General features: G+C 45.5%; 1 protein-coding gene across 1 annotated transcript; it reads left to right on the top strand.

Annotated features, from left to right (window-relative positions):
- The first annotated feature begins 7428 nt into the window (after positions 1–7428).
- Positions 7429–35195, top strand: KCTD2 (potassium channel tetramerization domain containing 2). The gene is made up of 6 exons (XM_077251738.1): positions 7429–7811; positions 11233–11341; positions 12064–12155; positions 13520–13615; positions 21085–21210; positions 34229–35195. Exons 1-6 carry the CDS (start codon positions 7518–7520, stop codon positions 34256–34258), a joined length of 747 nt encoding a protein of 248 aa, XP_077107853.1. The 5' UTR covers positions 7429–7517; the 3' UTR covers positions 34259–35195.
- The last annotated feature ends 32598 nt before the right edge of the window (positions 35196–67793 follow it).

Genomic DNA, 67793 nt, shown 5'->3' with positions numbered 1-67793 from the left:
AAAATAAAAAAAATCATTTTTTCCACAAAAATGATCTTTTCACCCCAAAATTTTTACTTTCACAAGGGTAACAGGAGAAATTGTACCCCAAAATTTATTGTGCAATTTATGCTGAGTAGGCTGACACCCCATATGTGGGGGATAAACCACTGTTTGGGAGCATGGCAGAGCTCGGAAGGGAAGGAGCGCCGTTTTGGAATGCAGACTTTGATAGAATGGTCTGCGGGCATTATATTGCGTTTGCAGAGCCCCCAATGTGCCTAAACAGTAGAAACCCCAAAGAAGAGACCTCATTTTGGAAACTAGACCCCCCAAGGAACTTATCTAGATGTGTTGAGAACTTTGAATGCCCAAGTACTTCACAGAAGTTTATAATGCAGTCGTGAAAATAAAAGAAAAATATTTTTTCCACAAAAAAGAGTTTTTTAGCCCCCAAATTTTTATTTTCACAAGGGTAAAAAGAGAAATTTGACCCCAAAAATTGTTGTCCAATTTGTCCTGAGTACACTGATACCCAATATGTGGGGGGAACCACTGTTTGGGTGCATGGCTGAGCTCGGAAGGGAAGGAGCACCGGTTTGGAATGCAGATTTTGATAGAATGGTCTGCGGACGTTATGTTGCATTTGCAGAGCCCCTGATGTACCTAAACAGTAGAAACCCCCCACAAGTGACACCATTTTGGAAACTAGACCCCCCAAGGAACTTATCTTGATGTGTGGTGAGAACGTTGAATGCCCAAGTGCTTCACAGAAGTTTATAATGCAGAGTCATGAAAATAAAAAAATATTTTTGTTTCAACAAAAAAGATTTTTTAGCCCCCAAGTTTTTATTTTCACAAGAGTAAGAGGAGAAATTGGACCCAAAAGTTGTTGTCCAATTTATCCCGAGTACGCTGATGCCCCATATGTGGGGGTAAACCACTGTTTGGGCGCACGGCAGAGCTCAGAAGGGAGGGAGCACCATTTGACTTTTTGAGCGCAAAATTGGCTGTGGCATTTAGAGACCCCTGGATTTTGCTGCGGATCCACAGTGTTTCCGCAGCTGCGGGTCCGCAGCAGTTTCCCATGCGTTTACAGTACAATGTAAACCTATGGGAAACATAAAACGCTGTGCCCATGCTGCGGAAAAAACCACGCGGAAACGCAGCGGTTTACATTCCGCAGCATGTCAATTCTTTCTGCGGATTCCGCAGCGGTTTTACACCTGCTCCATAATAGAAAACCGCAGGTGTAAAACTGCAGGGGAATCCGCACAAAAACCGCGGTACATCCGCGATAAATCCGCAGGAAAAACGCAGCGTTTTGGCCCTGCGGATTTATCAAATCCGCTGCGGAAAAATCCGCAGAGAACCATTCTACGTGTGCACATATCCTAACCCTACCTCTACCCCTAACCCTAATTGGAAAATAGTAATTCATACATTTTTTTAATTTTATTATTTTTTTCCTTACTAAGGGGGTGATAAAGGGGGGGGGGGGGGGTTATTTACTATTTTTCTTATTTTGATCACTGTGATAGGATCTCACAGTGAACAAAATAAAACAAGTGGAAGAATCTTTCTCTGCCGGCTGGCAGATCATGGCGGGCGCACTGCGCATGCCATTTTCTTACTGGAGCAAGAAGCCGGCGGCCAGCAGAAGAAGCAGGAGGACCCAGGGACACCGGTAAGTATAACAGGGTCCCCGAGTCCCCCTATTTCTCTGTCCTCTGGTGTGCGATCACATCAGAGGACAGAGAATGACATCGCTTTTTTTTTTTTTTTTTGCGGTCGCCGGTAAACAGTTAATTACCGGCGATCGCAAAACATGGGTCGGTAAAAACTGACCCCGATCATGTTCTTTGGGGTCTCGGCTACCCCCGACAGCCGAGACCCGAAAGATCTTCTGGGTGCCGGGCGCACTGCGCATGGGCCCGCCATTTTTTCCCCGGAAAAAGATGGCGGCGCCCATCGGGAGCCATGAGGAGCACTGGGGGAGATAGGTGAGTATTGGGGGGCTATCGGGGACCCCATTTCTCTGCCCTCCGATGTGCGATCACATCGGAGGACAGAGAAATTAAATGGCAAATCGCGTTTTTTTTTTTTTTTTTTTAAAGTTGTGACCGCTGGTAAACGGTTAATTATCGGCAATCGCAACTCGGGGGTCGGTAAGAACCCCCCGAATCATGTTCTTTGGGGTCTCGGCTACCCCCGACAGCCGAGACCCGAAAGATCTTCTGGGTGCCGGGCGGTGGGCGCACTGCGCATGCGCCTGCCATTTTTTCCCCGGAAAAAGATGGCGGCGCCCATCGGGAGCCACGAGGAGCACTGGGGGAGATAGGTGAGTATTGGGGGGCTATCCGGGACCCCATTTCTCTGTCCTCCGATATGCGATCACATCGGAGGACAGAGAAATTAAATGGCAAATCGCGTTTTTTTTAAGTTGTGACCGCCGGTAAACGGTTAATTACCGGCGATCGCAACTCGGGGGTTGGTAAAACCCCCCCGAATCATGTTCTCTGGGGTCTCGGCTACCCCCGGCAACCGAGACCCCTGAGAAAATCCGACTCTGGGGGGCGCTATTCACTTTTTCCACAGCGCCGTTAATTAACGGCGCTGTGGTTTAAGTACCCTTAACTGCCGCCGTTAAAAGGCGTATCGGCGGTTGTTAAGGGGTTGGCCACTTTAGGAAACATTTTTTTCCCCCTTAACTACATGTATTAATGGCTGAACATCATTTTCCCAATTGAGTTTTATTTAAAAATTTGGTAGTTTTGGTTTTTACAGGCTCTTGGTTTCTCACACTCTAGCATTTCTGGACCTATTAGGCAAGTTGGGGTTCTTTAAGTTTTTGCCTCTTTGTATGTTTTCTTTTTTTCTTCCTGTTATTTGGCTTTGCAAAATGTTATTGATGTGGGCATGTGTAGATTGCATGTAGTTTCTTTATCTACATATTTTCTTCATCTAATGCGATTCTATGTGGAATTATCAGCACATAAAACATAGTGTACCCAGAAGAGAAGGCCAGTTTTTGTAACGTTAAAAAAAAAGCCATGAGATTTCTACAAATCCCATCCACTTTGCTGGCTCTGTAAATGTTTTTTTTTTTTTTGCACAGCGAAAGTATGCAGCATCAAAAAACTGATTTCCCAGTTACATCATCAAAACACACACTACCACGGTTTGAAGTTCTTTCCAGGCATGTGACTGATCACATGCCCTGAAAGGTTCTTGACCTACTTAAAGTGTGCAGCATGATCAGTGTGGGTCAGGATACAAGAGAGCTGTTCTCTCAGTGATCAAAAAGGATATGGTTTCAGCATCATTGATCACAGAAAGATGCCTCTGGACTATAAGATGATCACACTTTTTAGCAAGAATTTTACTTGCTAAAAAGTGCGTCTTGTAGTCCAAAGACTATGGTACATTGACACACCCCCAGTGCCGGCTAATCCACGGAGTTTTAATGAGGTCCACTGGGTTCTATCACGGAGTCCAATCGATTTGCTGGAATAAATATTACTACATGCAGCACTTTTTCTTTTCTGCTAAGTGATGGAGCCTCAATGTAAACTGATTCTAAAGTCACTCATACATATTGTGGTAATCCAAAACTACCCATATCAGCAAACCACCTAATATGTACAGAGGCCCCCTGGCTCTACCCTAACAGTTGAATTAAGTTCTCCAGATGGGCTGCTGTCAGAGGCTTACTCCCCTATCCCTCATTGGAGACATACCCAATTGGCGAGCCGAGCATTCGTGTATGGAGGGTGGGTCAGAGGGATACAGTAACTATTGCCATTGCATGTTTTTATGGGTAGCTTAAAGGAATTATCCCCTTTCATCCCTCGCTGCAATTTGTTTAAAACAAACCACACTTTACACACCATTCCCAGGTCCAGCATTGAATTTCTGGTGCAAATCTGTGTTTGGTATTGGCTGCGGCACTGATGTCACGTCAGCAATCAGTGAGCTCAGCGGCTCTGCCATTGTAGACTGCACGTCCTCTTCAAAACTACTGATTGGCTGCTATAGTGTCGAAGTGATGTCAGCACTGCAACCAATCCCTGATACCAGATTCTCAGCGCCAGACGGAGGAATGGTGAGTAAAGCTTGTTTTTGGGGTTTTTTTGTGTGGTTTTGGCTCTATGTGGAACAAAAAATTGTTGTTCTCAAGACCAGGGTCCAGAGATAAGACCCACACAAAACATTTATGGCACATCTAGTGTCATTTTTAGGGTTTGAGTACTTTTATCATAAACCTGGTGGGGAGCAAGAAAATGATAAACATAGCAAGAATAAGCATTGAGTGCAGTCTTATCATGGCATCTTCTGATAAATCACATTTCTTCGGTCCACACGAGCTAGAGAGGAAACAGGAAATATAGGGGTTTTAAATTACTTTCAAACTCACAACTAGTGCAAAGGAAGGAACTAATTATACTGCTCCCTATACACTTCTCTCAGACTATGATCCTCCTCTCTCATTATTGCAACACACACGGCCCCCTTTGCCCCCCACTGTCACATACACACTGCCCCCGTGCCCTCTTCTGTCACACACTGCCCCCTGTGCCCTCATGTCACACACACTCACACTGCTCCCTGTGCCCTCCTCTTACAAACACACTGTCCCCTCCTCTGACTGACACACGCACTCCTGTGCCCTCCTCTGCCTCACACTCACTGCCCTTCTCGGACACACGCACATTGCCTCCTGTGGCTCTCCTATCACACACACACTGCCCCAATGCCCTCCTCTTTCTCACACACACACACACACACTGTACCCTCCTCTGTCACACACATATACACTGCCCCCTGTGCCCTCCTCTGCCACACACACACCTGTGCCCTTTTGTCACACACCTGTGCCCTTTTGTCACACACACTGAACCCTGTGCCCTCCTGTCTCACACACTGACCCGTGACCTTCTGTCACACACACACTAACCCGTGACCTTCTGTCACACACACTGACCCCTGTGCCCTTCCTCTGTCATGCATACACTGACCCGTCACAAACTAACCCTTGTGCCCTCCTGTCACACACACAGACACCTGTGGCCTTCTTCTGTCACACGCACACTGACCCTTGTGCCCTCCTCACACACACCCTCACCTGTGCCCTCCTGTCACGCACACTGCCTCCTGTGCCCTCCTCTGTCGTGCACACTGACCCCTGTGCCCTCCTGTCACGCACACTGACCCCTTTGCCCTCCTGTCACAAGCACACTGCCCCTGTGCCCTCCTGTCACAGACACACTGCCCCTGTGCCTTCCTCTGTCACACACACTGACCCCTGTGCCCTCCTGTCACAGACACACTGCCCCTGTGCCTTCCTCTGTCACACACACTGACCCCTGTGCTCTCCTGTCACACACACTGACCCCTGTGCTCTCCTGTCACACACGCTGACCCCTGTGCTCTCCTGTCAGAGACACACTGCCCCTGTGCCTTCCTCTGTCACACACACTGACCCCTGTGCCCTCCTGTCACACGCACTGACCCCTGTGCTCTCCTGTCACACGCACTGACCCCTGTGCTCTCCTGTCACAGACACACTGCCCCTGTGCCTTCCTCTGTCACACGCACTGACCCCTGTGCTCTCCTGTCACACACGCTGACCCCTGTGCTCTCCTGTCACAGACACACTGCCCCTGTGCCTTCCTCTGTCACACACACTGACCCCTGTGCTCTCCTGTCACACGCACTGACCCCTGTGCTCTCCTGTCACACACGCTGCCCCTGTGCCTTCCTCTGTCACACACACTGACCTCTGTGCTCTCCTGTCACACGCACTGACCCCTGTGCTCTCCTGTCACACGCACTGACCCCTGTGCTCTCCTGTCACACGCACTGACCCCTGTGCTCTCCTGTCACCTTCTTGTCACACACACACTGACCCGTGACCACCTTCTGTCACACACACACTGACCCCTGTGCCCTCCTGTTACAGACACCTGTGCCCTTCTTATCACACACACCGACACCTGTGCCCTTCTTCTGTCACACACTGACCCCTGTGCCCTCCTGTCACACATTGACCCCTGTGACCTTCTTCTGTCACACGCACACTGCCTCCTGTGCCCTCCTGTCACACACGCACTGACCAGTCACACAGACCCTTGTGCCCTCCTGTCAGACACCTGTGCCCTTCTTCTGTCACACGCACACTGCCTCCTGTCACACACACACACTGACCCTTGTGCCCTCCCGTCACGCACACTGCCTCCAGTGCCCTCCTTTGTCATGCACACTGACCCCTGTGCCCTCCTGTCACAGGCACACTTTCTGTGCTTTCCTCTGTCACGCACACTGGCCGCTGTGCCCTCCTGTCACAGGCACACTGGCCGCTGTGCCCTCCTGTCACGCACACTGACCCCTGTGCCTTCCTCTGTCACGCACACTGACCGCTGTGCCCTCCTCTGTCACAGGCACACTGCCTCCTGTGCCCTCCTGTCACGCACACTGCCTCCTGTGCCCTCCTGTCACGCACACTGCCTCCTGTCACGCACACTGCCTCCTGTGCCCTTCTTCTGTCACAGGCACACTGTGCCCTCCTCTGTCACGTACACTGCCCACTGTACCCTCCTGTCACTCACACTACCTCCTGTGCCCTCCTGTCACGCACACTGCCCTCGTACCCTCCTCTGTCACGCATACTGCCTCCTGTGCCCTCCTCTGTCATGCACACTGCCCCTGTGCCCTTCTTCTGTCACAGGCACACTGTCTCCTGTGCCCTTCTTCTGTCACAGGCACACTGTCTCCTGTGCCCTTCTTCTGTCACAGGCACACTGCCTCCTGTGCCCTCCTCTGTCACAGGCACACTGCCTCCTGTGCCCTCCTCTGTCACAGGCACACTGCCTCCTGTGCCCTCCTCTGTCACGCACACTGCCCCCTGTGCCCTCCTGTCACACACACTGCCCCGTGTCCTCCTCTGTCAGGCTGCCATTACACTATCAGTATTTGGTCAGTATTTTACCTCAGTATCTGTAAGCCAAAACCAGGAGTGGAACAAATAGAGGAAAAGTATAATAGAAACATATTCACCACTTCTGCATTTATCACCCACTCCTGGTTTTAGCTTACAGATACTGAGGTAAAATACTGACCAAATACTGATAGTGTGACGGCAGACACACACACACACACACACACACACACACACACACACACACACACACACACACACACACAGTCACCTGTGTCCTCCTGTCACCATCACACACATACTGCCCCCTGTGTCCTCCGCTTGCTGTCAGTCACTCGTTGGAATGCCATCTTCCTGTGTTATCCCTCCTCTTCTTTAATTTCCTCCCATAGAGCAGCCTTGGCTGTACGCCCCGCCAATTCCGGTACCACCACGTGACCCCTACCATTCCTCTCTCTGGCACCCGCTGGCTGTGGGTGTACCAATATGACGGTGTTTGTGCCCTCGGAAGTGACGGCACAGCGCCCCGGAAGCCTCTCCAGCTCCGAGCCTCGGTGTTATGGCTCCGCCGTTCTCCCGGTCCTCTTCGGTGTGAGCCATTATGACAGAACCACAGAGGGACGCAGCGGAGCTGGTGGGAGCACGGGTGACCCCGCACAGCCTGAGCATCCCCAGCCCCCGCAGCGGACCCCCGAGCCCCGGCCTCTCCTGCTCCGCACCCCGGAGCCCCCGCAGTCCTGGTCAGCAGGAGGGCGCCGGCAGAACGGGAGCAAAGTGGGTCCGCCTGAACGTGGGCGGCACGTACTTCCTGAGCACCAAGCAGACGCTGTGCCGGGAGCCCAAGTCCTTCCTGTACCGCCTGTGCCAGGAGGAGCCGGACCTGGACTCTGACAAGGTGCTGGGAGCAGGTGGCCTCTGTGTGTGCGGGCATAGTGTGCGAGGGCATAGTGTGCGGCCACCATGTTACCGCTGCTGTTACTCCCGCCATAGCTGGCTGTGACCGATGCCCTCTGGTCCTCAGGCCTCGTTCACACGCGCGGCTTTCACGGATAGAACATGCACCCATTATAGTCTATGGCGCTGCTCACACGGCTGTATTTTGCGGCCTGAGAGTCGTACACGGAAACCTGTCAGTTTGTGATCAGAATCTTACACCAAACTCTTGTGTGTAAGTCTGTGACAAACAAGAAACTGACAGCGCGTGGCAGCCATAGTGTCTAATGGGAAGGAGGACTCTGAGGTTCTTATTGTTCTCTGTAGAAGAAAATCTGCCACTGACCAACAATCGATAAAAGTCTGAAAACCCCACATCAAACTAGATCCGTTCTTCTGTGTTAGAGAAACGCGTATGTGTGACTGAGGCCTCAGTAATGTGGTGTCCGCCTGCAGTGGTTGTCCTCTATGCCAGTGATTTTCAACCTTTTTTGAGCCACGGCACACTTTTTATACTTCAAAAATCCCGGGGCACACCACCAACCAAAATGGCACAAAATGACACTAAAACAGTACATATTCTACATATAGTTAATAATATAGATTCTAAATGTATTTATACTCACTCAGTGTGAAACCTGGGCCTGTTTCGATAAACACAAAAGGGATATGAGTACGCTGATACCCCATATGTGGGGGTAAACCACTGTTTGGGCACACGTCGGGGCTCGGAAGGGAGAGAGCACCATTTGACTTTTTCAACGCAAGATTGGCTGGAATCAATGGTGGCGCCATGTCGCGTTTGGAGACCCCCTGATGTGCCTAAACAGTGGAAACCCCTCAATTCTAACTCCAACACTAACCCCAACACACCCCTAACCCTAATCCCAACCCTAACCCCAACACACCCCTAACCCTAGTCTTAACCCTAATTCCAACCCTAACTCTAATTCCAACTGTAACCCTAAGGCTATGTGCCCACGTTGCGGATTTGTGTGCGGATTTTTCCGCACTGTTTTTGAAAAATCTGCAGGTAAAACGCACTGCGCTTTACCTGCGGATTTACCGCGGATTTCCAGTGTTTTTTGTGTGGATTTCACCTGCGGATTCCTATTATGGAGCAGGTGTAAAACGCTGCGGAATCCGCACAAAGAATTGACATGCTGCGGAAAATACAACGCAGCGTTTCCGCGCTGTATTTTCCGCACCATGGGCACAGCGGATTTGGTTTTCCATAGGTTTACGTGGTACTGTAAACGTGATGGAAAACTTATACGAATCCGCAGCGACCAATCCGCTGCGGATCCGCAGCCAAATCTGCACCATGTGCACATAGCCTAATTCTAACCCTAATTTCAACCCTAGCCCTAATTGTAACCCTAACTCTAACCCTAATTGTAACCCTAACCCTAATTCTAACCCTATCCCAAAGTGCAACCCTAAGTGCAGCCCTATCCCTAAGTGCAGCCCTATCCCTAAGTGCAGCCCTATCCCTAAGTGCAGCCCTATCCCTAAGTGCAGCCCTATCCCTAAGGGTATGTTTCCACGGTACGTAAACGCTGCTTGTTTGACGCTGCAGCGTCAAACAAGCAGCGTCCAGATGTTCCAGCATAGTGGAGGGGATTTTATGAAATCCCGTCTCCACTATGCGTGGAAACCCGCACGCGGCGGCCCTGCGACTCCGGACATGCTGCGCGTCTTTTCAGAACGCAGCATGTCCGTACACCTTGCGGGGACGCAGCGTCCCCGCAAGGCATATCACAGGTCCCTATGGCGAGGGGTGCGATGATCCCGGATGTGTACTGTACACATCCGGCACCATCGCGTCCCAGAAAGGGGGCGGGGCTTAGCGCCGAGCGGCGATCCCGCCGGCAAGCCGTACCGTGGAGCCATACCCTTAGTTCAACTCTATCCCTAAGTGCAACCCTAAGTGCAACCCTAACCCTACTCCTAACCCTACCCCTAATCCTAACAGAAAAATAAAAATAAATATATTTTCAGTATTTTATTATTGTTTCTACCTATGGGGGTGATAAAGGGGGGGTTTATTTACTATTTTTTTATTTTGATTGCTGTGATAGAACCTATCACAGCGATCAAAATGTGCAAGGAACGAATCTGCCGGCCGGCAGATTCGGCCGGCGCACTGCGCATGCGCCCGCCATTTTCCAAGATGGCGGCGCCCATGCGAGAAGACCGAGGACACCGGGACTAGGTAAGTGCGGGGGGGGGGGGGGCAGAGGGGAGGATGAGGGAGGGTCGGATGGGAGAGGAAGGCGCTTAGGACAGGACGGAGGGGTACGGAACACTGACGGCGGCTGCAGATCGCCGCCGTCAGTCGGTGGGGGGGGGGGGGGGGCAGATCGGGGTCTCCAGCCATGGCAGATGCTATTGCAGCATCGGCCATGGCTGGATTGTAATATTTCACCAATTTTCATAGGTGAAATATTACAGATGCAATACAACAACAAAGGAACAAAACAAAGGGGGCACCATAGTTTGGGGAACTTTCCCCGCGGCACACCCGACCATGTGTCGCGGCACACTAGTTGAAAATCACTGCTCTATGCGGCACCGTTCTCAGGTGGATCATTGCTGTAATAGAATCCAATGGCAGCGGGCACATTTTATTCCTAAATAATCAAAGATGCTGCTATTAAAGCAACCCTCCAGCGGGTGGTTTTTAATTTCAGCACTGGAGTGGTGCCATTAACATAAGTTCCCTGCCCCATTATACTCGCCTGCCACCGTCTTCAGCTCTTCTTGGCGCCACGCTGGTCTCAGTTCTGCCATCTTGTGACCGCTACTTCTGACTGCCCATAAATAACGGTCACAAGCTCTATATAAGTCTAGGAGAGCCCCATTCCAGACTCACTGGAGTGGTGCTTTGAACTGGAAGCTTGGAGAATGGTTTCATCCCATGGGTGTCATATTATGGCTGTATACAATCCAGAGTTTCTATGTAGTCTTCATACAACCTCCATGAGACTCGTGGTGCTTCTTCACATTAATGTGCGATCTCCCAGCCGTCTGGACACGGAGCTCGGCATGATGTAAATGTGTGCTTGGGAGTAGAGTGGCCATGGTACAACACCTCACGGGTGTGGAGCACCTAGATAGGACATACTCATGGTACTGTAGTGTGGTCACCATGCTACTATGCAGTAGTGTCAGTGTCTCATCCATGTATCATCGCATCAGATACAGATGGAAATACGAGTGAGACACATAGACCACAAGTAATGATCACAATGTGTATTCAGTAAAGAAGGCACATATGACATACACTGATAATGTACTCCACCACAAGGAACCAAGGCCCATCTCTGCTATCTCTGTGTGTATTGTGTAGAACAGATGATGATTTTCTTTCTCGTTCCTAGGATGAGACTGGTGCCTATCTCATTGATCGGGACCCTACCTACTTTGGCCCCATTCTGAATTATCTACGACATGGCAAGTTGATCCTTAATAAAGAGCTAGCTGAAGAAGGTAAGGAGATATTGGGAGAAGGTAGTATGTGCTCTTCCAGCATTCTTCTATGTGCAGATGAGTCAATAGTGATATCTGCTCTGCTTTATCCATGGGTAGTAAGACCAGTTTCCACATATTAAAGATGTGCCAACGCTTGTGAGCCCAGCATTCATGTGTATGGGGGGTAGGGTAGAGGGATTACTTTTTTGCATTGCAAATATAAAAAGGTCTGTCAACACTTACCTTCCCAGCAAATGCCAAAATGACATTCTTCAGGCATATGCGCCATAACTATAGATTAACTAAATGTGAGCAGAACCTAATAATTTTTCCGTGCAGGAAGATCATTGTGTGCATTTTCTGGCAGATGCAAAGGTTACAGTCGACCCTTTAATCTGATGCCTGAGGTGGCCTGATGGTTATCCAGTACAGAGAACAACACAACAAAACTTCATTATGTAAAATCACTTAACCCCTTGGTGCTTCATGATAATTTTCAGCTCTGCAAAGTTTTAGGGCAACTACAGCAACTTTATTATGAGCATTGGTGAAATCAATAGAGTTGTATTTTTTTTAGGAAGTTTTTAGCGAAGGAAATCCTCACTCAGGTTTGGAAATCCATATCAAATTGACATATGGACAATATACTTTGCATACTGTGGTGCGGATGTCACTTTCAACAGGGTAGATGAGCTCTACATAAAAGGTTTTTAAATTTGGTTGTATCTTCTTGTACACAGGGGTCTTGGAAGAAGCAGAGTTTTATAACATTGCTTCCCTTGTGCGACTAGTGAAGGAACGGATTCGAGACAATGAAAATAGAACTTCACAGGTAATTTATATACAACTGGCCCATCATATGGTGCTGGGCACAGTATAAGGTATCTGATTACTTTCCGAATACTTCCGGTTTCACCCAGAAACTGTAATTTAATAATATATCAGTGAGATTTGATAAATTTCCAAAGAAACTCATATTACGCCAGTGTCTGGGTAGCAAGACATGGTGGATCTTTACAGTATGTCTTGAAGAGAACCTGTCATCACGAATGAACCTGTTAAAGACATGGCCATAATGTCCCTGATGTATTGGTTTAATGAATACCTTAAGTGAAAAAATGCGTAGCTTGTTTCTCGTTTAATTCACTTTAGAAGTTTTAGTGCAATAACCTCTTTGTGCATCGGGGCGGCACTGTGGGTAGGGTCTTCGGCTCTGCCGTGGCCCCTCCGTATTTGTATGAGCATCCAATTTTTAAACTTTGCCACCCACAAACATTCTAGTCCCGTGTGCTCCACCAAAATGTAGCCCATGGCTGCGCATGCACAGGCTAACATCTCGGCTCAGGGACGAGCCAAGATCTCGATCTGTGCATACGTCACCATTTTGCTGGAGACTGCAGGAGGTTAATCTGAGTATGTACCACCCCTGGTGCCTTTTTTTGAAGAATGCCGGGACACAAATACGCAAGATGCTGGTGATGCTAGTGCAAAATTTTAAAAAGGCTCATACCCATGTGGAAGGGACATGGCAGAGATGATGACCCTTCCCACAGTCCCGCCCTGATGCACAAAGAGGATATTACACCAAAACTTATAAGGTGAATTGAACAAGAACCAGGCTATGGATTTTTTTTCACTACAGGTATCCATAAAATCAGTATAACTTTGCCATTATGGCCATACCTTTACTTTAACAGGTTAAATCTTGCTGACAGGTTCTCTTTAAAAGGGTTGTCCCCTTTGTAAAGTAACAATAATAAAGAAAAGATATACTGTCTTCCAGCATTGGGTCTCTTGTTGCATTGTTGGGCCATGTGTGAGACCGTCGCAGCCCAATAGCAGCAGTTGAGTGACTACAGAGCTCACAAGGCATAGCAAGGTCATGGAAATCTCAGCAGACCCAGTGCTGATGTCACTGGAATGGCTCCAGTGTTCATTTTTTAGTTTACAAAGGGCACTACTTCATCTAATTAGGGATTATCCTGGTAGCGAATAACCCCTTTAAACACATGCTATTATATTCAGACATTTTGATTTTTTTTTGTTCTTTTTTTGGGTTGGAGTAGGGCATTTGTCCTTTAATGATCTTCGAAATTGACTGCCATTTACCATGTTCATCTTCTGTTAATGCACCTACTGCATATTTATAGCAGAATATAGACGGTTCCTAATACTCAATCATCTTCATATTTGCAGGGTCCAGTGAAGCATGTCTACAGAGTGTTACAGTGTCAAGAAGAAGAGCTGACACAGATGGTGTCCACCATGTCTGATGGTTGGAAGTTTGAGCAGGTGAGTCCTGTAACATGCATGGAACAAGAGGGTAGATATTGTACAGGACTAGGTCTGCATAAGGCCCCAGTAGCCTCGCCCCTCTCTCATCAGCATGTTCATAATTCAAGAGAGACATTTGCACATTAACATTTTTAATGACCGGTCCGCTTTAGTAGAACTCAAAAGGGTATTTCCATCTAGTGCATTTATGGTACAGTGGCATGTAAAAGTTTGTGCACCCCTGGTCAAAATTATTGTTATTGTGTACAGGTAAGCAAGTTGACGATGTAATAATCTGTAATAGGCCCAAAGTTAAAGATGACACACTCTTGTATAGGGGGTGCTACTAGGTACTTGCGAGGGGAGTCCATTAAAGATTTCCCTGACCCACTTCCTGTGGACTGAGAGCAATGAAACTTGGCACAGTTATTAGTCCTTCTGTACATAGGTGCCACCTAGGCATACACAGTTCTCCCATCTCTTTAAGCAACTGTAAACGCCTCGCTTGTAGAAGTCGACTGGTTGTTCCAAAACCCACGCTGTGACTTCGGAAATCAGAGTCTCATCATCTGGAAAATGCTTGCCCTTCAAAAATGTTATTGTTTGGAAAGGGGAGTAAGTCCGATGGTGCGAGGTCGGGTAAATAAGGGGGATGCGGTAGAATTTCAAAGCCACAGGAGCAGCCTTCCTTTTGGGCAACATTTTAGTTGCGAACTGATGCAATGTCTTGCAGAAGGCGGACACCTTTGGTGAGCATGCCACTTCTCTTGGCTTTGGTGGCCTCCCACAATTTCCTCAGCAGTGATCATGGTACCATTTGCTAGGAAATCCATCAATGCTACTCCATTCTGGTTCCAAAATACTGTGAGCATGACCTTGCCTGCCAAGGGTTGGGCACCTGCCTTCTTTGGAGGCGGTGAGTCATGATGCTTCCATTGCATCGACAGGACTTTAGTCTCAAGATCATAGTGATGGACCCAGCTTTCATCCTGTGTGATCAGTCTGTTGAAAAAGTCCTTTTGGTTTCCATGGAACATCGTCAATGAGACCGTTTGATTCGTTCCTGCTTCTGGAAAAGGTGGAAAGCCGGGGAACCGAGCGAGTAGATACCTTCTGCATGTGAAGATGGTCGTGGATGATTTTTTTTCCACGGACTCCACACTAATGTTGACATTTTGGGCTAGGTGGTGGTGAATGGCTAAGCTGAGATTTTCCAAAATGGCAACCTCCACTTGCTGGATGGTGTGTTCATCAATAGCAGAGTGGGGTCGCCCTGGATTTGGAGCTGTTTGCACCAAAGTCCAACCACATTTGAACTGACGATGCCAGTTGTTGCCTACATCATATGATGGGGAATCATCACCATAAACCTCTCATCTCATCAAACGTCTCCTTTGGTGTGCGGCCTTTCAGGTAAAGGAACTTGATGACTGCTCTGTATCCCACGGGGTCCATTGTCAAACCTCACACCACTTCAGCACCTGTAAAATCAAGACCGTTATCAGTTCTGAGTTGCAAATTGGCATGTAACCTATAGAGACTTATATCATTACACATTGTAGTTTCAGCGTCCAGTGATAAATAGAAGTGGGTCAGGGGAATTCTTTAATGAACGCCCTTCGTACGATGCAGGGTGCCCAAACTTTTGCATAGGCCCATTTTCCTTTTTGTAATCTTTCAAATGTAAAAGATAGAAGAAAATAAATGTGTGTGTATATATTGTAGCGTGGCTAAAGGGTGTCTAATCGGCGGGAGATATGTGTCACATAGATGGCTTACCGCTGTGATGTAACTAACCATAGCTGTCGGTATGTGTGTCAGGACCTGTGGTGATGTCACAACCACATGTCTAATCATGTGATGGGTTCTCTGTGTGGTTTCAGGCTACTTAAAGGGAACCTGTCACCACGTTTTTGGAAGATGGGATAAAAATAGCGTTAAATAGGGGCAGAGGTGGGCGTTACATTAGTGTGTGTGTTATGCGTTTATTACCCACCTAAGTTGCCGAAATAACTTTGCAAAGTCTCCGTTTTCGCCTGTCAATCAGGCTGGTCAGGTCGCATGGGCGTTGTCTTCCCCCAGATTTGGCGTAGTTTTCCGTTGGTGGCGTAGTGGTGTGCGCATGCCCAAGGTCCCGAATCCTCTTCCAGGGGATTTAAAATAGCGCGGTGTTCGTTATTGCATTGGTGATCGGTGGGCGCGGCCATCTTCCTTTGGCCGCGCGTGCGCAGAAGCGGCGCTCTGCTGGCCGCGGCTTCAGGAAAATGGCCGCCGCGATATCCATCTGCGCACGCGCGGCATCCCGCGGCCATTTTCCTGAAGCCGCGGCCAGCAGAGCGCCGCTTCTGCGCACGCGCGGCCAAAGGAAGATGGCCGCGCCCACCGATCACCAATGCAATAACGAACACCGCGCTATTTTAAATCCCCTGGAAGAGGATTCGGGACCTTGGGCATGCGCACACCACTACGCCACCAACGGAAAACTACGCCAAATCTGGGTGAAGACACCACGCCCATGTGACCTGACCAGCCTGATTGACAGGCGAAAACGGAGACTTTGCAAAGTTATTTCGGCAACTTAGGTGGGTAATAAACGCATAACACACACACTAATGTAACGCCCACCTCTGCCCCTATTTAACGCTATTTTTATCCCATCTTCCAAAAACGTGGTGACAGGTTCCCTTTAATGGAGGTGTGTTTGGCACATGAGTGAGTGTTTGGAAGTCTGTCAGAGTGGACACACTTCCATGTGTCTTGGCTGGACACTGCAGAGTGGCCTGTGTGTTGGACGGTTCCAAGTGGGGACAGACGTCCTGGAAGCACACAGAGACCATATTTAGGCTGGAGAGCCTACGTGCTGGACATGGCACAGCCTGTATGCCTACAGGTCGGAGAGAGAGCGGAGCTCTACTATGGACACTGAGGACTTATCCATCTGATGTAAGACTGTTTACCTTTGTTTTGCTGACTTAAATGGTTTATGGAGTGAATAAACCTACATGAACGCTGAAGAGAATGTGCCTCCTGTTTCCTCCTACGCACCTGAGCGAGTGAACCCCTACAATTGGTGTTTCGGATGCGGGCAAAGATCCGAAGAGCACATGTTGCAGCGCTGGCTGGTCTGAGCCAGAAGAGTGGACGGTCTTGAAAACCGTGAGTAAATACTGACCGGGGTCAGTGAGAATTGTTATTGGTGGGATACCTTCGAGGAGAAGAGGGTCCCAGGAACCTGTGCGGCAATGAGGGGTAACGGTCTTGAAAACCGTGTGTAAATACTGACCGTGGTCAGTGAGAAAACTGTTGTGTCTGGGCACCTCTGAGGCCGAGGGGTGTCCAGGAACCCGTGAAGTTGCCAACGGGTGACGGTCTGAAAACCGTGTATTGTACTGACCGGGGTCAGTGAAAAACTATGTTTGGGCTGTGTGTAAAGCCGGGTGCGTAACAGACCGGAGTCTGTGGTGTTCTGACCAGGGTCAGTGAGAGACTGAGTTTTTTTTTCCTGAGAGTCAGCTTGCTGTGGCTCGGTGAGGTCACGAAGTTTGCTGTGGCTCGGTGGGCTCACGAAGGTGACAAGCGGCTTGCTGTGGATCGGCGGGTCCACGAAGGTGACAAGCGGCTTGCTGTGGACCGGGGGTCCACGAAGTCTGCGGTTGAGCTGTGCAGCACGGTTGCAGCAAAGAGAGAGAGAAAAAAAAAAAAAAAGACATTGCTGGTTTAGAGTGTGCAGACTCTTAAAGGGCCAGAGTCACATTGGTGTGCTGGGCGAACCGGGGCCTGAGAGTGCTGTGGGAAGTCCACAGGATGTACCCCGGAGTGGGGTGGTGTCCCTAAAAGGGGGTGGAGTCCCAAAAAAACGGAGCAGTGCCCAAATAATTATGGTTGGCCAAAAGGGGGTAGTAGCTCAAAAGGGGGTAGTAGCCCAAAAGGGGGTGGAGTCCCTAAAAGGGGTGGTGGCCCTAAAGGAGAAAATGGTCCACAAGGGGGCGATAACCCAAAAAGGGGTGGTGGTGAATGCGCTGATGGACTGTTGGCGGGTTCAGTGTTCGAACAGCGCATGTTCAGAATGTTGTACTGACTTTTCATCTGGCAAGATGACACAGAGCTGTTCTGTAGAAATCAATGGAGTGTACGTGACTGGATCTCTGGACTCAGGGAGCCTGGTGATGCTGGTGAGCGCCACACTCCCTGTCTATTTGATTCCCGGAATGAAGATTGAAGTCCACTGCGTTCATGGGGTCGCTAGGGATTATCCGGTGTCCAGGGTAATCATTGAGACGCCCACTATTATTACCAGCCATGATGTACCTGTAGTCTCAGATTTGCCATTCCCTGTTGTAATAGGCCAGGACTTTGAAAGGTTTTGGGACTTGTGGGAGGAAAGGGGAGTGTCTGATTGCTCAGAACGGACTCAGAATGACCCTAAGGGAGCCCCACCACAACAGGCGGCTGTAGTGATTCCGAGTGGTGTGATGTGTGAAAAGGAGATAGCGACACCTAAGGTCGATAATCCAGAGTTCCGGGTGACTGGAAGAAAGTGTGGATTTGACACTTGTGTAAATGGGGAATTGCTGTTCCAGGATGACAGAGTGAGAGGGGGTGACTCCTATCCAGACTGTGACTTGAGCGCAAAGGGAAAAGTGTGCAGTAAGGAGGAGCCGAGTAAAAATCACAGATCTTCCTCTCGTCGCGGGGGACGGAAAAAGGCGGGACAGGCTACACCCTCTGAGAAGAAAGATGATGAGGAAGAGACAGGGTCAGGTGCAGATAACGTTATTGTCCTTCATGAGGAGGTCACTTTATCTCTGACAAACCCTAGCACTGAGGTAGTTAGTGACGGGCTGGAGTTAGAACAGACCTGTAGTAGGCCCACGTCTGCAATACCCGGAAAGAGTGAAGTGGATCAGTATGAAGGCTCCAGAGTACCTGATGCTGAAGAGATGGAGAACTCTGAAGTTACCAAGAGCCCAGGAGAGACCATGGAGGTGGATGCAGAAACAGGTGGAACTCTGAAGAGGCAGAGTGTGGCTGGGCAAGAGACCCCGTCTGAAAGTTTAATTAAAGAACTGGTGGTGCGACATGTGCTAGCCAAAAGAGAGCAGGACCATGAGATAGAGCTGCTTAAAGAGACAGTCGAGCAAGAAAGGGTCCTGAGACTGGCGATTGAGCACAGAGTGGATGAGCTGGAGAAGGAAGTCTCTGAGCTCAGAGGTCACCTATCAGCGTGTCAAACCATGAATAGGGCCATATTGAAAGATGTGGGCGTGCTCAGAATGGCTCAAGAAAAGCATCAGCAGGAGCTTCTCCAGAGAGAGGAGGAACATTGCTGCCGGGCAGAGGAGCTGCCAATCCCCATCTTGGCGAAGGCTAAAGCAGAAGACAAGACTGAGGAAGAGTTTGTGCTAAAAGCGGAACAAGACAGTCACCCGGTCGTGACAGACGTCTTGGTGGAAAGGTCAGAGGCAAAAAGGGAGCCGTCTGTCTATGAAGAGAGTGAGACCCCGCTCTTCAAGACCATGATTGATGTACCCGAAGAGGTGCAAGAAGCCTGTACCGGTGAAGGTGTGCATGAGGCCTTCAGAAAAGCAGTGGAAGCATGTAGTGTGCACTGGGCACCAGAGACTAAACAGTTGGTGATACTGTCGACTATGGAAGTCACAGTGAAGCGAGTGGCTATCCTGAGGGATATGCACCTACACTGCCTCCGTACAAAACAGAGGATCATTTTGAGGAATGATGAAGCCGTTCGACGTTTGGAGCGTGAAAGGAAAGCTCTTAGTCGGCTGGGCCTAGTGGAAGACACAGTCCAAGTACCCAAAGCTCTGGTGGCGAAAGTCATTGGGAAACTTGGGAGAGTGATGCAGGAGATGGTGGATAAATCCGGTCTGAAGAGACTGAGGATACCGGCTGATGAAGAGGTCCTGGTCATGGATGAAGATGGGATGGTTCCGTTCCTGGTTGTCAGATCCAGAGAGAGTCTTAGGAATATCCGCATGCTTCTGGAATATCGCATGGCCTACCTAAGGGAGGTAGAGCAGCTGAGACTTGAGAGACTGCAAGTTAATAAACAGCTGCCAGAGCGGCGAAGAACTTTGCGTAAGACCGGAAGTCCTCAAGCTGAAGCTAACAGAGGACATAGAGAAAAGTGGATGGATTCCTCTCCAGGCAATAAAGCCCATGGGAGAAGGTGGCCTGATGAAACAGGTAGAAGCAGTGATGCCTCAGTCAGCTCATGGTTAATTGACCTAAGCAGGAGATCCTGTAGCAGACGAGAGGACAAGGGTTCAATAACAGGCTCTGACTTAGACAGACGGTTTGACTGTCAGGGACGACTGAGAGGGGTCTCTAGTCGGTTAAGGACAAGTGCCAAGCCCCACGGCTTTAGGCAGAGGGGGGAGGTATGTAGCGTGGCTAAAGGGTGTCTAACCGGCGGGAGATATGTGTCATATAGATGGCTTACCGCTGTGATGTAACCATAGCTGTCGGTATGTGTGTCAGGACCTGTGGTGATGTCACAACCACATGTCTAATCATGTGATGGGTTCTCTGTGTGGTTTCAGGCTACTTAATGGAGGTGTGTTTGGCACATGAGTGAGTGTTTGGAAGTCTCTCAGAGTGGACACACTTCCATGTGTCTTGGCTGGACACTGCAGAGTGGCCTGTGTGTTGGACGGTTCCAAGTGGGGACAGACGTCCTGGAAGCACACAGAGACCATATTTAGGCTGGAGAGCCTACGTGCTGGACATGGCACAGCCTGTATGCCTACAGGTCTGAGAGAGAGCGGAGCTCTACTATGGACACTGAGGACTTATCCATCTGATGTAAGACTGTTTACCTTTGTTTTGCTGACTTAAATGGTTTATGGAGTGAATAAACCTACATGAACGTTGAAGAGAATGTGCCTCCTGTTTCCTCCTACGCACCTGTGCGAGTGAACCCCTAATATATATATATATATATATATATATATATATATATATATATATATATATATATATATATATATATATGAATGTGTATGTATTCATCCTTAACTTTAGCCCTTTTAGAGATCACTTCATCTTAAACTTGCTCGACCTCAACTGTTCACAATAACAGTAGTCTTGTGCTCGACCTCAACTGTTCACAATAACAGTAGTCTTGACCCGGGGTGCCAAACTTTTACAAGCCACTGTATAGCTGCAGGATGTGCCATTCATGTATAGTAAATCCAGTTCACACCAACAGGACCTGCAGCTATCTTGAGAACAGGGTTATGACACGCAACACTCAGTTGGAGAGATTGTTAGAATTCATTCATTTGTATGAGAATTCTGACCATCCCTGCAGCGAAAGCTGCATGTGATGGGGCCCCGTTTTTCAGATACAGCATATCCTTTGGATATGTCGTTAATGAACAAGATGGCAATATCCCTTTTAACCCAAACGTTTCTTGCTTACGTGCCACAATAAAGAGTGTGACGACTTGTACATCATTGTTTTTCAGCTTATCAGTATTGGATCTTCTTACAACTATGGCAATGAAGACCAAGCAGAATTCCTGTGTGTTGTGTCCAGGGAGCTGAATAACTCTACCAATGGACTCGTCATTGAGCCCAGTGAAAAGGCAAAGGTAAGTGTAGCTGCTGTCTTATGGACAGAACATTTTTTTTTCCCTACTATAAAGAGGATATAGTTAAAAACGACTTGTTTAACCCCCTTCACGACATGTGGCGTACTAGTGCGGCGCATGTCGTCTCTCCCCCTTTGATGACCAGCTGACCTGTGCCCGAAACTACTGCGAGTGGAATCGCGATCCACCCACGGCTATTAACAGGGTAAATGCTGCTGTCAAACGCTGACTGGGGCATTTAACATGCGCTTACGGCAGTTGCGCTGGAAATCCGCCCTTTTGTGACCCCCCCCATCACCTGATTGCGGGTCACCGATGGGTTGGCATGACAAGTGGCATGGTGGTCGGCGCTCATAGCAATTGAGGTATTTTGCTAGATACAAGTGAACTGATCATTACCTGTATGCAGCAGAGCTGATAGGGTTATGACAGCTTCTAGTCTCCCATGGAGACTATTGAAGCATGCCGAAAGTAAAAAAAAAAAAAAAAAAAAAAAAATTGATATAAAAGTTTAAATCACCCCTCTTTTTGCCCCATTCGAAATAAAACAATAAAAAAAAAATCAAACATACACATATTTGGTATCACCACGTTCAGAATTGCCCGATCTATCAATATAGAAAAAGAATTAACCCAATCGCTAAACGACGTAATAAGAAAAAAATTCAAAATGTCAGAATTACGGTTTTTAAGTTCGCTGCAATATTTCATTAAAATGCAATAAAGGCCGAAAAGATCATATGTACACTAAAATAGTATAATTAAAAACGTCAGCTCGCCGCATAAAAAAATAAGCCCTCACTCGACCCGAGATCACGAAAAATGGAGACGCTATGGGTATCAGAAAATGGCACAATGTTTTTTATCAAACTTTAGATTTTTTTTTTACCACTTAAATAAAAAAGAACCTAGACATGTATGGTGTCTATAAACTCGTAATGACCTGGAGAATCATAATGGCAGGTCAGTCTTAGCGTTTAGTGAACATGGTAAAAAACAAAAAGAATTGCACTTTTTTTTGCAATTTCACCACACGTGGAATTTTTTTTCCCTTTTTCTAGTACACCATATTTTAAAACCAATGATGTTGTTCAAAAATATAACTCGTCCCACAAAAAACAAGCCCTCACATGGACATTTTGACCTAAAATAAAAAATGTTATGGCTCTGGGAAGAAGGGGAGCAAAAAGCGAAAATGCAAAAACGAAAATATCTCTGGTCATGATGGAGGTTAAAGAAAAAAAAATTGAGAAATTTGTAAGCAATTTGATCTGTTACTATTTTGTGAGACACATTAAATGTTTTTGTTGACAGAGATCTATAAGGACTCTTATTTTGCGTGGTGAGATGTAGTTCTTCTAGTATAATATCGGGGTACATACAATGTGTTAATTGCTTTTTATTGCACTTTTTACAGTTGGCCTAACCAAAAATGGCAACTTTGTCATTTTGACTTTACTTTTCTTTACACCATTTAAGCAATAAGTTAAAAATGTTATATTTTGATCTAACTTTGATTTTACGATCCCCGATCACAGGGAAAAGAAAACATGCCTGCTGTTACAATGATTTCTCTCTCTGCTGACATGATATACATGTCAGAAGCGAGAGAAATGAGATCCCCCATGTACCTCCACCTTTCCCAGTCCCTCCTGCTCTGTCTCTTGGCCCTCCGCGTCTTCCTGGAAAAAAAAATGGTGGGTGCATGTATAGTGCTCCTGCCCAGCAACAATAGGGATTTTTTTCCTATTGGTTCCTTTTGACCACTGTGATCAAAAGAAAAAGATAGTAAATCAAATCCTCCTTTGTCATCCCCTTAATTAGATAAAAATTATTATATACACTGCTCAAAAAAATAAAGGGAACACTCAAATAACACATCCTAGATAACACTGAATGAAATATTCCAGTTGCAAATCTTTATTCATTTCCTGGTGGAATGCGTTGAGAACAATAAAACATAAAAATGATCAATGTAAATCAAAATTAATATGCCACGGAGGTCTGGATTTGAAATGATGCTCAAAAACAAAGTGGAAAATCAAATTACAGGCTGATCCAACTTCAGTGGAAATGCCTTAAAACAATGGAATGATGCTCAGTATTGTGTGTGGCTTCATGTGCCTGTATGACCTCCCTACAACGCCTGGGCATAGTCCTGATGAGGCGTTGGATGGTCTCCTGAGGGATCTCCTCCCAGACCTGGACTAACACATCCGCCAACTCCTGGACAGTCTGTGGTGCAATGTGACGTTGGTGGATGGTGCGAGACATGATGTCCCAGATGTGTTCAATCAGATTCCGGTCTGGGGAACGGGCAGGCCAGTCCATAGCTTCAATGCCCTCATCTTGCAGGAACTGCTGACACACTCCAGCCACATGAGGTCTGGCATTGTCCTGCATTAGGAGGAATCCAGGGCCAACCGCACCAGCATATGGTCTCACATGGGGTCTGAGGATCTCCTTTCGGTACCTAATGGCAGTCAGGCTACCTCTGGCGAGCACATGGAGGGCTGTGCGGCCCTCCAAAGAAATGCCACCCGACACCATTACTGACCCAGTGCCAAACCTGTCATGCTGAATGATGTTGCAGGCAACAGATCTCTCTCCACGGCGTCTCCAGGCTCTGTCACGTCTGTCACATGTGGTCGGTGTGAACCTGCTTTCATCTGTGAAGAGCACAGGGCGCCAGTGGCGAATTTGCCAATATTGGTGTTCTGTAGCACATGCCAAGCATCCTGCACGGTGTTGGGCTGTGAGCAAAACCCCCATCTGTGGACGTCGGGCCCTCAGACCATCCTCATGGAGTCGGTTTCTAACCGTTTGTACAGACACATGCACATTTGTGGCCTGCTGGAGGTCATTTTGCAGGGCTCTGGCAGTGCTCCTCCTGTTCCGCCTTGCACAAAGGCTGAGGTAGCGGTCCTGCTGCTGGGTTGTTGCCCTCTCCACGTCTCCTGGTGTACTGGCCTGTCTCCTGGTAGTGCCTCTGGACACTACACTGACAGACACAGCAAACCTTCTTGCCACAACTCGAATTGATGTGCCATCCTGGATGAGCTGCACTACCTGAGCCACTTGTGTTGTAGAGTCTCTCATGCTACCACGAGTGTGAAAGCACAACCAATATTCAAAAGTGACCAAAACATCAGCCAGAAAGCATTAGTACTGAGATGTGATCCCCACCTGCAGAACCACACCTTTATTGAGTGTGTCCTGATAATTGCCAATAATTTCCATCTGTTGTCTATTCCATTTGCACAACAGCATGTGAAATTGATTGTCAAATAGTGTTGGTTCCTAAGAGGACAGTTTGATTTCACAGAAGTTTGATTTACTTGAAGTTATATTCTGTTGTTTAAGTGTTCCCTTTATTTTTTTGAGCAGTGTGTATATACACATATACACACATGGTTAAAATTGTCGGTACCCCTCGTTTAAAAACCCACAATGGTCACAGAAATAATTTGAATCTGACAAAAGAAATAATAAATAAAAGATCTATGAAAATGAACAAATTAAAGTCAGACATTGCTTTTCAACCATTCTTCCACAGAATTAAAAAAAAAAAAAAAAACTCATGAAATAGGCCTGGAGAGAAATGAAGGTACCTCTGAAAATGTGAGAAAACGGACATTAACCCCTTTCTGACCTTGGACGGGATAGTACGTCCGAGGTCAGAAGCCCCTCTTTGATGCGGGCTCCGGCGGTGAGCCCGCATCAAAGCCGGGACATGTCAGCTGTTTTGAACAGCTGACATGTGCCCACAATAGGTGTGGGCAGAATCATGATCTGCCCGCACCTATTAACTAGTTAAATGCCGCTGTCAAACGCAGACAGCGGCATTTAACTACCGCATCCGGCCGGGCGGCCGGAAATGACGGCATCGCCGACCCCCGTCACATGATCGGAGGTCGGCGATGCTTCAGTATTGTAACCATAGAGGTCCTTGAGACCTCTATGGTTACAGATCCCCGGCAGCTGTGAGCGCCACCCTGTGGTCGGCGCTCACAGCACACCTGATTTTCTGCTGCATAGCAGCGAACAGCAGATCGCTGCTATGTAGCAGAGGCGATCGTGCTGTGCCTGCTTCTAGCCTCCCATAAAGGCTATTGAAGCATGGCAAAAGTAAAAAAAAAAACGTGAAAAAAAATAAAAAAAAATATAAAAGTTTAAATCACCCCCCTTTCACCCCAATCAAAATAAATCAATAAAAAAAAAATCAAACCTACACATATTTGGTATCGCAGCGTTCAGAATCGCCCGATCTATCAATAAAAAAAATCATTAACCTGATCGCTAAACAGTGTAAAATTCGAAACGCCAGAATTACATATTTTTTGGTCACCGCGACATTGCATTAAAATGCAATAACGGGCGATCAAAAGAACGTATCTGCACCAAAATGCTATCATTAAAAACGCCAGCTCGGCACGCAAAAAATAAGCCCCAACCGACCCCAGATCATGAAAAATGGAGACGCTACAAGTATCGGAAAATGGCGCAAATTTTTATTTTTTTTTTATTTTTTTTTTTTTTAAAGCAAAGTTTGGAATTTTTTTTTCACCACTTAGGTAAAAAATAACCTAGTCATGTTAGGTATCTATGAACTCGTAGTGACCTGGAGAATCTTAATGGCAGGTCAGTTTTAGCATTTAGTGAACCTAGCAAAAAAGCCAAACAAAAAACAAGTGTGGGACTGCACTTTTTTTGCAATTTCACTGCACTTGGAATTTTTTTTCCCGTTTTCTAGTACATGACATGCTAAAACCAATGATGTCTTTCAAAAGTACAACTCGTCCCGCAAAAAATAAGCCCTCACATGGCCAAATTGATGGAAAAATAAAATAGTTATGGCTCTGGGAAGGAGGGGAGTGAAAAACGAACACGGAAAAACGAAAAATCCCAAGGTCATGAAGGGGTTAAATCAAGGCATGTCCACTAACTAGCATCACAGGTGTCTACAATCTTGGAATCAGTGAGTGGGCCTGTATATAGGGCTACAGACACTCACTGTGCTGTTTGGTGACATGGTGTGTATCACACTCAACATGGACCAGAGGAAGCAAAGGAGAGAGTTTAGAGAGAGTTCAGGAGATTAGAAAGAAAATATAGACAAACATGTTAAAAGTTATAAGACCATCTTATGCAGGAGGAAAATTGATGACAAATCAAAGAGGTGGAGAATATGAATGGTTACAAAAGAGTCAGAGAAACTTCTAAACAGATTAAAGGTGAACTTCAAGCTCAAGGAACATCCGTGTCAGATGGCACCATCCGTCGTTGTCTGAGCCAAAGTGGATTTCATGGGAGACGACCAAGGAGGACACGTTGGGGGGGGGGGGGGGGACAAAACAGACTGGAATTTGCTAAACTTCATGTTGACAAGCCACAAAGCTTCTTGGAGAATGTCTTATGGACAGATGAGACAAAAATGGAACTTTTTGGCAAGGCACATCAGCTCTGTTCACAGACGGAAAAATGAAGCATATCAAGAAAAGAACACTGTCCCTACTGTGAAAGATGGAGGAGGCTCTGTTATGTTCTGGGGCTGCTGGGGTGTCTAGAATCTGTGCAAGGTACATTGAAATCTCAAGACTATCAAGGGATTCTAGAGAGAAATTTGCTGACCAGGGTCTGAAAGCTTGGTCTCGATCGCAGGTCATGGGTCTTGCAACAGGATAATGACCCAAAACACACTGCTAAAAACACCCAGGAATGGCTAAGAGGAAAACATTGGACTATTCCGAAGTGGCCTTCTATGAGCCCTGACCTTAATCCTATTGAGCATCTTTGGAAAGAGCTGAAACATGCCTTCTGGAAAAGGCAACCTTAAAACACGAGAGAACTGGAGCAGTTTGCTCTTGAGGAGTGGGCCAGAATACCTGTCGAGAGGTGCAGAAGTCTCATTGACAGTTACAGGAATCGTTTGATTGCAGTGATTGCCTCAAAAGGTTGTGCAGCAAAATATTAAGTTAAGGGTACCATCATTTCTGTCCAGGTCTATTTCATGAGTTTTATTTTTTTTTAAATTTGGTTTGGCTCCAGACGTAGCGTTTACTTTGGTGCCAAAAAAGTTAAATTTTGGTCTCATCTGACCACAGCACTTTCCTCCATACATTTGGGGAGTCTCCCACGTCTTTTGGCAAACTCAAAACAAGCCAATTACAATTTTTGCTTGCAGGTAAAGGCTTTTTTCTGCCCACTCTTCCATAAAGGCCACCTCTATGGCGTGTATGGCTTATTGTGTTCGTTTGGACAGATACTTCAGTCAATGCTTGGAAATTCTGCAGCTCCTTCAGGGTTACCTTTTGGTCTGTGTGTGCTCCCTCTCTGATTAATGCCCTCCTAGCTCAGGCTGACCGTTTTGGTGGGCAACCCTCTCTTGGCAGGTTTGCTGTGGTACCGTGTTCTTTACATTTTATGGTAATGGATTTGATGTTGCTCCGGAGGATCATCAGAGATTGCGATATTTTTTTTTAACCCAACCCTGACTTGTACTTCTCAACATCCTTGTTCCTGAGTTGTTTGGAGATCTCCTTGGTCTCCATGGTGTTTGGTTAGTGGTGCCTCTTGCTTAATGGTGTTGCATCCTCTGTGGCCTTTCAGAAAATGTGCGTATATACTGACAGACCATGTGACACTTAGATTGCACACAAGTGGACTTCCTTTCACTAGCATGTGACTTATGAAGGAAATTGCTTGCCCCAAAAAACTTTAGGGGCTTCCTCGCAAAATGGGTGAATATATATACCAATTGTTAGTTATTTGATCCCATAAATTTAATATATGCCTATATTTTTCTTATTTCACGTCACCAACTTAGACTATTTAGTGCTGAAGCATTGCACAAGGCGGATTACAAAAATATTTAAACACAGGTTGTAATGTGAAAAAATAGGTAAAATGACAAGGGGGTGAATACTTTTGTAAGCCACTGTATTTTGTATCACCGTGTCTGTGACCACCCAAACTAGGAAATTAGGTATTTTTTTGTATCTTGTTGTACACCAATAAAAAAAGTCAAAATAGCTGTTATGTCACTTTGTTTCACAAAAGATGTCATGAAGTCACATTTACCCCAGAATACTACCAACAGCTCCATCAACCGAAAAATACATCATTATTTGAAAGTTCAAGAATCCTTCATCATTTTCCCTATTTCCGTATCATTTGGACATAAAACTACGTCAGATTTTCACACAAGGTCTAAAAGTAGATAGGTAACCAACCAAATTAAAGAAATGAGTCAAATATTACTGTAATTTTGTACAGTATCTCGTGTTACCCTCTGGTGCAGCAATAACTACATGTAAACGTTTTCAGTAATTGTTGATTAGTTCTGCACACTTGGAGGAATCTCCCTACAAAAGAGATTCAACTTGGTTATGTTGGTGGGTTATAAAAATCAATTACACAAAATTTAAGCTCCAAATGGTCCTTTTTCCCTTCTGAGCCATTTTGTGCACCCAAACAGGGCTGCCACCAGGATTTTCAGGGCCCCATACTGGTAACATTTTTTAACCCCCTCGAGACTTCACTCAAGCTCCACCCGAGTTCTGCTTCCTTTCACAGTCCCACCACCCAGTTTTGGAAGTGCGGAGCTGGGATTTTTGGGCATGCGCACTGCGCTTGTCAGACGCTCCCCCAGGTTCCCCGCCTTCCAGCGTCGGTCTGTGCAGGAATCTGCCCAGGAATCCCCGCCCCGCACTGTGCATAATGTATAACACAGTGCGGGGCGGGGATTCAGCAACAGGGTGGCCGCACTGCCCGCACAGGTGCAGAACGGAACCCGGCATCAGCGCTAGGACGGCCAATGAACACTGCGCAGGCGCCGGATTTAAAAAGAACAGCGCGCAGGGGGCGGCGACCATCGCCCCAGAAGAGATGAGTGACGGCAGTTGGGCGCTTCACAGAGGAGGCTTCAGACCTGCCTCCAGGTACAAAGATAGGTATTTGGGGAAAATTATAAAAACGCTTTATTGAGGGAATAACAGAAGCAAAAACTAAAAGCCACCTTGTTAGACTGCAGCATTACTGCTGCACAAGGTGGCTCTTTTAGTTTATAACGGCTGGAGGGGGTGACAGTGGCCCTTTAATGACTCGAGTATAAGCCTAGGTTGGAAAATGCAGCAGCTACTGGTAAATTTCAAAAATAAAAATGGATACCAATAAAAGTAAAATTAATTGTGAAATCAGTATAAGTGTTTTTGAATATCCATATTGAATCAGGAGCCCCATATAATGCTCCATACAGTTCATGATGGGCCCCATAAGATGCTCCATATTAAAATATGCCCCATATAATGCTGCACAAATGTTGATTATGACCCCATAAGATGCTCCATAGACACATTTGCCCCGTATAATGCTCCACATGGCCCCATAAGATGCTCCATAGAGATATTTGCCCCATATAATGCTGCACATGGCCCCATACAGATATTTGCCCCATATAATGCTGCACATGGCCCCATAAGATGCTCCATACAGATAATTGCCCCATATAATGCTGCACGTGGCCCCATAAGAAGCTCCATAGAAATATTTGCCCCCATATAACGTTGCACATGGCCCCATAAGATGCTCCATAGAGCTATTTGCCCCATATGCTGTTGCTGCGATAAAAAATAAAAAAAAAATCACATACCTCTCGTCGCTCAGGCCCCCGGCACTTGCTCTATTCACCTGTCCTGCATTACACCGCCGAGCGTCGCTGTGTCTTCCGCGTCCTCTGCACTGACGTTCAGGCATAGGGCGGCGCGCGCTAATTGCGTCATCGCGCCCTCTGACCGGAGCGTCACTGCAGAGGACGCGGAAGACGCAGCGGCGCCGACAGTGGAACGGGGAGCAGGTGACTATCGTGCACTGAGTTATAGTCGCCTGCTCCTGGCGCGGTCCCTGCACGTCTGTTCCCCGCTGCCGGCAGCTTCTTCCTGTAGTGAGCGGTCACATGGTACCGCTCATTACAGTAATGAATATGTGGCTCCACCCATATGGGAGTGGAGTCGGGTCCATATTCATTACTGTAATGAGCGGTACCATGTGACCGCTCACTACAGTAAGAAGCTGTCGGGGAACAGACGTGCAGGGACCGCGTCGGGAGCAGGTGAGTATTATTACAAAGCTCCGTTCCCCCTCCCCTGCCGACCCGTGAGTATGACTCGAGTATAAGCCGAGAGGGTTACTTTCAGCCCAAAAAAGTGGGCTGAAAATCTCGGCTTATACTCGAGTATATACGGTACTTAACAAAAAAGTGTGAAACAACTGAAAATATGTCTTATATTCTAGGTTCTTCAAAGTAGCCACCTTTTGCTTTGATGACTGCTTTGCACACTCTTGGCATTCTCTTGATGAGCTTCAAGAGGTAGTCACCGGAAATGGTCTTCCAACAATCTTGAAGGAGTTCACAGAGATGCTCAGCACTTTTTGGCCCTTTTGCCTTCACTCTGCGGTCCAGCTCACCCCAAACCATCTCGATTGGGTTCAGGTCTGGTGACTGACTGGTCATCTGGTGTAGCACCCCATTACTCTACTTCTTGGTCAAATAGCCCTTACACAGCCTGGAGGTGTGTTTGGGGTCTTTGTCCTGTTGAAAAATAAATGATGGTCCAACTAAATGCAAACCGGATGGAATAGCATGCCGCTGCAAGATGCTGTGGTAGCCATGCAGGTTCAGTATGCCTTCAATTTTGAATAAATCCCCAACAGTGTCACCAGCAAAGCACCCCCACACCATCACACCTCCTCCTCCATGCTTCACGGTGGGAACCAGGCATGTAGAGTCCATCCGTTCACCTTTTCTGTGTCGCACAAAGACATGTTGGTTGGAAGCAAAGATCTCAAATTTGGACTCATCAGACCAAAGCACAGATTTCCACTGGTCTAATGTCCATTCCTTGTGTTCTTTAGCCCAAACAAGTCTCTTCTGCTTGTTGCCTGTCCTTAGCAGTGGTTTCCTAGCAGCTATTTACCATGAAGGCCTGCTGCACAAAGTCTCCTCTTAACAGTTGTTGTAGAGATGTGTCTGCTGCTAGAACTCTGTTTGGCATTGACCTGGTCTCTAATCTGAGATGCTCTTAACCTGCGATTTCTGAGGCTGGTGACTCGGATAAACTTATCCTCAGAAGCAGAGGTGACTCTTGGTCTTCCTTTCCTGGGGCGGTCCTCATGTGAGCCAGTTTCTTTGTAGCACTTGATGGTTTTTGCAACTGCACTTGGGGACACTTTCAAAGTTTTCCCAATTTTTCAGACTGACTGACCCTCATTTCTTAAAGTAATGATGGCCACTCGTTTTTCTTTACTTAGCTGCTTTTTTCTTGCCATAATACAAATTCTAACAGTCTATTCAGTAGGACTATCAGCTGTGTATCCACCAGACTTCTGCTCAACACAACTGATGGTCCCAACCCCATTTATAAGGCAAGAAATACCACTTATTAAACCTGATTGGTTTTCACTTCATAGGTGTGCCCTTTCTCGGTGACTACCTCTTGAAGGTCATCAAGAGAATGCCAAGAGTGTGCAAAACAGTCATCAAAGCAAAAGGTGGCTACTTTGAAGAACCTAGAATATAAGACATATTTTCAGTTTTTTCACACTTTTTTGTTAAGTATATAATTCCACATGTGTTAATTCATCGTTTTGATGCCTTCAGTGTAAATTTTCAATTTTCATAGTCTTGAAAATACAGAGAAATCTTTAAATGAGAAGGTGTGTCCAAACTTTTGGTCTGTACTGTACAATTTTTTTTTTTTTATAAAGTAAATCCAAACCAGATGGTGATACTTTTTTTTTTTTGTATAATCTGTATTTCTGAATGCGGATTATTATAGTCAAATGAATCAAGCGGCTGCATGCATGTCTGACCAGTTTCTCCGTTCATTTCTGGGGGTATCAGTGTTCTTGGTATCAGTGGAAGTTCTACTTCTGGGACCCCCCACCGATCACAAGAAAGGTCTCTGAAATGATTGGAGCTGCTGATTTTAGCGGCGGAACGCATGCCCTTGTAAAATCCAGCTCAAATGGCAGATTTTCAAGCAGATTTTTGGTGCGCACAGGTCCTTTCTAGGCATGGATGCCGCTGAAAAAAAACCACCATTCCACAATCATCTTCATTGCTGTATCACATAGAGATGAATGGGAGACATGAAGGAAGCGACCACCTTGGATATTCAGTGGAACGCCAGCGTGGCTGTCTGCGCCAAACTTCTGCTTGAAAATCGGCCATGTGAACTGGCCCTAATAATTATCCCATTTGTTGGGTATAGGGGATAAGTATTAGGTTACTAGAATGTCCCCTTTAAGGCAGGCAACTGTATCTTAATGGGAAAACTTATGTTAATATGAAAAATTTAACGCTTCATGTGATTACAATGGTGGAAGGTTTTTTTTTTTTTTTTCTTTTTCAGTTTCTCATGCTCAAGTACATCGTGAATGGTGTCAAAGCAAAACTATAAACACAAAAAAGAAGCTCTCGATGTTGACAGAAAAAAAATAGTTATGGATCTTGGAAGAATGACGGGAAAAAACTGACTAGCAGTAATAATAATCGACTGCAGTGAAGCAAAGAAAGGGGTGTGGGTGATGTGTTTAATTCTTGTGCTCATTGGCTCCAGTCTGTGCCCTACTGCGTAATTGTTGGGTGCCAATGGGTTACACTATATTGCAAGCAATCAAATGATCCCAGGTTTAAATCTAAGAAACTAAAAAAAAGCAAGGATAAAAAGGTTTTGTTTTTTTTTTTTTAAAAAAAAACCTATTACAATTCAAATGATCTTTTTCTGCCATTAAAAATTAATAAGAAAATAACCATATAACAATATTAGTTATTGCCATGTTTGTATAAGCCCTATCTATCAGTGTAAAGTCAATTAACCGGTAAACCACTCAGAGAAACAAAATTATATGATGCCAGAATATAAGATTTCTTGTCACCCCACTTTCCTTTTAAAAAAGAAAAACAAAAGCAATCAAACCATTGTAAGAACCCTATTTTGTTACCAATAAAACTGTCAGCAATGCGGAAAAGAAACTCACTAAGGACAGAATTGAGGTTTCTCTTGATTCATGACGACTGAAATGTAAGCCTAGTTTGAAATCTCAATGACTCGCCTGCTTATTAAAGGAGGCTGCGTAATAAAGGGAATCTGTCACAAGTATTTTGCTATGCAATATGAGAGCAGCATGATGGAGGGGCAGACATCCTGATTCAGCGATGTATCACTTGCTAGGCTGCTTGAGAGCCTGCAGAGAGGAAAACTGGTAAAACTACAAGATACAAGTCATATAATGATCAGAACTAGTGTTATTGCTCATGTACACACAGGACTGCTTATTCTGAAAAGTTCACTGAAAATATGATTACCCTTTTAAAGAAGCACTCCAATCACTTTTTTTATTCACTACGCCTGTGTAAATGTGTATACATGTTGTCAGTGTATTAACATACTCCCCGATCGCAATCTTCCCCAGTTTCTGGTGCCGCTCTGATCTTTTTCTCACTCATGTAACTTTATTCCAACTCACCTAATCACGCTGGGTTTTGTGTGTGACGCGTTCTGATGCTCCGTAGGCTTAGATTATAAAAGCCACATACAGCCCAGTGTGATCTAGTGAGTCGGAATAGAAGTCATGTGAGCGAGGAGTGAAGCGACTCTGAATATCGGGGGAGACAGTGATTGGTGAGTATATTAATACATACACACTGCATATACATTTACACTGGTACAGCTAATAAAAAATGATTGGGAGCGCTTCTTTAAGCAAACATTCTTGACATCAGAGATTCAACGCCTGATAATAGGTCACTACCCCCATCTATCTTACCTTTGAAGTAAGACTGCCAATTGTATTATGTAGTGCCCATTGTAATTGATGTCCTTACCTTGAAAGATACACCAGTAAGATACATTTTTATTTTTTAAACCGCTCTGTTCTGGCAGGTACAATTCAGTCCCAGGTTGCGAATTCCTTACAAAATCAATGTTTTCACTGGTCCTTTTCTTTCTCTATTTAGATTCTTCAGGAGCGAGGATCCAGGATGTGACCAAGCTTGGTGACCAAGATCTGTTCCTGAGCTCTAGCCAGGCTGTAACCAAAGCCCTCTCTGCCTGCGGAGCTGTTGCGCTGTACTTTCTTGTTATCCCCTCTTCCTCAGCCGGCCTTAACACCCCAGCGTTACAGAGGGGGCAATTATGCGCAAACTAAAACAGACAGTATTATGTTTGCCGTATCCCGTCACAGGCCTGTGCTTTATGTTGTCAGGTTATTTAGGAATGATGTCAATTATTGTGGGGTGGATGGGTTGGAGGGGGCAACTCCTACTTTTTTGGGGCTAGTTGTGTTTTCTCGTGTGTCCTCTGACTTTGGCCTACGTTAGGAGTACTTTCTGCAATGCTCCTTGGACTTCCAGTGACAAAAGGCAAACTTATTTGCTGAATGGAAAATATTGGCCTTCCCTTAAATTATCTTCCTTTACGGTTGCCAAAAGTCTTGTTCTGTTTCCTGTCTTAAGTGCTTTTACTGTGCAGTTATGTCTTTTTTTTTTTTTTTTTTTCTTTGTTAATCTATGAGGAAATCGATGCCTGGAGTCCGCTGTGTTGAGCTCAGTCTGTTCTCCACAGGATCTCAGAAGCAAAAGTAGAACTCCAATAAACTGGTCACCATTTTGGCACGGAAGTGTCCATCGCTCACTGTGGAGGTTGTTCCAGCAGTTGGCAATCTTCCTTTGTCTATATAATGCATGCATACCTGTTCCAAACAAACTGCCATGTTCCTTTTTTGTCGGGATGGATAGTGTGTGTGGGGAGGGGGGTCTGGGTTTGGACTGCCTGCCTTTGAATCTATGTGTTTCAATAAGCACAAACACTCTTTGGACAACTGTGATACAGAGAAAAGATGAGGCAGAACCAAATTATTTGTCTTGTTTGTGGGTGTATTTTTTTTTTCCCTCACGCAAAAATTGTTATTATTGCCAAAGCTTATTGTGTGCATTTTTCTTTACTGCGTCTTTTTTTTTTTTTTTTTTCTTCTCTACCCCACTTAGGCTGTTCAGACATTGGTCTTGCATAACTGTAATTCACACAGCATTAGGCCGGTTTCACACGTCAGTGGCTCCGGTACGTGTAGTGACAGTTTTCTCACGTACCGGAGACACTGACACACGTAGACCAATTCAAGTGAATGGGTCTATGCACATGCCTGCGTGTTTTCACGCACCGTGTGTCCGTGTGCAAAACACGGAGACATGTCCGTTTTTCTCCGGCAGCACGGTCCGCAAATTGTCCCGCACACGGAGAACAGTGTGCACTCTCCTCCGTGTGCACATACCGCCGCAGGAGAAACAGCGCTACAGTTAAGCGCTGTCCCCTGCGTGTGGTGCTGAAGCCGGCATTCATCCCTTCTGTCCTGCTCGGCTGAAAGCAGCACTTGCAGGAGAGAAGGGATGAAAGATCAATTTTTTTTTTTTTTAATAAAGTTTGGGGTCACCTCCCGCGTCCCACCCCCCACGCACCCGCCCGCTTGCAGAGAAATACTCACCCAGCTCCCACGATGCCTCCTCTCAGCGCCAGCAGCTTGTCCTGTGTGAGCGGTCACGTGGTACCGCTCATTAGTGATGAATATGCGGCTCCACCTCCCATAGGGGTGGAGCCGCATATTCATCACTGTAATGAGCGCGGTACCACGTGACCGCTCACACAGGACAGACTGCCGGCACTGACAGGAGGCATCGTGGGAGCTGGTTGAGTATTTCTCTGCAAGCGGGTGGGAGGCGGGAGATGACCCCCAAACTTTATTTGTAAAAAAAAAATAAAAAAAATTGATTTTTCATCTCTTCTCTCCTGCGAGCGCTGCAGGGGACAAGAGATGAATGCCGCCTTCAGCACCACACGCTGGGGACAGCATGTACTGTATCGCTGTCTCTCCTGCACGGTCCATGTGGTCCTCAGGCGGCACACGGCTGCCGCACGTGTGCCACACTGATGTGCCACGTGAGCACACAGACACCGATAACTCCGGTACCGGAATTATCTGGATATGTGAGACTGGCCTTATTCAACAAGTTAGTATTTTCCAAAACTGCTTCTCTTTGGAAAAAAAAAAAGACCATAAAAACCTCAATACGAGCACTCTTGGACACAGGGCCGGCTCAAGGTTGTCGTGGGGCCCGGGCGAAAGTCTCAGTGGGCCCCTTTAACACAAGCCATAATTCATGATGTACATACAGTCATATGAAAAAGTTTGGGCACCCCTATTAATCTTAAGCTTAATGTTTTATAAAAATTGGTTTTTTTTGCAACAGCTATTTCAGTTTCATATATCTAATAACTGTTGGACACAGTAATGTTTCTGCCTTGAAATGAGGTTTATTGTACTAACAGAAAATGTGCAATCTGCATTCAAACAAAATTTGACAGATGCATAAGTATGGGCACCCTTATCATTTTCTTGTTTTAAATACTCCTACCTACTTTTTACTGACTTACTAAAGCACTTTTTTTGGTTTTGTAACCTCATTGAGCTTTGAACTTCATAGCCAGGTGTATGCAATCATGAGAAAAGCTACTTAAAGTGGCCACTTGCAAGTTGTTCTCCTGTTTGAATCTCCTCCAAAGAGTGGCATCATGGGCTCCTCAAAACAACTGTCAAATGATCTGAAAACAAAGATTATTCAGCATAGTTGTTCAGGGGAAGGATACAAAAAGCTGTCTCAGAGGTTTAACCTGTCAATTTCCACTGTGAGGAACATAGTAAGGAAATGGAAGAACACAGGTACAGTTCTTGTTAAGGCCAGAAGTGGCAGGCCAAGAAAAACATCAGAAAGGTAGAGAAGAAGAATGGTGAGATCAGTCAAGGACAATCCTCAGGCCACCTCCAGAGATCTACAGCATCAACTTGCTGCAGATGGTGTCACTGTGCATCGGTCAACTATACAACGCACTTTGCACAAGGAGAAGCTGTATGGGAGAGTGATGCGAAAGAAGCCGTTTCTGCAAGCACGCCACAAACAGAGTCGGCTGAGGTATGCAAAAGCACATTTGGAGAAGCCAATTTCTTTTTGGAAGAAGGTCCTGTGGACTCATGAAACCAAGATTGAGTTGTTTGGTAATACAAAAAGGCGTTATGCATGACGGCAAAAAAACACAGTGCGTTGTATAGTTGACCGATGCACAGTGACACCATCTGCAGCAAGTCGATGCTGCAGATCTCTGGAGATGGTCTGAGGATTGTCCTTGACTGATCTCACCATTCTTCTTCTCTGCCTTTCTGATGTTTTTCTTGGCCTGCCACTTTTAGCCTTAACAAGAACTGTACCTGTGTTCTTCCATTTCCTTACTATGTTCCTCACAGTGGAAATTGACAGGTTAAATCTCTGAGACAGCTTTTTGTATCCTTCCCCTGAACAACTATGTTGAATAATCTTTGTTTTCAGATCATTTGACAGTTGTTTTGAGGAGCCCATGATGCCACTCTTCGGAGGAGATTCAAACAGGAGAACAACTTGCAAGTGGCCACTTAAAGAAGCTTTTCTCATGATTGCATACACCTGGCTATGAAGTTCAAAGCTCAATGAGGTTACAAAACCAAAAAAAGTGCTTTAGTAAGTCAGTAAAAAGTAGGTAGGAGTATTTAAAACAAGAAAATGATAAGGGTGCCCATACTTATGCACCTGTCAAATTTTGTTTGAATGCAGATTGCACATTTTCTGTTAGTACAATAAACCTCATTTCATGGCAGAAACATTACTGTGTCCAACAGTTATTAGATATATGAAACTGAAATAGCTGTTACAAAAAAAACAATTTTTATAAAACATTAAGCTTAAGATTAATAGGGGTGCCCAAACTTTTTCATATGACTGTATATGACAGATAAAAATAGTTATAGCACAATGCCAAAGATTTCACTTCTAACATTATATGAATGATATCTATTGTAAATTCTACAATAGGTCATAAACCAGACAGTATAGTCCTCCATACAATTTAATGTGCACTACATAGTGCTCCATACAGAATAGTGAGCCCGATAAATTGGTCCATACAGTATAATGCTCCCCATATATTACTCCAAACATAAAATAGCATACTCATCTCTCCTTGCTGGCATCTGCACTGCTCCACTCCGAACTCCCCAGCATCGCTGTCGTCTGGTACTGTGTCTGTTCAGGCAGAGGGCACAGAGATGTGATGTCATCGTGCCCTCTGACCTGAATGTCACAGTCAGGAGACGCACAAGATGTCGCAGCGGTGGAGCGGGGAGAGGTAAGTATCTCTGTTGGGGCCTTGAGCAAGCTGGGGGGGGGGGGCCCACTCTTGGGCGCCCGGCCTCCATAATGTGCAGGTGTCTCCATCAATGAGTGCCCACCCGCCTGCTCAGGGCCCTGGCACATGCCCGGGTGCTGAAGCTGGCTCTGTTTGGACATATCCTATCAATATTCTCTAATTTTGCAGACAGCACAGGCCTATACCAGACAGTCTTAAAATCCACCAAATTTATCATTTATGCTGTTTGATGAGAAATGTAGACATCTTTACACTGGCTTGTGTAAGGTGTACTTAATGTGTGTCAGAACCTTGCACCAAAACTTTGGCACAATTTTTTTTTGTTTATGGATCATACTTGCCAGACACAGAAAGTAGTTTGTGTTAGTCATGATAGACAGTGTTTTTTTTTTTTTAGCGTAAATTGTGCTAAAACTTTGGTGCGTTTAGCTTGATTATTGCCCCCAATCGTGATGATCGAGCATAAACGTGCTCGGTCCTAGAATCGAGCAGCTCGGATGGGCTTGGCTCAAGTAACCAGTATAATGGAAGTCCATGAGAAACTTGAGCATTTTTCAAAAGACCCTAACAGGAGGGCTAGGAGGGGCAACAAAATTGCTGAAATGGATGAAAACAGCACACAAATTGATTGGAAACAGGATGAAGATGCTAGGTCACTGCTGGATATTACTGCACTATTACAGACTGACAATAAAACATAGAAAACTGAAGATTAAATGCATTTTACAGGAAAAAAAAAAAACATTCTCTACTGTAAAATGACTTGTATATAAGGCAAAATTAAATAGGGGGAAAAAAAGCCTATTCCACCCCTTAACAGCCGGGTCATCTCTCACCATATTTCCCCATTGCCTATGACTGCAGTAGAGGGAAAATAAAACTACACCCACCGGTAAATGTAGTTTTAACATTTTACTGCCTTATCTGGGCATGTGGTGTGTGTGACATGGTCAGACACCTTATGTTTAATTTATGAAGGTGGGACTCTGAAACTCACAAAGCCTGTACAAGAACGGCCAAAAATTAGAAGGACTCTGATACACTCTGTATTAGATTTAAAGGAGGGCTTCATTCTGTTAATTGTTAGATAGTGTATAGGCTTCATGAGTCTAGGAGTCCCACGCCTTGAAAATGGGAATAAATGTTTTCATAGGCCCTCCTCTGTGTCTTCCAGGGTGTATTGCAGTCCCTCCTAATTTTTGGCAGCCCTTGTACTTAGTGGGACTCCTAGACTCATGAAGCCTATACACTAAGTACAAGGGCTGCCAAAAATTAGGAGGGACTGCAATACACCCTGGAAGACACATAGAGGAGGGCCTATGAAAACATTCCAATTTTCAAGGAGTGGGACTCCTAGACTGTTAAAGCCTAAGCATTAGGCCGGAGTCACACTAGGCGTATGAAAATACGGTCCGTTTTTTACGGCTGTAATACGCAGTAATTGTCCCAAAACACTGTTCCGTATTCAATGCGAGGATGCGATTTTTACGCACAAATTTACCCGTGTGTCATCCGTATGGCTTCTGTACGGCGATTTTTTTTTTTTTGCGCAGGCTTGCAAAATGGACATATAATGGCTCCATCGGCTCAAATATTCTTAAAAACATGTACAGTCTCTCTCTCTCTCTCTCTCTCTCTCTCTCTCTCTCTCTCTATATATATATATAAAACTCCACACATGTCCTATACCAATCAATTGGGCACTTCACGATATCATACACAACTAATCCCACCTATATTCATGTGAGAAAAAAGAAGCGATCCCATACATAAAATCAATATTTACTGATGTTAATTTAAAAACTCACAGAATAAAAAAGCAAAATTACCGTAGGGGACACCATAAAACCAGGCAATACATTAACAAATCATAAACAATAACAGCTTAATAGTACTAGTGGTTAACTACTCAAGGACAACGGTCTGATTTACCAATCAATGCTCAGTGACATCATAAACCAAACAGGTGGTATGCTAGTACAAACAATTCCTCACACTTATGCTGCCATAGAACAAAGTATAAATTAATTGTTAGCACAGTGGCCTAATATGTAGGCAATACTTCAAAAGGAGATACCCAAAGACCACCCTATAAAGCCGCCAAGGAACAGTGTAAACACCCACTCAATAGTAGTCCAAAAGCATATTAGACATGTTACCTCGTGATACTGGCGTCCCCTCACCCCGATGCGCGTTTCGCCTCCTGCTTCTTCCGGGGGCGTGCCGAGGTGAGGGGTGACCGTGCTTTTATATGAGAGGTTAAGTGCTTACCTATCGGCAAATTGACGGCGCATCGAGCGTGACTCCGCCCCCACATCAATGCACTTCCTGCCGACGCTCAATGACACGCAAGCCAAAGCTATGCGTGTCAGTGTATGAGCGTCTCAAGGAGCGACCGAGGGTCAAAGTCACCGCGCATGCGCACTTGCCGAACAGAGAAAAAAGAAGAAGTGCGGAGGATAATACAATGGTGGGAAGCATAAAAAGAAGACCGGAAAAGACAGAACAGTGGTGACGCTACTCAGCGTAGTGAACATGTGACCCAATAAATAAACTAATAAAAAGAAAATATATGTATATCATGTGAATTACCGATCAATACTAATAATAAGTGAATAAAAGTGCTAATGAAAATAATATAAATAAAGGAAGGAACAAAAAAAAGGTGAAAACTAAAAGTGTTTATTAATTTATGAAATTATAATACCCCACGTGCGAATCCAGGACAGTGCTTGACAAAAATACTTATAATAAGTGAATCTTACATCCTCACTGAACATCATACCCTAAAATACAATATTACTTCATTAATATCAATAAAATACAATATATATCCCCAATATATAAGCCCCATAAAAAATAGCAGCCCATATCACGTGCAAATTATTATGCTAACTTACATTTTATTCAATAAATATGCCCATTTGCAATATACTAATCTATCTCATATTAAAGTGCCAATATACCCTGATACCACTACATGTATCCATATGCCAAATACCCCATACAGTACACTCACCATACTTACAAAAAGTATTGAGCAATACCTAGCAACAATGAATATCATATATTATACTATACTAACACTCCCATAGACCCCACCATGAATTTAAACACATGTATTTACTAGAAACCTACACATATATGAACCCCAATAGTAATATTAGTATAAATATACCGTAATTATAAAATCTTCCTTTTCAATTCTTCATAAATATTCCTCCTGTCTTCATCGTATCTTCTGAGCCACCGCACATCTCATGGAAGAAATATATACATTCATAGATACATCAAATAGTTAGAACCTCTCATATACTAGAAAAAACACAAAAAACAAAAACAGTTAGAAAATGTACATAAATACAAATATAATACATACCTATTAAAAATATACAGTGGGGCAAAAAAGTATTTAGTCAGTCAGCAATAGTGCAAGTTACACCACTTAAAAAGATGAGAGGCGTCTGTAATTTACATCATAGGTAGACCTCAACTATGGGAGACAAACTGAGAAAAAAAAATCCAGAAAATCACATTGTCTGCTTTTTTATCATTTTATTTGCATATTATGGTGGAAAATAAGTATTTGGTCAGAAACAAACAATCAAGATTTCTGGCTCTCACAGACCTGTAACTTCTTCTTTAAGAGTCTCCTCTTTCCTCCACTCATTACCTGTAGTAATGGCACCTGTTTAAACTTGTTATCAGTATAAAAAGACACCTGTGCACACCCTCAAACAGTCTGACTCCAAACTCCACTATGGTGAAGACCAAAGAGCTGTCAAAGGACATCAGAAACAAAATTGTAGCCCTGCACCAGGCTGGGAAGACTGAATCTGCAATAGCCAACCAGCTTGGAGTGAAGAAATCAACAGTGGGAGCAATAATTAGAAAATGGAAGACATTCAAGACCACTGATAATCTCCCTCGATCTGGGGCTCCACGCAAAATCCCACCCCGTGGGGTCAGAATGATCACAAGAACGGTGAGCAAAAATCCCAGAACCACGCGGGGGGACCTAGTGAATGAACTGCAGAGAGCTGGGACCAATGTAACAAGGCCTACCATAAGTAACACACTACGCCACCATGGACTCAGATCCTGCAGTGCCAGACGTGTCCCACTGCTTAAGCCAGTACATGTCCGGGCCCGTCTGAAGTTTGCTAGAGAGCATTTGGATGATCCAGAGGAGTTTTGGGAGAATGTCCTATGGTCTGATGAAACCAAACTGGAACTGTTTGGTAGAAACACAACTTGTCGTGTTTGGAGGAAAAAGAATACTGAGTTGCATCCATCAAACACCATACCTACTGTAAAGCATGGTGGTGGAAACATCATGCTTTGGGGCTGTTTCTCTGCAAAGGGGCCAGGACGACTGATCCGGGTACATGAAAGAATGAATGGGGCCATGTATCGTGAGATTTTGAGTGCAAACCTTCCATCAGCAAGGGCATTGAAGATGAAACGTGGATGGGTCTTTCAACATGACAATGATCCAAAGCACACCGCCAGGGCAACGAAGGAGTGGCTTCGTAAGAAGCATTTCAAGGTCCTGGAGTGGCCTAGCCAGTCTCCAGATCTCAACCCTATAGAAAACCTTTGGAGGGAGTTGAAAGTCCGTGTTGCCAAGCGAAAAGCCAAAAACATCACTGCTCTAGAGGAGATCTGCATGGAGGAATGGGCCAACATACCAACAACAGTGTGTGGCAACCTTGTGAAGACTTACAGAAAACGTTTGACCTCTGTCATTGCCAACAAAGGATATATTACAAAGTATTGAGATTAAATTTTGTTTCTGACCAAATACTTATTTTCCACCATAATATGCAAATAAAATGATAAAAAAACAGACAATGTGATTTTCTGTATTTTTTTTTCTCAGTTTGTCTCCCATAGTTGAGGTCTACCTATGATGTAAATTACAGACGCCTCTCATCTTTTTAAGTGGTGGAACTTGCACTATTGCTGACTGACTAAATACTTTTTTGCCCCACTGTACATATAAAATAGATACACCCCTCAACCCCTAAAAAGATGCCAATTATAAGAATACAGAAAAACCCATATTCTCATTCAATCCTACAGGACTCAAAGCACCCAGACGAAAAATCCACCGACACTCCAATTGTGCCAATGCCTTACCAATATCACCACCTCTTACTCCCAGATCAAGTTGGTCGATGGCCTTAAATCTTAGTCCTCGAGATTTACAGTTGTGGTATCTTTTGAAGTGTCGTGGTAATGTCTTTAATAATGTCTCATCAACAACCTTTTCCGCCTTCTCTATATCCAACACATGTTCTCTCACTCTTAATTTGAACTCTCTGGTGGTCAGGCCAACATATATTTTCCCACATGGGCACACTGCCTGATAGATAATTCCTTTGGAAGAACAGGTAAGGTGCTTACGAATCTCATATCTTCGTGTGCCATCAGCATTGAGGAAATATTTAGATTTATCCAAATTTAGACAAGGTTTACAAAGCCCACAAGGCAAGAAGCCCGGAGATAATTTGCTATCAGAGGATGGTCGTTTCGGGTTGTAGTGGCTATGTACCAATAGATCTTTGACATTGGCCGAACGTCGGGCCACACATTGAGGAGTCGGCGGCAATATTTGTTTCAAAACGGGGTCTGTTAACAAAACATTCCAATGTCTGTTAATTAAATCCTTCAAATTGCTCCACTGTCCATTGTAGGTGGAAATGAAACGAACCTGCTTATTATCTTCCTTCTCTCTAATCTTATTGGTATAAAGCAGTTCATTTCTTGTGGTGGCCGTAGCCCTTCTATAGCCCCTCCTAATCATACGCCGACTATAACCTCTATCCTCAAATCTTCTAGTCAGTTCCTCACATTGTTTTTCAAACAAAATGTTATCTGAACAAATTTGTTTGACCCGTAGGAACTGACCTATTGGGATGCCTCTAATCGTACTCGCCGGATGCGACGATTCCACGTGCAGATATGAGTTGGTAGATGTAGGTTTTCTGAATACGTCCGTATGCACGGATCCATCACTTGCAGTATCCACCCAGATGTCAAGAAACTCCAAACTCCTGCCGGATTTAAAGGTGAGTTTTACATTAATATTGCTGTCATTGAGTTTCCTCATTAATGTCGCCAAACCTTCCTCAGTACCTTCCCAGATAAACATCACGTCATCAATATATCACATCCAACTATGGACCTGTCCTATTTCTGCAATGCCATCCCCCAGAAAAATATCTCTCTCCCAGGCTCCCAAAAATAAATTGGCATATGAGGGGGCACATGACGCCCCCATAGCCGTACCTTGTACTTGGAGGTAGATATTTTCATCAAAAATGAAGACATGTTTCAAAACAAATTCCAAGAGTGTCAAGATTAGGTCCACCAGCCGACTCTCTACATTGCTTGATCGAAGGAACAGTGCCGTAGCTGCCAAACCATCATCATGCCGGATTGAAGTGTAGAGAGATTTGATGTCGTTCGTAACCAGAACTTGATTTTCCTCCAATTGTAGTTGATCAATTCGTTGCAGGGCTTGAGTAGTATCCCTGACAAAGGAAGGAAGAGTAGAAACAATTGGTTTGAGAAAATAGTCAACCACATCCGCGATGATTTCACATAGACCCCCAATTCCGGCCACAATCGGTCGCCCAGGGGAGTCAAGGGCATTCTTATGTACCTTAGGGGTTAAATAAAAGGTTGCCAGTTTTGGCTGGTAGTCCCGAATTCTGTCCAAAAAGGTCTTAGTGACAAAGCCATCCTCATATGCCCTCCAATATAGTAACCAATTCCTGTTGGAATAATGGAAGGGGGTTACAAATTAACCTCTTGTAGCATGTCTCATTTTTAAGTAACTTTTGGGCCTGTCTAACATACATGTCTACCGGCCAAACCACCAGGTTGTCCCCTTTATCTGCAGATTTGTATACAACATCATCCCAACTTCTTAATTCATCCAGGGCCATACGTTCCTCCCTAGACAGATTATTTTTATGTCTCTGGGACCGAGCCATCCCCTCAATCTCATTACTGACTAATCTTGTGAATATCTCCACTGCTGGACATATATTAAGGGCTGGAAAATTTTTGGATCTAACAAATAAATTGGATGGAATTATACTCACCTCCTGTTGTTCCGCTTCCAGAGATTCCAAAATTTCAACCACGTCCCTATCTTCCATTGTGGTTGCTACAGTCGGATCACACTCAGCCGATTTAAAATGTAATTTTCTCAAGATAATCTTACGTGCAAACAGGTTTAAATCCTTTATTGCAATAAAGGGGTCTAAACGGGAGGAAGGAGAAAAAGTAAGAGCCTTCTCCAACAGACTTATCTGTGCATCCATCAATACATGTTTAGATAAATTTATTACCTTCATGGTATCTCTTGGTCTCCTTTGTCTCCTGGGCTTGTGAAATATATCTGCATACTTGCGTCCACCTCCACTTCTCAAATGAAAGTCACGACCATAGGTGGTCTCACTAGTAGACCTTCCACTCTCACTCCCTGATACACTCGAAGTATCCGATTTATCAGTTCCTATTTGCTGGGATGAAGGTTCAAACTTCCTCTGTTGCCACCTGTAGACTTTGCATGTTTCATAGTCCTTATTATCCTGTACAAATTTCTTCAATTTGCCTCCGCTAACATCCTCCTCCCATTTATCCACATCTTTTCCAAGTTCTTTAAACCAGGATTCCAAGGATTCCTTGCTCATACCCTCCTCCAATTTTTTGTAAATTGAATCTAATTCTTTGTCAATATTCTTCAAATAAGCCGTGTTATGCTCGATTATTATCCTAATAAAATCCAAAGAGCAATTAGAGGCAGTATCCATCCATCTTGTTATCAAATCCTCACTATTCAAATCAAAGGTGGGGTACAGCTGGACCCTAAAACCTCTGGGAATAATCTTCTTACTTAAATAATTCTCCAATGAGGCTTTATGTAGAATATTTTTGTACTTGTATAATAGTTCTCTGCATCCAACATTGGCATCTTGCGAAACGTGAACGGTATTCTGCTTAAAAATATCAGCTTTTGATCGCCAAGTTAGTTCCTTGGCCTTGAAATCCATATTTCAATGGACAATCTGTTATGACAAAACAGTATAATAATTAACTCCACATATGTCCTATACCAATCAATTGGGCACTTCACGATATCATACACAACTAATCCCACCTATATTCATGTGAGAAAAAAGAAGTTATCCCATACATAAAATCAATATTTATTGATGTTAATTTAAAAACTCACAGAATAAAAAAGCAAAATTACCGTAGGGGACACCATAAAACCAGGCAATACATTAACAAATCATAAACAATAACAGCTTAATAGTACTAGTGGTTAACTACTCAAGGACAACGGTCTGATTTACCAATCAATGCTCAGTGACATCATAAACCAAACAGGTGGTATGCTAGTACAAACAATTCCTCACACTTATGCTGCCATAGAACAAAGTATAAATTAATTGCTAGCACAGTGGCCTAATATGTAGGGAGTACTTCAAAAGGAGATACCCAAAGACCACCCTATAAAGCCGCCAAGGAACAGTGTAAACACCCACTCAATAGTAGTCCAAAAGCATAGTAGACATGTTACCTCGTGATACTGGCGTCCCCTCACCCCGACGCTTGGCCCTTTAATATGAGATAGATTAGTATATTGCAAATGGGCATATTTATTGAATAAAATGTAAGTTAGCATAATAATTTGCACGGGATATGGGCTTCTATTTTTTATGGGGCTTATATATTGTGGATATATACTGTATGGGGTATTTGGTATATGGATACATGTAGTGGTATCGGTATATTGGCACTTTAATATGAGATAGATTAGTACATTGCAAATGGGTATATTTATTGAATAAAATGTAATTTAGCATAATAATTTGCACGTGATATGGACTGCTATTTTTTATGGGGCTTATATATTGTGGATATATATTGTATTTTATTGATATTAATGAAGTAATATTGTATTTTAGGGTATGATGTTCAGTGAGGATGTAAGATTCACTTATTATAAGTATTTTTGTCAAGCACTGTCCTGGATTCGCACGTGGGGTATTATAATTTCATAAATTAATAAACACTTTTAGTTTTCACCTTTTTTTTGTTCCTTCCTTTATTTATATTATTTTCATTAACACTTTTATTCACTTATTACTAGTATTGATCGGTAATTCACATGATATACATATATTTTCTTTTTCTTTTTATTAGTTTATTTATTGGGTCACGTGTTCACTACGCTGAGTAGCGTCACCACTGTTCTGTCTTTTCCGGTCTTCTTTTTATGCTTCCCACCGTTGTATTATCCTCCGCACTTCTTCGTCTTCTTTTTTCTCTGTTCGGCAAGTGCGCATGCGCGGTGACTTTGACCCTCGGTCGCTCCTTGAGACGCTCATACACTGACACGCATAGCTTTGGCTTGTGTGTCATTGAGCGTCGGCAGGAAGCGCATCGATGTGGGGGCAGAGTCACGCTCGATGCGCCGTCAATTTGCCGATAGGTAAGCACTTAACCTCTCATATAAAAGCACGGTCACCCCTCACCTCAGCACGCCCCCGGAAGAAGCAGGAGGCGAAACGCGCATCGGGGTGAGGGGATCCCAGTATCACGAGGTAACATGTCTAATATGCTTTTGGACTACTATTGAGTGGGTGTTTACACTGTTCCTTGGCGGCTTTATAGGGTGGTCTTTGGGTATCTCCTTTTGAAGTACTGCCTACATATTAGGCCACTGTGCTAACAATTAATTTATACTTTGTTCTAAGGCAGCATAAGTGTGAGGAATTGTTTGTACTAGCATACCACCTGTTTGGTTTATGATGTCACTGAGCATTGATTGGTAAATCAGACCGTTGTCCATGAGTAGTTAACCACTAGTACTATTAAGCTGTTATTGTTTATGATTTGTTAATGTATTGCCTGGTTTTATGGTGTCCCCTACGGTAATTTTGCTTTTTTATTCTGTGAGTTTTTAAATTAACATCAATAAATATTGATTTTATGTATGGGATCGCTTCTTTTTTCTCACATGAATATAGGTGATATATATATATATGTCAGTGAGACACACACACATATATATATATATATATATTTATGTTTAATACAGCGCTAGATAGCAGAAAAGCCGGTAATTCAATTGCCGGCTTTTCCTATCTCCTTCACAAACCCGACATGATATGAGACATGGTTTACATACAGTAAACCATCTTATATCCCTTCTTTTATTACATATTCCTCTTTACTAATGTAACATGTGTATGTGTGTTAATTTTGGGGGCTCTAGATATTAAAGGGTTAAACCCCGGAAAAAATTGGCGTGGGCTCCCGTGCAATTTTCTGCACCAGAGTGGGAAAGCCAGTGACTGAGGGCAGCTATTAATAGCCTAGAGAGGGACCATGGTTATAGGACCCCCTGGCTAAAAACATCTGCCCCCAGCCACCCCAGAAAAGGCACATTTGGAAGATGCGCCTATTCTGGCACTTAGCCTCTCTTTTCCCACTCCCGTGTAGTGGTAGGATATGGGGTAATGAAGGGTTAATGTCACCTTGTTATTGTAAGGTGACATTAAGCCAGGTTAATAATGGAGAGGCGTCAATTATGACACCTATCCATTATTAATCCAATAGTACGAAATGGTTTATAAAACACACGCATTATTAAAACATATTTTAATGAAATAGACACATGGTGTTGTAATATTTTATTATACTCTTAATCCACCTGAAGACCCTTGTCACCTGAAATCAATTTTAAAAAAGCAAACAACAATATTCCATACCTTCCGTCATTCAGTCTTGTCCCACGATGTAAATCCATCTGAAGGGGTTAAATCATTTTACACCCAGGAGCTCTGCTAATGCAGCTGTGCTCCTGCCGGTAAAATCTGGTGAATGAATGGAAAGCAGGGGAATGTACTGTAGTTACCTCGAGTCGCGGTGATGCACCCTCTGCTGGATGAACTCATATGAACTCGAGCCTGGGAACTTTTCTGAATATATCACTGATATCTATATATCTATATATATCTATGTGTACACATTTATTGTACCTACTCTATTCTATTCTGTCAGTGTGATTTTACTGTACACCGCACTGAATTGCCGGCTTTTCTAGAGAACACCGCTGCGTATTTCTCGCAAGTCACACGCATGGTCTGTGTGTAATCCGTAATTTTCTCGCCCCCATAGACTGTCATTGGCGGATTTTTTGCGCAATACGCTGACAAACGCAGCATGCTGCGATTTTCTACGGCCGTACAAGACCGTATAATACGGATCCGTAAAATACAGCAGATAGGAGATGGGCCATAGAGAATCATGGTACAGTATGCAATCTGTATTTTCTGCGCCTCTTACGTCCGTAAAACACGCCAGTGTGACGCCGGCCTTAAGTGCAAGAGCTGAAAAAACATTTACTCCTTGTGGGTAGAACGTATTTGTTGAATTATAAGACGCACTTTTTCTTAAAACAATTTTTGTAAGAAAATCGGGATGCCGTCTTATAATCAAAATGTAGCTTATTGGGGGGTGGGGAAGGTTGCTGTGGAGCGGGGTTACAGGAGGCATAGTTGCTCCTACAAGAGGCGAGCGGCAGGAGGGGGATGCGATGCTGCAGGCCCCATACTGGGAGGAGGGGGTGTCCCGGTTGTGTAAGGCTGCAGGCCCTGGGCTTTCATAAAATGTTAGCGGTAAGCAGAGTGCTCATCTCATTGAATTCCCTGTGATGAGCTTTGGAAAAATGGCGCTGGAGTCGGTACATGTGCTGATTGATTTCCCCATGGCTTCTGATATCTGAGCCAGCCTCCGGCAGCCATTTCCCCAAAGCCCACCGCAGGGAAAGCAATGGGATGGGTACTCTGCTCACCGCGACCCTGCCTCCTGTGACCCCACTCCACCACAGCCACCAAATCCCCAGTAAGCTACCGTAAAATCTAACTAAGATGCACCATCATTTTATTTAAAAAAAAAAAATCAAGTTTTTTCCTACATTCCTCCTCAAATGGTCTGTTGCATCTTACAGTCTGCAAAATCCGGTATGTACACTGTGTTCCAAATTATTATGCACAAAGAGTTTAGGAGTGATAAGGTTAGAATTTTTTTGGTTTGTCATGTAAACTCATTGATGCTGATGTGTGTCAGGGCTCTTTATATCACTGAAAGCAATAGCAGATACCTGTGCAAATTAGTTTGGCAGGTGTGTCCAAATAAAGGCAAGACTACTTAAGAAGGCTGTTCCACATTATTAAGCAGCCTACATTTTTTGCCAAAATGGGAAAGAAAAAGGATGTGTCGGCTGCTGAGAAGCAACAAATTGTGGAGTATTTAGGTCAAGGCATGACTACAATCAACATTGCCAAGACACTTCATTGTGATCATGGCACAATCAAGAGGTATGTAGCTGATTCCCAGCACACGTGTGTGTGCTGATAAGGAAAAATTGAGGACTCTTTCCAACAGGCAATTGCGTAAGGTTAAAAGAGCAGCTGCAAAAATGCCTTGTCATAGCAGCCGACAAGTTTTTGAAGCTGCTGGTGCCTCCAACGTCCCCAGAACAACAAGATGCAGGGTCCTTCAGAGGTTTGCAGCTGTGCGTAAGCCATCCTGTCGACCACCTCTATGCACTGCACACAAGCAGAAACGGCTCCAGTGGGCCAAACGATACATGAAGACTGACTTCCAAACTGTTTTGTTCACCGATGAGTGCCGTGCAACGCTCGATAGTCCAGATGGATGGATGGAGTGGAGGATGGCTGGTTGATGGACACCCCATGAAAACACGGCTAAGGCGCCAACAAGGAGGAGGTGGAGTAATGTTTTGGGCTGGAATCATGGGGAGAGAGATTGTCGGCCCCTTTATGATCCCTGAAGGGGTAAAGATGAACTTTATAATCTATGTGGAGTTTCTAAAACAACACTTCCTGCCATGGTTCAAGAGGAAGAACCGTGCTTTCCGCAGCAAGATCATTGTCATGCATGATAATGCACCGTCTCATGCTGCAAAAAAACACATCTGCATCTCTGGCTGCTATGGGCATAAAAGAGGACAAACTTATGGTGTGGCCACCATCTTCCCCTGACCTCAACCCCATTGAGAACCTCTGGAGCATCATCAAAAGGAGTGTCTATGATGGCGGGAGGCAGTTCACATCTAAGCAACAGCTCTGGGAGGGTATTCTGTCCACATGCAAAACAATTGAAGCAGAAACCATCCAAAAACTGACAAATTCAATGGACGAGAGAGTTCAGAAGCTTCTTTTGAACAAGGGGTCCTATGTGCAAATGTAACATCACCTAGAATAACGTTTTCACTTGAAAACTGATTTCATTTTGTAATAAGCTGATAATGCTTATAACTTCACAATTGACCATTTTTTTTGTTCAAAATAAAAAAAGGTTGAAAACTCTGCTGTGCATAATAATTTGGAACATGCATTTTGAGCGTTTATTTTTTTTTTAAAAGATACTGTTTTCATAGGCAGTTTGTTCCAAAGCATTGCAATTATACTAGAATAGTAGATGACTGGAAAATAACAATGACGGCAATTCAGATAGGTAATTTAGAGAAAATGTGAGGAATTATTATTTGCATAATAATTTGGAACACAGTGTATGTACAGTGGGGGAAATACCGTATTTTTTGGATTATAAAACGCTCCGGATTATAAGACACACCCCAAATTTTGAGGAGAAAAATAGGATTTTTAAATAAAATAAAATAAAATGGTGGTGCTTCTTATAACCCATGTGTCTTATTGCTTACCAGGGGTGGTGGCTGCGGTGAAGCGGGGTCCCAGGGTTGCTGCTGAAGGAGGCAGGCTGGGATAAGGGATGGGGGGGGTGTTCCGATGTGCGGCACGTCGCTGTGGGTGTCCAGTGCTGCTTGGGGTGTTTGATGCTGCTGCGGGGGCCCTGTCGACATTTTGTGAAAGGCCAGAGCCCCCGCAGTTCCATGGTTTCCTGTGCAGTGGACTATGGGAAAATGGGTAGCGCATACGCAGATGGAAATCTCGGGAGATGAGATCTCAGCGCTGAAATCTCATCTCTCGAAATCTTGGTTCCAAGATCTCCATCTGCGCGTGCGCCGCCCCGGCGTCCATTTTCCCGGAGTCCACCGCATAGGAAGCCATGGAACTGAGGGGGCTGTGGCCTTTCACAAAATGTTGGCAGGGCCCCTGCAGCATCGGAGAGACCCCCGCAGTGCCAGACACCCGAAGCAGCACCGCCAGGCACCCCCTCATCCTAGCCTGCCGGCGGCCTGCAGCAATGGTACCGGTAAGGTATATCCGCATTCTAAGACGCACCCCCATTTCCCCAAAAAAATTGGAGCAAAAATAAGTGTCTTATAATCCGAAAAATACGGTAAGTATTTGATCTCTTGTTGATTTTGTAAATTTGCCCACTGCCAAAGAGATGAACAGTCTATAATTTTAAGGATAGGTTAATTTTAACATTGAGAGATTATCAAAAAGAGGGATTTTTGGTACTGTAAAATCTCTTTCTTGGAGCCTTCATTGGGGGACACAGGTAACTATGGGTGTATGCTGCTGTCCCTAAGAGGCTGACACTAGGCAAAAAAAGAAAAATAGCTCCTCCCCAGCGGTATACATTCACCGACAGACACCAAGTACCTCAGTAGGTGTAAAAGCAGTAGGTGAAGCAACCAGAACTCAACATATGTACCAACCTAACAACAAAGGCACCTAGGCCCAAAAAGCAGTACAGTTAGGGAGGGTCCTGTGCCCCCAATGAAGGCTCCAAGAAAGATTTTACCGTGAGTACCAAAAATTCCTCTTTATCGCTTCATTGTGGGACACAGGTAACTATAGGACGTTCAAAAGCAGTCCCAAGGGTGGGAACAGAAATAATGCAAAGAAAACGGACTGAGATCGGCCAGTGCACAACCGCTGCCTGCAATACCTTCCCACCCAAGCCTGCATCAGATGAGGCATGGGTAAGAACCCTGTAAAATCTGTAAGGCCGAAGTCTGGTGACGAACAGCCCAGGAGGCCTCCACGGCCCGGGTGGAGTGAGGAGGCTGTTTGTCCTGAATGCAGTGAGCCTCCAATATCGCCGAACGAATCCAACGGGTAATAGTGGACTTAGAAGCTGGGAGCCCCTTACAACGACCTTCATAGATGACAAATAGAGCATCAGAATGACGAAAGGAAGCAGTCATTGAGAGGTAGACTCTAATAGCTCTGACCAAATCCAGCTTGTGGAGGGACTTCTCCAGGGGATGGACTGGAGAGGGACATTGTAGGACAATGTCTTCATTGATGTGAAAAGAAGAGAAAACCTTGGGAAGAAAGGAAGGAACAGGTCTGAGAACTACCTTGTCCTGATGTAGAATCAGGAACGGAGAACGACAAGATAAAGTTGCTAACTCGGAAACCCTCCTGATAGATGTAATGGCGATAAAGAAGGCCACCTTCCATGACAGGAAATAAATCTCTTGAATGGGCTCAAAAAGTGCACATTGGAGGGCACCGAAAATGAGATTGAGATCCCATGGTTGTATCTGAGGATGGTAAGGTGGTGCCAGGTGGGCAACACCCTGAAGAAAGGTCTTCACTTGGGAATGGGAAGCCAGATCCCTCTGGAAGAGGATAGACAGAGCGGAAACTTGACCTTTAAGAGTACTGAGCGATAGACCTGAGTCGAGACCCGCTTGAAGTAAACCAAGGGTGGAAGGAAGGGAAAAGGACATTGGAAACAAGTTGTTCTCGCACCACCAATATCTGTGGTAAATGCATGAGGATGCTGGTTTTCTCGCCCTAATCATGGTCTGAATGACCTGGTGAGAAAAATTAGCCTCCTTCAGGACTGCGGCCTCAACGGCCATGCCATTAAACTCAGACTGAGAATTCTGGTGTAAGAGGGCCTTGTGAGAGAAGGTCTGGACGGTATGGAAGCCTCCAGGGGGCTTCCGAGAGCATGTTTACCAGCTCCGCATACCAAGGACTTCTTGGCCAGTCTGGGGCTATTAGTATTACGAGAATCCTTTCTGTCTTTATCTTTGTTACGACCCTCGGAATCAAGGGGAGAGGCGAAAAAAGATAAGGCAGCTGAAACTGGGATCACTAGGGCATTGCAGCTGATGGCCAGCGGATCCCGGGACCTGGCCACGAACAGAGGAACCTTGTGGTTCATCCGAGACGCCATAAGGTCGACACCTGGAGTTCTCCATCTCTGACATATTTGGTTGAAGACAGCGGAATTGAGAGACCTGAGACGAAGCCCTGATGACTCAGAAAATCGGCGGCCCAATTTTCCACCCCCAGAATGTGAACGGCTGATATGGCAGGGACGTCCCATCGCAGAATCCTTGTCAGCTCTGTCATAACCTGTTTGCTGCGAGTCCTGCCTTGGTGGTTTATGTAAGCCGTGGCGTTGTCCGATTGAATGCATACCGGCTTGCCTGCGAGGAGGGACTACCAGCGGAGTAGGGCAAGAAAGATTGCCATGATCTGAAGAAGATTGATGGGGAGAAGTGCTTACTGGGCGTTCCAGTGACCCTGCACTGTGATGACGGAAGACCGCTCCCCAACCGAGACTGGCGTCGGTCGTGATGACCTGCCACCGGAGAGGGAGAAAAGACCTCCCGCATAGGACTGAGGCGGATAGAGTCCACCAAGTCAGAGATTTCCTCACCTTGAGAGGCAGAACTTCCCGTCGGTCCAGGGAGACGGTTTTCTTGTCCCAAGCAGACAAGAGGGCAAGCTGAAGAGGATGGGTGTGGAACTGGGCATAAGCCACGGCTTCCATGGAGTCAATCATCTTCCCCAGAACCCTCATGCAGGACCGTAAGGGAAGAGGAGCTGGTCGCTTTAGAGAGTGGATCCCCTGACAGATGAAAACTTCTCCTTTGGAAGGAAGACATGGGCCTGGGTTGTGTCGAACTCCATACCCAGGAACACCAGGCGCTGAGCTGGGAGCAGGGAGGAATTCTCTCTGTTGACTATCCAGCCGAGACAGACCAGAGTGACCTGAAGTCTCTAGTCGCAGTCTCAGCGGGACAGCCGTTTGATCAGGAGATCGTCCAGGTAAGGGATTATGAGGATTCCCTTGGAGCGAAGGATGGCCATGACCGTTGCCATGACCTTCTTGAACACCCTGGGGGCAGATGCCATTCCGAAAGGAAGGGCCGTGAACTGATAAAGATCCTCCTGGATCGCGAACCAAAGGAATCTCTGATGCTGCACACAAACAGGAATGTAGAGATAAGCATCCTGGATGTCTACAGAACAAATACATTTTCCCGGTTCCATGGAGGCGATCACCGAGCGTAAGGACTCCATCCTGAAGTGGCGGATTTGAACGTGGCGGTACAACTGCTTGAGGTCCAAGATCCGGACGGAGAGATCCGTCTTTTTTCGGGACTACAAAAAGATTGGAGTAGAGCCCTGAAAATCGTTCGTGCAGAGGAACGGGGAAGAGACTGCCTGAAGAACCCCTGGAGCTTGGGACGGAAGTTTTGGCGGGCGAGACAGAAAGAAATGTCTGCCTGGGGGGGAAGAAAAGTCGATCTTGTAACCGGACATAACGATCTCTCTGACCCAGGCGTCGTTGACCACCGACAACCGTGCATCTCTGAAGAAATCAGCCTCCCACCCTGGAAATATTCCCAGGTGGGGGTGACCCGTCACTTAGAGAACCTGTGAGAGCGGAACCCAGAGGGCTTGGAGGAGCAGACCTTTGACCTCCAGTGAGGTGCCAGTTTGAAGGATGTTTTTTTTTCCCTTAGGGTGGCCGAGCGGTCCTACTGGGAGGAAGTCACTGAAGAGGAGAAAGGTCCAAAGGAATGATGTTTAGGTCTAGACTGAGAGAAGTACCGGTAGCGTCCGAAATTATTTGGACATAAAGAGCCTGGAACCCTGAAAAGCGAGGTTGGTGAGAGACTTCTTAGAAGTTGGATCTGCATTCCACGTCTTCATCCAAAGGATGCGGCGTATGGCGACGATGTAGCTGCTTGCTCTGGTGGAACAGGCGGCCGCATTCAAAGAGGCAGCCAGAAGATATTTGCCGGCGTGAGCAATCTGGTCTGCCAAATCTGCCAGCTCATCCAGAGGAGTTTCAGCTAAGATGCCCTGGTGAAGTATTTTGGCCCAGGCAGAGAAGGATTTCACCACCCAGGTGGAGGCGAAGATGGTGCAGAGGGAGGCACCAGTCACTTCAAAGGCCAATTTGACCAAAGATTCAATCTGCCTGTCCGTAGCGTCCTTCCGGTAGAGACAGAACTGTTTTGGAAGACAGACGCGAGACCGGTGGGTCCACCTTAGGGGACTCTGCCCAATTGCCAACAAGATCTGGACTAAAGGGATAAAGGATGTCTAGCTGCTTCCTTCCCGGGAAGCGCTTTTCAGGATGTTCCCAATGTTTAGCCATAGTCTCTTCAAACTCTTTATGATTGGGAAAAGTCCGGGAAGGACATTTTACTTGTTTGAAGGAAATGGAGTGCTCTTGAGCAGGAACCTCGTCCTCTTTTAGTTTGAGTTATAGCCATGATAAGGCTATCTACCATGTCCTTCATCTCTGAAGCTGGTCCGCATCCGAGTCAGACTTGGACTGGGAACCCATGTCTGACCCAAAGTCCGCCTCCGAGGATGGGGAGAGGGGGGCATCTTGCAGAGGGGCCCGGTGAACTGGATGAGGAGCTTGAAAGAGCCTGCTTCCTAGACCTTTTGTCCAATCTGTCCCTACGAAGGTCGTGGTCAGGTGCATGCGAATCACCCTGAGAGGCGTTCAGAGCACTGGTGGTGGTAGAAAGATGAGGAAGACATTCCAGGACCTGGACCAGGGACTGGGATACTTTAGTCAGGTCAGAGACCGACTGAGACATAGCAACAGCCCACTCTGGGGGAGTGGTGTGCTCTCATCCCAGGTGTTAGAGTGCTCCTGTGGGGCAGACATGGTGAAAGGATTGCAGGGCTGGAAGGGGAGGGCTGACCTAAAGACCACTTTACTTTGCAGCGGGCGCAGGTGTAATGAATCACAGTGGGCTTGGAGGGAGGACGAGAAACCCTTGTAGAGTTGGGCATAAGTCGAGCCTTGTTGATACTGCTGAAGAGAGGCTATATAGGGGGACAGGGGCAAGGAAAGAGAGAGGGCAGAGCTTACCCGATGCCAGTTACAACCAGCAGATGACTGAAGGTTAGCTGTATCCCCCTTGTCCGAAGTCCGTATGTAGATACAGTGAGTCTGCAGCCAAAGAAGGATCAGCAGAGACACGGATCCAAGATGGCCCCAGCAGCACAGACACACCAGCACGCTGCAGAGTGGGGGGCGTGGCTAAGGAGAAGAGAGAAAGAATCCGGTTGGCTAACATGCCGGAGGGGGTGTGGGCAGCATTGCAGACCTGCCGGTTAGTAGAAAACGAAAGCAACCCTGTAATTGGTTGATGCGCCGGGGGCATGGTCAGCCTTGAGGATCTGCCGGCCGGCAAAAACAAAAGTGATCCTCTGATTGGCTGGCTGTTGGGAGGGGGCGTAGAGAGGGGTGCCGAAAAGACGTGCGCAAAGAGGGGGCGTGGCCTAGTCAGAGCAGACTGACCCAGCGAGGCCCCCTATAGTCTAAAAGGAGCACGAAATTCAAGCGCTCGTCCCCCCAAACCTCCCCCCCCCCCCGAAAATTGCATGAAGGAAGTGCAGACAGTGGAAGTAAAGAAAAATTGGCCGCGGCTGATGAAAAGTCCCTGTTGAGGGACGAAAAATTAAAGTGGGGTCATGCCTGTGCAGTGAGCCTATGCAAGTCACATGACTGTGACCGGACCTGCCTGTGCCCCTGCGGGAGAGAAGCATACATTACCTGCAGGTGGGTCCCGATTCCTCTTCACAGATGAGGATCACATCAGGAGCCCTCGGTTGGGAGGGGGTCACTGGCATCTGGGATCCTCCTTCCCACACCATCTCCAGACGGTGCAGAAGATGGCGTCAACCCCTTACGAGAAGGGGGATGCCACTGCTGGTGACCACCGTGTTCCTCTCAACCCTCTCCGAGGATAGGGGTGAGAAGGGGAAAAGGCAAGGACTGGCCACCACGAATCACCCTGAAACACCCATAAAGGTGACGGGATAAAGTCCTGCCTGCGGGTCCGAGAGTGGGTGACACCACACTGCTCTCTCGGTCGCATACGTGCGGGAAAACAGGGTGAGACATTACACCCTGTTACCCTAGAACAATGAACCTGAAAAACAAAGGGAAAGGATTAATAAACAGAAACAGGAAACCTGCAAAGGAAAATGCGGATCTGGCATCAGATCCAAGTCCGCCTCCTAGAGACACTAAGCTTAAACTGACGTACTTGGTGCCTGTCGGTGGGTGTATACTGCTGGGGAGGAGCTATTTTACTTTTTTGCCTAGTGTCAACCTCCTAGCGACAGCAGCATACACCCATAGTTACCTGTGTCACCCTATGAAGCGATAAAGAAATAAAATCCACAAAATCACATTATATAAATTTTATAAATTTGCATTTTGCAGTGAGAAATAAGTATTTGATCCCTCTGGCAAACAAGACTTAACCCCTTAATGACAGCCAATACGTCTTTTAACTGACCTGAGATATAAGAGAATAGCCTCCCCATACAGGTGATAATCCATCAGCTATCCACTATAGCTGACAACTTGCTGCATCAGCCAAGCTCAGTGTTTGCACCGTCCATATCTATTTAACCCCTTAGATGCTGCTGTCAATAGTGATTACATCATTATAAATGGTTAACAGAGTGTGGGAGCTTCCTCTTTATCCCAGTTGGTGCCCTCAGTTCATGATTTTGTGGTCCTGATGTTTGCCATGGCAATTCAGGACCAAATAGCGGTCTTAGAGTCTGACAGATATAATAATCTGTTGAGAAGTTAACGGCATTTAGGTGGTAAAAATACATATTTTCATTTCTATCATGCCACTTTGCATTAATTCCTGAAAAGCACCTGAAGGGTTAATAAACTACCTGACAGCAGTTTTCAATATGTCAGGGGGTGCTGTTTTTAAAATGTTATAACTTTTGGGGGTTTCCCAATATATAGGACCCCTAAAGGCACTTCAAACCTGGATAGGTCCCTGAAAAAATAAATTTTGTAAATTTCCTTGAAAAAATGAAAAATGACTGCTACATTTTTAAACCTCCTAAAATGCTAGCAAAATAAAATAACATTTTACAAATGGTGCTGATGTAAAGCAAACATGTGGGAAATGTTATTTATTAATATTTTGCTGTGGTATGACTATCTGGATTAAAGGGATAATCATGCAAAGTTTGAAAATTGCTAATTTTTTTTACACTTTTCTCAAATTTCTGATATTATTTATAAATAAACACAAAACATATCGACCTAAATTTTCCATTATCATAAAGTATAGCGTGTCACGAAAAAACAGTCTCAAAATCACTGGGATTTGTTGAAGCGTTCCAGAGTTATTACCACATAAAGTGACACTGGTCAGATTTAAAAAATTTGGCTCCGTCATTAAGGGGTTAATACTTGGTGGCAAAACCTTTGTTGGTAAGCACAGCGGTCAGACATTTTTTGTAGTTGATGGTGACGTTTGCGCAAATGTGAGGAGGAATTTTGGTACACTCCTCTTTGCAGATCATCTCTGAATCATTAAGATTTTGAGGCTGTCGCTTGGCAACTCAGAGCTTCAACTCCCTCCATAAGTTTTCTATGGGATTAAAGTCTGAAGACTGGCTAGGCCACTCCATGACCTTAATGTGCTTCTATTGAGCCACTCCTTTGTTGCCTTGACTGTATGTTTTGGGTCATTGTCTTGCTGGAAGACCCAACCACGACCCTTTTTTAATGTCCTGGTGGAGGGAAGGAGGTTGTCACTCAGAATTTTACGGTACATAGCTCCATCCATTCTCCCATTGATGCGGGGAAGTAGTCCTGTGCCCTTAGCAGAGAAACACCCCCAGAACATAATGTTTCCACCTCCATGCTTCACAGTGGGGGCGGTGTTCTTTGGGTCATAGGCAGCATTTCTCTTCCTCCAAACACGGTGAGTTGAGTTAATGCCAAAGACCTCAATTTTTGTCTCATCTGACCACAGCACCTCCCAATCACTCACAGAATCATCCAGGTGTTCATTGGCAAACTTCAGATGGGCCTGCACATCTGCCTTTCTGAGCAGGGGGACGTTGCGGGCACTGCAGGATTTTAAACCTTTACGGCGTAATGTGTTACTAATGGTTTTCTTGGTGACTGTGGTCCCAACTGCATTGACATCATTAACAGGTTTCCCTCATGTAGTTTTAGGCTGATTTCTCAGCTTCCTCATGATCAAGGATACTCCACGAGGTGAGATTTAGCATGGTGCCCCAGAATAATGTCGATTGACATTCATTTTGTATTCCTTCCATTTTCTTACTATTGCACCAACAGTTGTCTCCTTCTCACCCAGTGACTCGCTTATGGTTTTGTAGCCCATTCCAGCTTTGTGCAAGTCTATGATATTGTCCCTGATATCGTTATAAAGCTCTTTGGTCTTGCCCATGTTGTAGAGGTTAGAGTCTGACTGATTAATTGAGTCTGTGGACAGGAGACTTTATTAAGGTGACTATGTAAGACAACTGTCTTTAATGTAGGTAAGGAGTTGATTAGGAGCGGATCTGTAGGAGCCAGGACTCTTAATGGTTGGTAGGGGATTAAATACAAATTTCTCACTGCAAAAAGCAAATACATTTATATAATTTATACAATGTGATTTCTGGATTTTATTTTTGATATTCTATCTTTCAATGTTCCAAGAAGTATCGTTTCTCCTTGCGGAGAGTGACATGTTAAGCGTGTCGAGATAAGGAGACTTAAAGCCGCAATGCTTCTCTGGGAAATATGCAAATTGGCTCTTCAGAAAGGAAGAGGACTAGAACTCTAGTGCCACCTATTGGAAGTAGCAATCCTAACAGTCAATGTCGACCCTTTAAGGAGTCTTGTCACATGACTTAGGATAAAAACCAAACCAGAATCTCAATTTGCAGACACTGTGTTTTGGGGTTAAAATTAACCTAGCCTTAAAATTACAGACTGTTCATGTCTTTGTCAGTAGGCAAACTTACAAAAGGGATCAAATACTTATTTCCCCTACTGTAAGAGAATTGTAGAGGTAGGCCTCGTACACATCCTGTAAAAATTATGAAGGACAACATCCACACTCTGGAAAAATTTAGAGTGAGGGTCACATGATTACCCTCTAAAAATTTTGAGTGAGAGCTACTGATGAGCCTACATTTGAATTGATTTTATGTTCCGCTGCTGTCATCCGGAGGGGTTGAGATGTCTGGGCCAATCCAGGCCTTGTTTATTTTGCTAAGGGCTCATACTCACTTGCGAGAAACTCGGATGAGTCTCGCACGGCAATACCCGGCACTGCACCCGGAACTCAGGAGCAGAGTGTGCGGCTGCATGTATTCCTATGCGGCCGCACGCTCCGATCTGAGTGCCGGCAGCAGCGCCGGGTATCAACATGCGAGACTCATCGGAGTTTCTCGCAAGTGAGTATGAGCCCTAAGAGTCAGTCTCTTGGCATTTTCAGTTGACAGACAGATGCGCCTATAAGTTACTATGCTCCCAGCAGCACTAAAAACCTGCTCTGACAAAATGCTAGTGGCAGGGCAGGCCAGCACCTCCAAATCGTAGAGGGATAATTCATGCCATGTGTCCAGGTTGGATATCCAATAGTTGTACAGCACAGAGGAAATGCGGAGGACGCTGGTACGGTCGGGTAGGTACTCATTCACCATCTTCAAAAACGTTTCCCTCATTAGACTACCCCGCGCATCAGTGCCTGAGCACTGAGAAAATCTAATGAAACTGTCCCAGATCTTTGATAGTGCTCCCCTGCTTCTGCTGTACCTGGTATATTTCTCCCTCATCTCTTCTCCTTGGTTGCCTAAGGATCTATGACTTCTGCCGCCATCGTTGTCAAATGGGAATTTTTTTATTTTATTTACTAATTGTTCGATTAGGGCCTTCGGGCATTGCTCAATTTTACTAGCCCTCTCTGCAGCAGGAAGGAGAGATTGGTGAACAACCAGTAATCAATGCTGGCCAAACATATACCATGAGAAAGGCAGTGGGACATAGCCATGTGTGCCAGACTCCCAACCGGCAAGACCACCCTGTCCCCACCAGGAGGATGTCTCTCCTCCTCTTTAGCCCATCCACGCTGACCAGACGGGATGAAGGTGGTGTGGGTAGTACCCTCAGTGGCGCAGGCTACCATCTCCTGTTCTTCCTCCTCATTATCACCCAATCTGGTCTGAGAAAATGAGATGAGGCTGGGCTTGATAGTATCACCCTGTGTACTTTCTTCCTTCATTTCCAACTGGTCCACATGCCAAGTTTCCTCTTTAATTGTGAGCAGCAAGTTTTAGTAGACACAGAAGCTGGATGGGTCATTGCCGCTCACCACCTTGGTTGATTCTTCAAAGTTTTGTAGAACCTCACAGATGTCAGACATCCATGCCCACTCGTCGGTTGTTATGTGCAGAGGCTGAACGGAGTACCTATGAGAATATTGTAGCTGGTATTCAACTACTGCCCTCTGCTGCTCACAAAGCCTTGCCAACATATGCAATGTGGAGTTCCAGTGCGTGGTGACGTCACATACCAATCGGAGAGGTGGCACTTGCAAGCATCACTGTAGTACCGCCAGACCGGCGACAGCTGTAGCTGACTGGCGGAACTGGGCCCTCACGTACCTTCACAATAGCTCGGGGAAATGTGAGTAGATTTCCAGAAACCACTGAACCACTAAGTTAAACACGTGGGCCAGGTATCGTGCATGTGCGAGCTTTCCAAGCTTTAGTGCCGCCCCCAGGTTATGGCCATAATCACTTCAGTGGTGTGCTGTTTGTCACCTAAATAAATTAATTTCAGTAGAGCTTGTTGCCGCTTCACCAAGACCAGTGCATCCTTCTTCCAACTGATATGGACGACGTGCTCCGAGTTGACAATTCGGAGGGGGTGTAGGAGATGGAGGAAACCCTGATTGAACTAGAGCCCACAATCCTCGGCAACGGTTGCACATTTGCCTTCCTAGGGTATGACCCAGACTCGGCTCCAAAAGGTTCACCTAGTGTGCCATGATGGAAATGTCCATGTGCCGGTTGTTAAGTGGACCTTCCAAATAACTGTATAGGTCAGGTCACAGGTAACGTTATGGGACACGTGCTGGTGTAAGGCGGGGAATGCACACTGGAAAAGATAGGGTGGCTGGGGATTAAGAACCAAGGGACAGACACCACCATGAGGTTGCGGGAAACTCAGTGTCCACAAGCCTAAAAGGCAATATTTCCAGGGCAAGCAGTCTAGAATTGTGCCCATTTGGTGTTTTTGCCTGTGGGTGGGTAACTGGGTATTTTCACTTGTGTTCTAGGGCCTGGGGTAGGGACAGCTGAATGCTGCACTGGGACAAAGAATTTGACGTGGTTGCTGATGGTACCTGAAAATATGCAACAACAGGTGCAGGGCGGGAGGCATTCGTACCTTTGTCCTGGACAAGGGATTAGCAAGGATATAGCACAAGGGTGTGCTTTGATGACATGTGTCTGAGCATGATGGTAGTGGTCAGGCTCTTGCTGATTTTCGTGCGGCACAGGCTGCAAATGACCATCCTGCTATCGTCTGCACTTTCTTTAAAAAAGAGCTAGATTGGGGAACGCCTAACCATTGGCTTGGGACCTTGACACATGTGGGTGCTATTGGGAACAAATGGCTGCCTTTTGCCTTTGGCCACCCCACAGCCTCTTCCTGCCTGTTGCGGTGCTGTGGATCTCTCCCCCTGAGCGCTGCTGGCCTCACTCTGCATAGCACCTTCCCAGGTCCCAGGAACCTGTCACCCCCAAAATGGCTGGTGAGGTAAGCTCACCGGCATCAGGGGCTTATCTACAGCATTCTGTAATGCTGTAGATAAGCCGCCGATGTTACCTAAAAGAGGAGAAAAAGACGTTAGATTATACTCACCCAGGGGCGGTCCCGCTGCGGTCTGGTCGGATGGGTGTCTCCGGTCCGCTCCGGCGCCTCCCATCTTCGTTCCATGACCTCCTCTTCGGGTCTTTACCAAAAAGGAAGAGAAAGAATGGACTAATAACGGCTTGCACACCACCAAATATAGAAAAGTAACAAACTTTATTAAACACCACAAAAAACATAAAAACACTTAAAATACCACAATCATGTGTAGAACACCCCTATATAAACATAATATGTCTGCCAGAGCAATATGAAAACAGGCTCCCATGCATAAATGTTATAAATAACGTGGCTCAGTAGATCCTAAATGGTAGAACAATGGAGTCCTGGTGAGATAAAGACCTCACTGGTGGGATAGAGTTAATCCCTTAACCACCTATGCAGAGGTGCAAGATGGTAATGCAGAAACATGTCATAAAATATAAGAAAGCATGCAGGATTAACTGAAAGAACCACTCATGAGATGAAAAAACAGGGCTCCTGAGGAGTCAGCGACCAAAACATAATGACATGAATACTCAACTGAATCAGAACCCAGAGAGATAAAAGTAGTGAGAGTCGCAACTTTTCCTGGCTAAAATAGTCAGGCAGACCCACAAGCCATAGGTGGCCGGCATAGGAAGATGAAGGGGTGCTGGGAGAGAGACCCTCTTGCATGCTTTCTTATATTTTATGACATGTTTCTGCATTACCATCTTGTTTTCATATTGCTCTGGCAGACATATTATGTTTATATAGGGGTGTTCTACACATGATTGTGGTATTTTAAGTGTTTTTATGTTTTTTGTGGTGTTTAATAAAGTTTGTTACTTTTCTATATTTGGTGGTGTGCAAGCCGTTATTAGTCCATTCTTTCTCTTCCTTTTTGGCTAATACAATATTGGACCAGGCATTGCACCCCCATATTTATTTAACTTACAGCCAGGGTGCACCTCTTTTTGTTTTCATTATCTCTTCGGGTCTTTACGCTGCGGCTCCGGCGCAGGCGTACTTTGTCTGCCCTGTTGAGGGCAGAGCAAAGTACTGCAGTGCGCAGCCGCCGGAAAGGTCAGAGAGGCCCAGCGCCTGCGCACTGCAGTACTTTGCTCTGCCCTCAACAGGGCAGACAAAGTACGCCTGCGCCGGAGCCGCGGCATAAAGACCCGAAGAGGACGTCATGGAACGAAGATAGGAGGCGCCGGACCGGACCGAATACACCCATCCGACTGGACCGCAGCGGGACCGCCCCTGGGTGAGTATAATCTAACGTCTTTTTCTCCTCTTTTAGGTAACATCGGCGGCTTATCTACAGCATTACAGAATGCTGTAGATAAGCCCCTGATGCTGGTGAGCTTACCTCACCAGCCATTTTGGGGGTGACAGGTGCCCTTTAACAACATCACTTGTTGACAACTGTGTCTAATCATCATCGGCCTCTTGAGACACTAATTGTCGTTCCCCACCATCGTCTTCTTCTGACCATGGCTGCTTTAATATTTGGGCATCAATACACACAAGCTCCACATGTTCCTGAAATGTGCAAGACGAGAGGCCAGAATCAATAAATGGAAATGTAAAAAGCTCCTCAGTGTGTCCGAGTGTGGGATCTCTTGTCTCCTAAGACTCGTCATGGTGGGAGGAAGGAGGATCAAGGTGAAGATTATGTGGTCCATACTTTTGACTAGTGACACTAGACCGTGTGGAAGACAGGGTGGTGCTAGGAAACATACTGAAACCATAATCTGCCATCTAACCGACCACCAGTGCTCACTGTTCTGGCTTCAAGAGTGGTGCCCCACGTCCCACTGCAAACTGGGACAGGAAGCCAGGTCCCATGGATGAACGTGTTTGTTGTGCTCCCACAGAAGGCACAGTTTCACTTGGTTCTTGGCTTCGGCGTGTACCATCATCAGCAGGTCCACTTCCAAACTTTCCGGTATTAATAGTGAAAAGATAATATTTAGCACTGAAAAGGACTTTTTTTGACGGTGCAGCAGCAGCAGCATACAAGTACTTCAAAGCAATATTAAACCCTGTCTAGATGCAGCTAATACAAAATTATCCCTCCACTGAATGCAGGTAACAGCGGTTTTACTACAGAAAGAAAAATATTCAGCCCTGAAAAGGACTGTTGTTTTAACGGTGCAGCAGCGGTAGAAAAGTACTGCAATAGCATTATTAAACCCCGCCTAGATGCCTAATCCAAAACTATCCCTCCAGTGATTGCAAGTAATAGTGGTTTTACTGCAGAAAGGAAAATATTTAGCCCTGAAAATTATTTTTGTGCTTAGGTTGCAGCAGCAGTATACTATAGAAGGACTGTAAGGCAATAAACCCTGACTATATGCCTGCTCTAAAATAGGCTCTCCCTCCTATAACAACTCTACCTAAACAGCTTCCTGAGGTCTGTGCTGAGCATCGCGTCTCCGGGTCTTATGTAAGACCACATGACGCGATGTGACTGGCCAGTCACAGTAATGTTAGTATGCAACATGGCTACAGCATTACTGTGTATGTCAGGCAATCCCCATGTTTATTGACTGTCTAACAGGTGCTAATGCAGTACGCGGGCCACATTTGGCCCTCTGGCTATTCCAGTCAGGAGGACCAAGACAGCCCAGGGGCTGAAAACAGTGACCCACGGGCAGCACCTTGCTCTCCCCTGACCACCCGCTATATGCATCAGTGGTGAATGTGTTGGTGGAGGAGGGGTCGGTGGCCCCTTCTTCCACCAATCAGCGTGTGAAACAGCTGACGTGATGATGTCATTTCATCAAGTCAGTATGTGGTGTTCTTTTTTCATGTGTATCGGCTGTATCGTTGGACATAGGGAGGCTATGGGGGTCTCCTGCTGGACATGGGGAGACTATGGGGGTCTCCTGCTGGACATGGGGGCCTCCTGCTGGACATGGGAAGGCTATGGTGGTCTTCGCTGGACATGGGGAGGCAATGGGGGTCTCCTGTTGGAAATGGGGAGGCTATGAGGGGCTCAAATAGTTTATAGGGGGATGTCAGCATACTTAATTCTGCTCAATAATAAGTAATACAATTAATATAGAATAATTATAATTAACACATTAATATTGAGCAGAATTAATTTCAGCCAAATAGTTCGACCCTCCGCAACAGTCTCGGCTTCTCATGTGGCCCTTCGGAAAAATTAATTGCCCACCCCTGATCTAGAGAATACTTTCCAAAAATAGGAGAAAGACCAAAGTATCCAATAATAGGATAAGCACAAAGTGGTCGTCAGGGACAATGTGCACAAAATAGTGATAACACAGTTAATAGTAATGCAGTACTCCCATAACTTATATTCTAATA

Source organism: Ranitomeya variabilis, chromosome 4 (genome assembly GCF_051348905.1).
Source record: "Ranitomeya variabilis isolate aRanVar5 chromosome 4, aRanVar5.hap1, whole genome shotgun sequence".
Lineage (NCBI taxonomy): Eukaryota > Metazoa > Chordata > Amphibia > Anura > Dendrobatidae > Ranitomeya > Ranitomeya variabilis.
This window is presented reverse-complemented; position numbering and strand designations above follow the sequence as displayed.

Coding starts and splice junctions, on each gene's coding strand:
- KCTD2 (XM_077251738.1), top strand. CDS start 7,518: ATGACAGAACCACAGAGGGACGCAGCGGAGCTGGTGGGAGCACGGGTG. Junction 7,812..11,232: donor CGGACCTGGACTCTGACAAG/GTGCTGGGAGCA, acceptor TCTCGTTCCTAG/GATGAGACTGGTGCCTATCT. Junction 11,342..12,063: donor TAAAGAGCTAGCTGAAGAAG/GTAAGGAGATAT, acceptor TCTTGTACACAG/GGGTCTTGGAAGAAGCAGAG.